The 72,089-nt window shown below is 40.5% G+C and overlaps 1 long non-coding RNA gene across 1 annotated transcript; it reads left to right on the top strand.

Annotated features, from left to right (window-relative positions):
• Positions 1-2,929: 2,929 nt before the first annotated feature.
• On the top strand, positions 2,930-50,121 carry LOC125465292 (uncharacterized). The gene is made up of 3 exons (XR_007250216.2): positions 2,930-3,014; positions 49,553-49,619; positions 49,776-50,121. It is a non-coding gene; the product is annotated as an uncharacterized LOC125465292 (long non-coding RNA).
• Positions 50,122-72,089: the final 21,968 nt, after the last annotated feature.

Raw genomic sequence — 72,089 nt, forward strand, 5'->3', positions numbered from 1 at the left:
GCAGAACCATCCTGAAAATGAATAGGAGATGTGCCACAAGGGTGTAGAGAGGCCGGTGTGTGTGTGTGTGTGTGTGTGTGTGTGTGTTCTGAAATGGAGATCTGAAGAGCAGACAGTGAGATGGGGATGTCATGTGCACATTGTACTTTAAATATGGCGGTTAATAGAATGTAAGCTTCCATTTTAAAGTGATGAGTTTAGCTAGTAATAATGGTGAAAATGAGCAATAATCCCCAGTATTAAGCCACTCATTGGCCACTAGCAAAAACTTTGCCACAACATCTGGGACTTATTTAGAAAATATGACTTAGACAAACAGGAGGCTGGATGAACACAGCAGGCCAGACAAAATCTTGAAGAAAGGAGCGATCAATGTTTTGGGCATTACCGTTTTACAGGAATCCTATAGAAGGGTAATACCCAAAACGTTGGCTGCTCCTTCCCTCCAGATGCTGCCTGACCTGTTGTGTTCATCCAGCTGCCTGTTTGTCTACTTTGGATTCCAGCATTCACAGATTTTTTTTGACTCCAGAAAATACAATTTGTTGCTTCCAATGTAGAGAAAGTCTCCCTCATTGTCTCCTCTAATTTACCCATAATGATCACCATAACCGGCTTTTGTTCAGGTTTTGGGAAGTTTCCACATTGCCATGGGCTGTTCCAGTACTCTCACATCGGCAGCTTTCCAAGTGTGCTTCCCCACCCCACCACCACCCGCCAATACCTTAAATAACCTTGCAACCTCTGTATCTGTTAAAGTCTATCGAAGTGATTATTTGGTTTAGGCATCACTGCTGGGACTCAATGTTCCAATTAACCATACATTTAGGCTAATATGTTTTCCTTGTGTTTAGCCGGTCCCTGTCCTGCTACCCTGGCTCCATTTTTGTGGAACATTTCAGCTAGTAAAACTGCTGAATAATCTGTTGCACACAATTTATCCAAATGAAATATGATTTGCATGTTAATAAACATGATTGAATAGTATGAACTCTGCATTATTTTAAAATGTATTAACTCATTTTGTTAACTAATAACAATATTCCATACTTAATGCTCTAGTAATGTACATAGGACATGGTAGTGCACCTTCGCCCTGGAATTCCATGAAAGGTTTGGTGATCTCGTGGTGGAACCGGCAGGGTAGCAGCATATTACTATCTGATGAAGGGTCTAGGCCCGAAACGTCAGCTTTTGTGCTCCTGAGATGCTGCTTGGCCTGCTGTGTTCGTCCAGCCTCACATTTTATTATCTTGGAATCTCCAGCATCTGCAGTTCCCATTATCTCTGTTACTATCTATAACAGTTCCCTTGGTTCTGATGTGAAGCTAATAGAACAGACAGAAAAGATTGAGAGGGCAAAAATGGATAAACTGTTTATTAGGAGGTTTATTTTTTGGGCAGTGAACACAGATTGAAGATACTTGTCTGAAGAATCTGTAGAGAAATGATCAGATTCCCTTTTTTGTTGCACTGTTATCTTTTAACTGACAGTACTATTAGACAAGCTAGATCCCAGAATGAAATTTGGCTTGCTGGACCATTGAAAAAAAAATACTTAACTTGATGTTCAATCACAAAAACATATTCAGATGAAACTAGAGAATTTCTTTAGCACCAGAAGAGAAGTGCCATACATAATAAAAACAGGCCCATCCATCTGTAATAACAGTGCAGAGGCTGGTATCCTGTCACCGAGTCACACTTTATTTATATGTACTCTGTACGCAGGCTGTGACCAGTTAGCTCAAAGCCAGGCCCTAGACTGAGGAGACCTTTTAAATCTTCTGTTAATATCTGTCAGCCAGGGCTTCCTGTTCGGCTTGTTAACCAGGGTCAATCAAGGATCTCATAACCAATGAGAACCATCTGGCCATAGTTCCAATCACTATATTATCTAAATATAGATCCCATGGTGAAAGGCCTCAAATACACCTTGAAACAAAATCTCATCCCATTTTCAGGCATTATCCACTGCGGAGACTCAAATCCAGATTTTTCAGTTTGACTTAATTGATTTCCTTCAGTTCTGTGCTGTGAATTCTGAAGTCGCCTTACCTGGGTCGAGAGTTTTTCAGTTATAATAACCTACAGACGTCTAACCAAAAGTTCCTGGTTTGGAAGTTTCACAAATCAGACATCTACACTGAGGTTGCTGTGCTTTACCTGGGCTGCCCTACACTTCCTTCTAAATGAGAAATGACATTAGCTTCTGACCCCAGTCAGGTCTCTTGCAGCTGCGGCAGAAGCGTGGAACCATCAGAGTCCCAAGTTAAAATTAATCTTTAAGTACCTTGAAACAAAAGACATTCAAATGAGCTTCAAATTTACCCAGTTGTCATAAACCACCACCTCCCATTAAGACTCTAAGGGACCTCTGCCTTCTGATACACATACTAAGTCACCGTTCCAAAATGGATATTTGACTTAACTTTTCTTTTAAACCCTTCAGAAAATTAATTAGCCCCATATGCCTCTATTTTAACTCCAATAGATCAGATATCTTGCATCACAGCAATGAATTCTTATGAATGTGAGAACATCTGAAAGAATGACTGTCAGTTTTGAAAGGGAATCGGGTAAAAACTTCAAAAGGCAAAAAAAAAAGTAGAGGCACAGAGAAGAGACAGGACATGCGATAAGTTGGAAGGAGTCATCACAGACAGTATGGGTGAATTGGGATTTGTACTTTTGATTCCAGCCCTTGTAGATTTTAAGGGCCCTCATCATTACAATGTAGGCTAGTTCTTAAAATTCTGCCTGTAGAAAGATGTGTGTCTCGCACATCAGCTAACTTGGTTTAAAACCATCAGTTTCACTATTGATCAAGACAAACTCAGGTGTTCTGTGAGATCAGCGATTGGGAGGGTGTTTGTTCTGTTGACTGCAGTTGTTAATTAACAGGTTGTCATAGAAACATGTGTCCCATGTGAGAACTCCTCCATTAATAGCATTTCAGCAACAGGGGCACGAAAAAAGCAAAAACAGAGTTCCAACTTCAGCTGACTTCATCGGTAAGTTCATTGTGGGCCCCTACCCTCACACCTAACCAGAATAGTTTGCTAAATTTGCATGGAAAATGACATTTTTAGCCATTCTGGGCTTGTCAGCTATTCGATATACTTGTGTTTGTTACTGTATTTGAAATCCGAGCTACAAATAATGAGATGTTTATCAAAGTTGATGCATGTCGTGTATCTCTACAGGTTGAAACTGCTGCATTTGACAAATGGCTAATAAATATTGCTGACATGACACAGTTGTCAGCAGCTATTGCAAATCCAAAGTGCTCTTCTTAGAATAACAATTGGGTCCTTATTTCTCTAACTCTCAATGAATCAAGTGCATAAGCTTTTAGTTTCATATCCAGTTTGCATATCTATTTCAAAGTATAGTGAGAATCAAGGCAACTTGTGACCAAAATCTTAGAGGATTGGCTGGGATAACACATTTAATAAGAGCAGTTTTTTTTTTCCGTTTGTGGAATCTGTGCTTGATTTTCAGGTTGAAGTTAATGAGGTGTCTGTGCTTCCCTGAAACTTCTGAATAAAATGCCTCTGGGGAAACATCATCAATGTAACTAGTTGCTGAGGCTGATGGGTAAAAATGCAAAAAATTCAGCATTGAACTGTTTCCCGCAGAAATGCAAATTAGGTTTTCTGCACCTAATTTTCGGGCATATGCTTGAGATTCAAAATCAAAAGTAAGAAAGCGCTTCCCTCAAAGGGATTCAAAATGGGACCAAAGTTAGAGAAAGGAATTTGTGTCATTAAAGCACTTTTTTTGGAAGCAGTGCGGTTTTGTTTATGCATTGGAATGTTGATGGGCTGCCAACTATACTGGCTGTCGCATGGTTATTTGTTCATCATGAAATGTTCATCAGGATTTTGATCCAGAATTGGAATATTTTAGAAGTGAAACTAATGTACCTGATGTCATGACAATACTGCTTGTGAAACTGTCCAGATTAAACTGTTTAATCATGTGCAAATAAGAGGGAGTTAGAAAATAAAGTTACAATATAAGATTTGTTAAATTGTTATGATTTGGAACGGTCTCTAATTTAGTGTAAAATGAAATGAGTCATAAGACCTGCACTGACTTTTGCCTGACAACACATCTTGGTGAAGTGGCTATTATATGCGATAGGAAAACTGAGCTAGTTTTGCTGGGAAAAAGATGTAAACCATTCTCACTTGTAGAAAATTGACAAGCTGTTCTCTGTGTTTATGATGTTTGGATTGCATTTTCCATTGTGCCAGAAAGATGTTGAGAATGTCAGGTTGTGAACAGTTATGCTTTCAACTGCCCATTCACTTCTGAGATGAAAGAGGTTTTCAAGCTCAAGGATAGCACATTTGTATTTCTACCTAAATACAAGTCCCATGTAATTCTTGTTGCCAAGGAGATGGGAATTGAATTGGGAACTGTTTCTATGCTATTCCCAATAACTCTCAGACTGATCAGTCTGGCAGAATGTGGCAAAGAGAGAGTAGCTAACAGCCAAAATTCTTGCAGTAATGCAAATTAGGGGCTGACACTATGCTTTAAAAAGCAAAGTTCCTGAGAATTTGAAACAAAGTTGCAAGTTTCACCAAGTTTATATTAGGGAAAGAATCGCCAGAACAAAATCTCCCTTTGGAAGCTAGATTGCAGTCAAAGCTAATCAGGCTTGTTTACTTCTATCCATTGTGGAGTTGAGAAACATTCGCAATTAGGGCCGTAAAAATTGAATAACTACTTAATGAGATTGTAAAGTGGGATTTTCTGGCTATGTTAGACATAAAAGGGGTTAAATTACAATTTGCTTTCAGAAATACTGTATACTCGGTGGTGGTTTTAGTATGGTCATTACAGTATCAGTTTTAAAAATCTGAAATAATGCATTGTATCATTGTTAGCGATTGTAATGAGGCCTGCCAGGTGGACCCCACCGAGTGTGAGTTTGCTGATTGGGGCTGTTAAACTGGTTCAATTCGGGAGCCCTGGCTAACAGGTATAAACATGAGAGTCGGGGTTTCTGTTCATTCTGAGAGAGTTGGGTCAGTGAGGGCCTACCACATATAAATAAAGGGGGGAATCTTGGTAATGTGATCCCAGTGTCTGTGGACTCAATTCAGTGGTGACAAGAGGAAAGCATGCTTTGAAAGAAATCCACTTGCAACAGTCGTCTTTGCCTTGAGGTAAGCATTTCTGGTTCCGTGCTGTTATTTGGGAATCTTGATTTGTTCAATCCTGCTGTTGAAGATTCAGCCTAGTATATGGAAAGGATATGTTAATTTTTCTGTGTAAATGACATTGGAGCAGATGGAAAACAATGAGTAATTCTCCTGACAGCTTGTGAGCTCGCAGCTTTTTTTGGTTATTAGGAGCTTAACTTTCCCTGAGGCATCAGATAATAAAAAACCTTTCAAGAGTTGGTGGATTTAGTTATGGAATATTATGACTCCAAGTTTCCCCTAATTCTGAGATGCTTGGCAGTTCAAGAACCAAGGGAGTTGATAGTGGAATTTTTGTCTCGGTTAAGGTGACGGGAAGAGACTGGAATGTGACTTTGGTTTCACCCTGAATGAGATGGAGAGATCATTTGGTGTGTGGGATTAATGATATAGCTGTACAAAAGTGCCTGTTGGCTGAAGCCCAACTGGATTTCAAACGGGCACTACAACTTGTTTTATCATTAGGAAATGCAGCTAGTGGAGCATATGAGTTGCAGGCTATAGAAGTGGGCACCTTTAGCAGTCCAGTTGAGCTTGGGGAAAACCACCTGAGAGAAGGCAATTACGCAGCCTCCCTCCAAGATATATTCTGAACAGTGGGATTGTAGGTCAGCCTACTGCAAAACCTCAAAACAGTGCCAAGCCTTGTCCAGCTCTTAAAATGTCCTTCAGGATCACAGCTGGCCATTGTAGTTGCTGCTGGTATCTCACTCAAGGAGTCCCACTAGACCTAAATGGAGTAAGAGAATTCCTTAGGCTAGTGTCCAGAAGACTGCACACCCTGGAAAGTCCACCTAAATCTAGTTTGGAACATTTAAATTGCTGAGCAACATCCAAATCAGAACCAATCAAAATAAACTTCTGATTAAATGGTCACCTGGTTCTCATGAATATTGATACCAACATGGCCGATTCAGGAATGGCAGGACCAGTCTTTCGTAAAATTTGCTCTGGAATCCAATTCTCATGTTTGTACAAGACCTTGGCTAACCTGGGAATGCATGTCAGGGAATTTTACAGATTTTGGGTACAGCTTTGGTTCAGGCCTCTTATGAAAAGTAGGTAGTTCAGTTACTGCTGATTTTGGTAAAAAGGCTCAGGCCAAAGCTTGATGAGGTGAAATTAGTTGAGAAAGATTCACCTAGACTGACTCAACATTTTTTAAATAGAAAATAACTGCCTAAGTGAAGTCATAATTAAATACCAAAAGTTTTTCAGGAAGGCCGAGGGACTATCAAAGCAGCCAACACCACCTTGATGTTGACCAAGAAACAATCCCAGCAACAAGGCCCACCCATTGCCATTTGCTCTGGGGGCAAAAGTAGAAGCAGAAATCAGAAGGCTAGAAAGCAAAGGAATCATCAAACCATTCCAGTTTGCGGAATAGACAGCATTGGCTGTATCGATTGTGAAGCCTGGGGGGGTTGGTTTGTGAGGATTTTAAACAGATGATAAACCGCTTTTCAAGCTGGATAAATACTCAATTTCTGAGATTATTTATATGCAAAACTGGCAGTAGAGCTGCCCTTCATGAAGATGGACATGAGTCATGCATACTTGCAATTACAGTTGAACGATGATTCCCAGAAGTACGCTACAACTAATGCCCAAAAGGATTTTACCCAATATACAAGGCTGCCATTTGGTGTATTGACAGCCTGTGCAATTTTTAAATGGATGATAGAGAACATTTTAGAAGGTCTATGCCAGATCACCATTTACCTAGATGACATGCTAATAACACAGTACATCAATAAGGAGCACCAGGGGAACTTGGACAAAGTCTTTAGATGTTTCTTTCAGGAAGGTGAACACCTTCAAGAAAAATGTGTATTTTGAGACACCCTAAGTAACTGATTTGGTCTGCAAGTTGACAAAACTTGGCTGCACCCATTGGGAGATAAAGTGAGGGCAATCAAAAGGTGCTCCTGCTCTTACATTGTTAGTGCAAATCAAATCTTTCTTTGGGCTAGTGAATTATTATGGAAAGTTTATACATAATCTGAACTCCATCCTGGCACCTTTGCATCAACTTTTAAAGGGTCAGCCTTGGAAATGGCCATATAGCCAATCCATAGCTTTCAGTAAAGTGAAGAAGCAGCTATCATCCTTGAAGATGTTGGCATACTATGATTCCAAGTGAAATCTGGTATTGACATATAATGCTTCCCTCTACAGCATTAGGGTAGTATTAGCTCACAGACAGACCAACAGAGGAATGCCCAATAGCATACGCATCTCGGACATTGTCCAATGCAAGGCATGAACATGCCCAGGCACAGAAGGAAGGTTTGGTCGTATCTGGAGTCAAGGAAGTTCCTCCAATTTCTCTATGGATGTAAACTTGTAATAATAACGGAACACAAACAGCTGCTAGGTCTACTGAGAGGACAAGGCAGTGCGACCCATGGCTTCAGGCCGAAATCAACAGTAGGGTCTAATACTAAGTGTGTTTAACTACAAGTTGGAACATTGACTGGGAGGTCAAATAGTGAATGTGGATAAATTGAATGCCTCCTGTTGGTAGATACATACCCAGTGGCACTGCCACTGGAAGAATCTGTAATGGTTTTAAATTTTCTGGACACACTTGAAGGCATTGCTGACAAAACAGACTTTGGACTCAGAGGTCTGGTCCTGGAAAACCTGAAACAGATGGTGGTGATGGGGAAACCAAAGGGCCATTGCAACCAAAATTAAAAGCTTTGGATCAGGAGAGACCAGATCACATTAGAGATGGCATATCATTACGGGGAGCAAGAGTGATTGTCCTGAGCAAAGGTTGCTGCCAGTTCCTGGCTGAACTGCACTCGGGTCATCCAGGGGTTTCCAAAATGAAGATATTGTTCAGATGTTATGCCTGGTGGCCAGGATTGAATGCAGACATAGTGCATTGGTGAGGCAGTGTGCAGAGTGACAGCAAGGACAAAAATTACTACCAGCAGCTCCCCTACATTCATTGGAACTGCCAGGTAAACCCTGGTCTAAATTGTGTGTCCACTATGGCAGCTCTTTCATGAGCTCAATATTCTTGGTCATTGTGAACACTCACTCAAAGGAGCTAGACTTGCAGAGAGTTCATTCATCAAGCATGGGAACAATATTAGAAAAACCGTGTGCGTCTTTCACAATGCAAGGACACTTAGAAATGTTGGTCACTCATAATGGGCCATCATTTATCAGCAGGGAATTTGGGTGTTTCCTAAGATTGAATGTCAAATGCCATCTAAGGACAGCTTTATATCATCTATCATCCAATGGTCTGGTTGAAAGAGCAGACCAAACATTGAAGGCAGGCTTAAAGAAATAGCTCACAGCTTTGCTAGATACCAAACTGTCCCAGTTCTGATACGATTATAAACCTATCCCCCATGCAACAACAGAGATAGCCCTGGCAGCTTTGATAACTGGGAGAAGACTCCACGCCAATTTAAATTTGATCTTCCCAGATCTGGGAGGGAGGTGTGAAACAGCGTCAGGCACACCAGTGCTGGACACAGTACTCCTCGAAGTGAGAGAAAGGCTTTACTTCAGGAAATGAGGTTTGGTGTCGGAATGAGTCATGGTTAATGTGAGGTCAGCTCCAATGACATGTAACATTCAGGTAGGTGAGGTGATCCTAAAAAAGGCATGGACAACATAAAAGCTGCCAACTTACAAACGAGATGTGAGTAAAACATGCCTAGCTCTTTGGAACGGTTGGAAAGACTGCCGGAACCCCTGGATTCTCCCTCTCTGTCAAATGTTGAAGAGATAACAGAATATGAGATCGACACAGTGGGTATAAACAGGAGTGTCAGGGGTTCTACTCACTGAGCTGTGTCAGTGTCAAGGACTTTCCACATGTGAATAAAGGGTGACTCGGTGACAGGATTCCAGCCTCTGAAGGTATTTCATCATTCTTTTTGTTAGATTCAAGTTTCTGTCTTTTAAAATTATTGGTATGTACAGGATGGTCTGATCTGTTCCAATTGAGCATGTTCAGGATTTACTGTGAAATTACATTGGCAGTACAAACATTCCATTTCTGTAGCTTATTACAAATGCCTAATGGATTCAATTTGCCTACACAGGAAGTTACTGCAATAGTTATTAAGAAGCAATTTTATTTATCTAGTTATTCTTTAATTGCTGGTTGCAAGAACGTACTGTTCATAAATTGCTGACACTTGACACACATTAGAGCAATAACTGTACTTTACTAATATAGCTTATTGGCTGTAAAGTGCTTTGAGACATCTGCGATTATCATAACTGCCCATAAGTGCAAGTTTTCATTTACAAAATAAACGCATGAGCAAAGTGCTTTGTAAGTTTGCATTTTTAAGGCATACTAACAATATAATGAACAGTTAAAGACAGAAATCAGAAATGTCCCTAGGTCAGGAAGTAAAGACATCTGGTTATTTTGACATTTTCCAAGAATGTTTTAGAAAGGTTGAAGGTAAGAATTTGTATGAAATCACAAATGAAGTTGTAGAATAGATGACTGTTAATGTTGAACAAATCATTCCAGGGGAAAGAACTGTTGGGCATGAGTTTTTTTTGTTTAATATTTTATAAACCTGGACTTGAAGCATAGATTTAAAAAGAAACCGGAGGAAAGATGTGTGAGATGAGTAATTCCTCAATGCATTAATTGAACTTGCAGAAATAAACTTAGATTTTAAAAGACTATTCTTGGGAGCACTAAACATGCCTCATCAGTTATTAGGAATCTACATTTGCTATCAAGGCTGTGAAAATTTGTTAGTGGTGGTAATGTGAATGTTCTCTGTAATTGAACCTAATATTACATCGGAGACTATCCTGTTTCTCAGATGTAATGTAACTAGCTGTTACGTCATATGTAGTGAACCAATTTACTGTTGGCCAAGATTGATCCCACTTTCTACCCAAACTGTTGTGTGACCATTCTTCTGACTTGATACCAGTAGCTGAGATGACGTCTGACAAGACAGATTGATGGCAGTGAATCTACCCACGACCGCTCAGATGGAAACCACAATGCCACTCAAGATTCAAATATTGTAGATGTGTGTCAGGCGCCAATCACTTATGACTTTGCCATAAATAGGCTTTTGTATTTTAGATTCTTTATTTAAGGCCTTCTATTGCAATAATAAATACAAATACTTTTGATATAGTTCTCATCGGTCACAGGGAATCAGATGATTATAATTCTGATGTGCAGCTTTTATACCTATGCCATAAAATGATAGTTTCAGCTCAAAAGAATTGTGTTTTTAAAGAAGAAATCCTCTGAGTAAACTGTTAGTTGACAAACAGGCAGTCTAATTCATAATGGTCTTGCAGTTTTGTGTTTTCGATCCAATGTATACTTGTCAATCATATTTTCTAAACAATAAAATGTGTTCTTAATTGAGAAAACTATATGCTTATAATGTTGAATGGGAAGCTGGAAATGCTTATCTGACTTTTCTAACTGCCACTGCATTCTGAGTGTAATGCCGTGGGACTACCACATCAAATTTCAGAGCAGCACAGTGGTTCAGTGCTTAGCAATGCTGCCTCACAGCACCAGGGACCTGGGTTTGATTCCACCCTCTGGCAACTGTCTAAGAGTTTGCACATTCTCGGATGTGTCTGCGTGAGTCTCATCCAGGTTCTCCAGTTTCCTCCCACAATCACAGATGTGCAGATGAGGTGGATTAGACATTCTAAATCATCCATACTGTCCAGGGATGTGTAGGCTAAGTGGTTTAGACATGGGAAATGCAGCATTAAAGGATATGGTAGGAGGGGTGTGTCTGGGTGGGATGACCTTCAGAGGATCCTTGTGGACTCGATGGGCTAAATGGCAAGCTTCCACACTATAACAATTGAAATCCTGTTGCAGTTGATGCCATTAACAGGTTTAAGATTCATTTCCTGAAATACACACCATAACCAAAATTCTTGGAATAACTATCAGGTTCAGGGCAATGTTCATTTAGAAGGTTACCCTGTTTTGGTGAAATTGGCTGTGATCAAGCAAAATTTGCTTGAATTTACAGTTGCAGCTAAAGGCAATATGTAACAGATGGGTTCACTGTGACCAGATTATGGGTCAATGATGTTCAAATTAATCCAAGGATCACTGAGCCCAACAATCTTGTCCTGTTTGCCATTTGTATTTCTTACTCACCTGGTTTACTTGCATTGTGTTTGTTGTTTGAACAAAGTTTTTTTTCGTATTTTTGCCCCATTGCTGGAAAATCTTTTGAGTTCATGCAAATGAAGGTGAATTTTAATTTATGCATTCTGGTTATATTCTCCCAAATGAGACAGACACGTAATTGAATGGTGAGCGTGTCACTCCTTGCTTAATACCATATCAAATTATAAGCATGGGTTACCTATGTTGCCACCTCATTAATGTTCACAGCTGAAATAAACATATACTGCAGCAATTCAATGAAAATGAATCCCATTAGGGATCTCACTTTCTGGTGATTCACAAAACAACTCTAAAAGAAAGATCCTCATCAGAATTCCTGTCCATTCCACCCAGTTTAAAAGAACTTATGTTGCTTCAATACACTACCCAATTTTGTTTTCAATGGAGCCAGATTTATTTTTCTTTGCTTCCTTTATGTGGAAGTTTAATCCAAGAGTTGATCATTCTTTAAGTGTAAACATACTTTAGGATAGATAACAAAGTTATGCTTGCAAGTTTCAATGTGTGACAAATTCTGATTTCACCACTGAACTGTTTCAATTTGCTTTTTCATCATATAGGTTTATACACATCTACAAGAGCAGACACATGGACCCATCTTTTGAGGCTCAACAATATATATTGCAGTTCAAAAAAAAACTATAGACCTGAAGATGAATTGGCCTTGGGAATAATGTGTCCACTGTCTTTTCTACTTTTGTCTGCTGCACTCAAATCTCACACGTTTATGCAATTTTCAACTGGTTAGCTGACTACAGTGGTGGATTCCATTTTACTTTATAATTTTTAGTGCTGTACATTCATAAGAATCAAATCCACAAAAGAAGTCTCTGAAATCTCCTTTGACATTGTCCCCAGCTATTTATGGCGTATGCATTTTTTTTCTACTTTCCATCATGAAACACGTGCCAGTCATCTGCAGTGAATTCTTATTTCTATTGCCCTATCCTTTTGTCAAGGAGAGCTAACCATAGAATCTTTACATCCAATTGAATAGTCTTCCACATGATTCTGAAATGTGCGATCAATAATGCAGGCTTTCCATGATCCCTTACTTATGTGCAAACCTAGCTATACTTCATATCTTGTAACAGGGCTTGAACCCAGAACCTTCTTTTGCTCAAATGAGTTTGCTTTCAAGATAAAAGAAAAGGCATTCTAGTTAAAATGTTTTACTACTAAGTCAGACAGTGATATTAAAATCTGCTTTTATCATTTTTTTCTATAACCTCAAATTAATGCTGGTGCAACATATTTATCTATAAATATTGTGTGGCCAAGAAGTGAATTGCAAGATGGAGGTGAAGTAGGACACTCCAGCCACAGCTTGTCCATTTCACCCATTCTTTTTCTTTTCCTTATTTTTTTCTTCCTGTCAGTGCTTTTTTTATCTCTTCAACTCCCAACCCCTGGCAAGTGAGGACACCCAGCATCCGACAAGCAATGATTCCCAGCCTCCAGCGGCCTCGAATAGCAGCCTCCCAGCCTGAAGCAGTGGCCTTCTGCAAAGGCCTCCTAGCGTTGGCATAGAAATCTCCTGGCACTGTATGCAAACCCTCAACCTGATGCAATAGGCTCCCAGCCTGGCGCAGTGGACTCCTTCAGTAGTGGCTTCGCCATGGCACCGTGACTTCCTGGTCTTCTTCAGCAGCCTGCCAGTATGGCATGACACCGGAGTAGTGGGGAACCAGGCCCCAGTGTGGATTAGAAGCTGGGCGCCAGCATGGCCCTTCCTATTTAGCAAACTTCAGACCACCTTCCATAGACTTCAGCTTTAATATACACATTGTGTTCAACAACAAATCCTATTCTTCTGTTAAAATAGTGCCCATCTGTTCCATAAGATAATGGATATAGATGGGTTAACTTGAGCAAAGTTGATGCTCTGCCCACTTTGATGGGTGCAGCATTGGGCAGTCTTATGGAGTTCTGGGTGATCATAGCTAGAGCCAATCATGTCTTTACTCCACACGTTTCCATCAGTAAATTAACCAATATGTACAATGTAATCAACCTTGTCTTGTTACTTAAGATGCATGCCTATTTCTGTTTGAGACTTATTTGTGGTTTATATATTACTGCAAACTACTAGAAAACCCCTCAACTAACATAGGATGCAGAATTGATGTTGGCATTCCACCTGAGCTATGCAGGCCTTACAACAACAGGCCCTCTCAAGGAGCTGGAGCAGTGCCACCAATGCTGCCTGCAAGATTCTGTAAACCCACTGGGACGATAGACACTTCCAACACTAGTGTACTCGACCAGGCCAACATCCCCAGCATCGAAACACTGACCAGCCTTGATCAACTATAATGGGATGGGCATGTCATCCACATGACTAATGCAATACCCCTCAAGCAGATGCTCCCCTCCCAGCTCCAAAATGGCAGGCAAGTCCCAGGTGGACAGAGAAAGCGCTTCAGTGCTGCCCTCAAGGCGTCACCAGCAAAAGTGTGGCTTTCCCACAGGCACTTGGGAATCACTGCCCCAAGACCGCCCAAAGTAGTGGAGGAGCATCCGTGAAGGTACCTCACACCTCGAAACCAGGCAAAAACTTCAAAAGGATTGCACTACTGGTGTGAGTGATAATGGGAACTGCAGATGCTGGAGAATCCAAGATAACGAAATGTGAGGCTGGATGAACACAGCAGGCCCAGCAACCTTCCCCTGCAACCGCAGGAAATGCTACACTTGCCCCCACAACTCCTCCCTCACCCCTATCCCAGGCCCCAGGATGACTTTCCACATTAAACAGAGGTTCACCTGCACATCTGCCACTGTGGTATACTGCATCCACTGTACCCAGTGTGGCTTCCTCTACATTGGGGAAACCAAGTGGAGGCTTGGGGACCGCTTTGCACAACACCTCCGCTCGGTTCGCAATAAACAACTGCACATCCCAGTCGCAAAACATTTCCACTCTCCCTCCCATTCTTTAGATGAGATGTCCATCATGGGCCTCCTGCAGTGCCACAATGATGCCACCCAAAGGTTGCAGGAACAGCAACTCATATTCCGCTTGGGAACCCTGCAGCCCAATGGTATCAATGTGGACTTCACCAGCTTCAAAATCTCCCCTTCCCCCACCGCAGCCCAAAACCAGCCCAGTTCGTCCCCTCCCCCCACTGCACCACACAACCAACCCAGCTCTTCCCCACCCCACCCACTGCATCCCAAAACCAGTCCAACCTGTCTCCGCCTCCCTAACCTGTTCTTCCTCTCACCCATCCCTTCCTCCCACCCCAAGCCGCATCTTCATCTCCTACCTACTAACCTCATCCCACCTCCTTGACCTGTCCGTCTTCCCTGGACTGACCTATCCCCTCCCTACCTCCCCACTTATACTCTCCTCTCTACCTGTCTTCTTTTCTCTCCATCTTCGGTCTGCCTCCCCCTCTCTCCCTATTTATTCCAGAACCCTCACCCCATCCACCTCTCTGATGAAGGGTCTAGGCCCGAAACATCAGCTTTTGTGCTCTTGAGATGCTGCTGGGCCTGCTGTGTTCATCCAGCCTCACATTTCACTACTGGTGTGAGTTGGGACAGGAGTAGCAGGGTTAAATTACCTCAAACTGATGGAGGATATATCATGGGAGACGAGCCCACCAGTGTACATGAATCGCCGAACCCGAAGATAATAAAGGCATGTACGAGGCAAATGAGCTGAGGCACAGGTGAAGCTGGGCAAAGTTCCCTATCTGGAAATAAGTATTGTTAATGATGTGGTGAAAACACAGAGGGGACAAATATAACACAAAAGTTGTGAATAAGAGTATCACCAGATTTCAGGGAATTAAGCCCGCCCATTTTGATCAGAAGGACAAAATAATATCTTTTGTACCTAATCGACTATAGAGAAAAAAGAAGGCTGCAGACAATGGTGGAATGGTGGCTCAGTACTGAGCACTGCTGCTTCACAGTGCCAAGGTCTTGGGTTTGATCCCAGCCATGAACAACTGTGTGTGGCGTTTGCATGTTCTCCCTGTGATCTACACGGGTTTCTTCCCACAGCCAAAGATGTGCAGGAAAGGTGGACTGGCCATGCTAAATTGTTCAGTAATGTGCAGGCTAGCAGGATCAGCAGTGGTAAATGTGGAATTACAGGAATTGAGTGTGGGGTTGAAGGGGTGCTGGTTCTGGGTGGGATGCTCCACAGAAGGTGCAGGCTCAAATGGGACAAGTTGTTTTTATCTGCACTAAAAAGATATTCCATAAGACACTAAATGACATGCAGTCTATTTACACTTTGGACTAAATTCAAATTTGGTTCAGTTTACAGTGATGAAACACTGATCCCTGAAAAACCCTGTATCAAACACATTTGGAAAGTCTCAAAACATCAGATCTGCAGTAGTACACTGACATTTTTTTGTTTCTAGTAGGAAATCGAAGTCAGACACAGAGGTAGGTGATGCAGTAAATACAAGAGACCACATTGATGGGGAGAGAGGTGCATCTGAGAGATGGATTAGGACAGCTATCTGGGAAAAGCAAAAAGAGAGATTTTTGCATTGCCCCTAAACCATACCAGGTCTGGTCAAAAATGTCTCAATCTTGATAGCAAGTCCTCAACTAGAACATAAATGCTTGTTTTCCCATCAGCTTTTCAGTCTTTAAGGATAGCAAAAATCACCAAAAACAATGCATGCCATGAGAGTGGCAATACCAGACTTCAAGATACAAATGGCATCTGTGCTCCCTATAGACACATGTTGACATAAATAGTGTTACACAACAGATGGATAAAGCTCCAAACCACAGGGCTTGGCTGCTGCCAGGATTTTGCAGCAGAGGACGAATAATATAAATAATCTGAATCAGAACATTTCGAAGGTAGATGCAAGGAGATGGGGGGAGGCAGAGTAACTTTCATTAACTTATGTTGGACTTCAAAGAGAAAGATGCTGCTTTCAGAGTGTCCACACCATCAACCCATTGTGTGCCAAAGCTTACTTATTGAATCAAAAGTAGCAATGTGTAAAGATTTGATTTCAGTTTGGCTTTTCCACAAGATAACAGCAAGCAACGTTCACAAGAGCAGATAACAAAATATTGCAAATTAAATAACATGTAGCAACTTAAAACATCTAGGCAGAGGGTGCCAAAATTGCTGGCATTGTGATAATGTGATTGTTCTGGTGATAAGGGTACAATGATATTCTGGACACTGCAGGAGATCGGGGAGATAGCAGGTTCAGTGGCATAGACTGGACCATGTTGCAATGTGGGAAAATTAAACTGTGAGGGAGGTCGTCTGGTTTCAGCAGTGGTGGCTTTGGGAACAGTTAGAGCTGGTCTCCTGGACAGCAAGCCAATCACAGGACTCAAAGACTGTTGAATTTTAACTTTATTTCTTTATTTTCCAATATATATTAAGAAGAGCTTTACTGTTAACTATTATTTTATTTCTCTACTTATTCTATGAAGGTAACAAAACGTTTTAAAAGCTTTATTTGTTTTACTACTTTGCACTTCAGGTTTTCGTATCTAAGTATCTTTACACCTAAGATGCTTCAGTGTGTGGCTACATTGTAGATGTTTTACTGTACTCTTGTACTTGAGTATCTGTGACACTAAATTCTAAATCTGAATGTCATAGAATCCCTAAAGTGTGGAAGCAGGCACTTTGGCCCAAAAACTCCACACCAACCCTTGGAGCATCCCACCCAGACTCATCCCCAATAACCCATCTAATCTACAGGCCCCTGAACACTACTGGCAATTTAGCATGGCACATCCACCTAGCCTGCACATCTTTGGACTGTAGGAGGAAACCAGGGTACCCCGAGGGAACCCACATAGACATGGGGAGAATATGCACACTCCACACAGACAGTTGCCCGAGAGTTGAATTGAAACCAGGTCCCTGGCGCTATGAGACAGCCGTGCTAACCACTGAGCCACCTTGCCGCCCCTAAAAATCAGACCATTAGCAGGTGGTGGATTTAAACCTTTAAGAACAAATAAAATCCTGGAATAAAAAGATGACTTTCATGATGGTGATCGTGAAGCTATCACCAATTTTTGTAAAACCTCACCTGGTTCATGATACCCCTCAGGGAAGGAAATCTACCACCCTTAACCTGGTCTGCGCTGTATCTGGCTCCAGACCCACAACAATGTGGTTCATTCTGAAATGCCTTTTGAGATGACTTGGCCAGTCAGCTCTGTGTGAGGCTAAGAAAAGATTGGTAACAAATGCTGAACTTTCTAGTGATGTTCGCATCTTCTGGCAAAATGAGAAAAAAAGCCAGGTCATGAATGAAGAGACTGAGAGTCAATCTTTACTCAGTTTTAAATTTATTCACAATGTGAAATATTGGGAGTTTAAATCTCTTAACTCCATGGTCTCCTTCTTCTATTCTAAAGTAATCTTTTAATCCATGTGTATACCTGCAGGTACTGACAAAGAATATACATCAATATTTACACATAATATACCTAAAGTGAGATGGTATAAGTTGGTTGCTTTTTGCTGATATATACTACCCTCCTAATTAGCCTTTATGTAAGGAGAGGTAAAATGAGCCACAATGTGACAAGAGTTTTGTTCATTTTTTCTTTTACGGCCAGCAAAAATTTTGATTCAGCTTTATTTTCCCTTCACTTATTTCAAAATAATGGCTGAATTTGTGGAAGGTATCAAATTTTCTTATATTATTGCCGCTTTTATTCAAGGCATGAAAGATGACGATACATACAAAGATTACATATTTTAGAAAGGCTATCAATCCTTAAAAATGAATTTTAGAATAAAAGGGCTGTTGTGCACATATAGAACATAGAACATAGAACATAGAACAGTACAGCACAGAACAGGCCCTTCAGCCCACAATGTTGTGCCGACCATTGATCCTCATGGATGCACCCTCAAATTTCTGTGACCATATGCATGTCCAGCAGTCTCTTAAATGACCCCAATGACCTTGCTTCCACAACTGCTGCTGGCAACGCATTCCATGCTCTCACAACTCTCTGCGTAAAGAACCTGCCTCTGACATCCCCTCTATACTTTCCACCAACCAGCTTAAAACTATGACCCCTCGTGCTAGCCATTTCAGCCCTGGGAAATAGTCTCTGGCTATCAACTCTATCTATGCCTCTCATTATCTTGTATACCTCAATTAGGTCCCCTCTCCTCCTCCTTTTCTCCAATGAAAAGAGACCGAGCTCAGTCAACCTCTCTTCATAAGATAAGCCCTCCAGTCCAGGCATCATCCTGGTAAACCTCCTCTGAACCCTCTCCAAAGCATCCACATCTTTCCTATAATAGGGCGCCCAGAACTGGACGCAGTATTCCAAGTGCGGTCTAACCAAAGTTTTATAGAGCTGCAACAAGATCTCACGACTCTTAAACTCAATCCCCCTGTTAATGAAAGCCAAAACACCATATGCTTTCTTAACAACCCTGTCCACTTGGGTGGCCATTTTAAGGGATCTATGTATCTGCACACCAAGATCCCTCTGTTCCTCCACGCTGCCAAGAATCCTATCCTTAATCCTGTACTCAGCTTTCAAATTCGACCTTCCAAAATGCATCACCTCGCATTTATCCAGGTTGAACTCCATCTGCCACCTCTCAGCCCATCTCTGCATCCTGTCAATGTCCCGCTGCAGCCTACAACAGCCCTCTACACTGTCAACGACACCTCCGACCTTTGTGTCGTCTGCAAACTTGCTGACCCATCCTTCAATTCCCTCGTCCAAGTCATTAATAAAAATTACAAACAGTAGAGGCCCAAGGACAGAGCCCTGTGGAACCCCACTCACCACTGACTTCCAGGCAGAATATTTTCCTTCTACTACCACTCGCTGTCTTCTGTTGGCCAGCCAATTCTGTATCCAAGCAGCTAAGTTCCCCTGTATCCCATTCCTCCTGACCTTCTGAATGAGCCTTCCATGGGGAACCTTATCAAATGCCTTACTGAAGTCCATATACACCACATCCACAGCTCGACCCTCATCAACCTTTCTAGTCACATCCTCAAAAAACTCGATAAGGTTTGTAAGGCATGACCTACCCCTCACAAAGCCGTGTTGACTGTATTTGATCAAGCCATGCTCTTCCAGATGGTCATAAATCTTATCCCTCAGAATCCTTTCTAACACCTTGCAGACGACAGACGTGAGACTTACCGGTCTATAATTGCCGGGGATTTCCCTATTTCCTTTCTTGAAGAGAGGAATTACATTTGCCTCTCTCCAGTCCTCAGGTACGACTCCAGTGGAGAGCGAGGATGCAAAGATCTTCGCAAGTGGCGAAGCAATTGCATTTCTCGCTTCCCAAAGCAGCCGAGGACAAATCTGATCCGGGCCTGGCGACTTGTCAATCTTAATGTTTGACAAAATTTTCAGTACATCAGCTTCCTCTATCTCTATCCATTCCAGCATGCACACCTGCTCTTCAAAGGTTTCATTCACTACACAGTTCGTTTCTTTCGTAAAGACAGAAGCAAAAAACTCATTTAGGGCTTCCCCTACCTCCTCAGGCTCCACACACAAGTTCCCTATGCTATCCCTGATTGGCCCTACTCTTTCTTTGACCATTCTCTTATTCCTCACGTAAGTGTAAAATGCCTTTGTGTTTTCCCGGATTCCTTCTGCCAAGCCTTTCTCGTGCCCCCTCCTGGCTCTCCTCAGACCATTTTTGAGCTCCTTCCTTGCCTGCATGTAATCCTCTCTAGCTGAACTTGACCCTAGCTTCCTCCACCTTATGTAAGCTACCTTCTTCCTTTTCACTAGAAGCTCCACCGCTCTCGTCATCCAAGGTTCCTTTATCTTACCCCTTCTTGCCTGTCTCAGAGGGACATATTTACTCATCACTCCCAACAACTGTTCCTTAAACCATCTCCACATGTCTATAGTTCCCTTACCATAGAACAACTGCTCCCAGTCCATGCTTCCTAACTCGTGTCTAATCGCATCATAGTTTCCTCTTCCCCAATTAAATATCCTCCCATTCTGCCTAATCCTCTCCTTCTCCATAGCTATGTAGAATGAGAGAGTGTTATGGTCACTATCACCAAAATGCTCTCCCACCACAAGATCTGATACCTGCCCCGGCTCGTTTCCGAGCACCAAGTCTAGAATGGCCTCTCCCCTCGTCGGCCTGTCAACGTACTGCGTTAGGAAACCCTCCTGAACACACCTTACAAAAACAGCTCCATTCAAATCTTCTGCTCGAAGGAGGTTCCAATCAATATTAGGAAAGTTAAAGTCACCCATTACAACAACCCTACTGCGTGCACACTTTTCCAAAATCTGTCGACCTATGCTTTCTACAATCTCCCTGCTGCTATTGGGGGGCCTGTAGTAAACCCCTAATGAAAAGTACAGTTTTCATTTACATTTTCACTTGCTACTCTATAATATGGTGCCTATCACAAGAGTTTGCCCTTGCATGATGCTCTTAATTTGTACCTCGGCATCCCACAAAAGCAAAGAAATAAATATGCCATGTCAACGGAGAATATGTTGGAAGGGGCAACCAAATGTTTGATCAAAATGTTAGATTTTAAGGAGGGCTAAGGAGAGAGGTAGCTGAACACATAATGAAGATAAAGGAGTGGAATTGCAGGGTATGACACAAAGACAATTAAAAGCAGAGTCACTAAAGCAAAGGGAACTGAAGATGCAGAAAATATTGGAGTCAGAGGAATTGAAAGCTCTGAGAAGATAATTTTTAAAGAAGAGGAGAGTTTTAAGTTAACAAGACCAGGGAGGTATTTAAATATATGGAGGTGGAATTTTAAACTTGATATACAAGGAGCTAGTGTTGACATCATCGGCAGTCCCTTGCAGACAAGGAATGATGCTCTTCCACTCTCAGAGTAAGTCTGTAGGGGGCTATGCAGACTGACACAGCTACTGCAAGCTCTGTTACATGTCGGCAGATGGTGGTTACAGGAAGGGGTGGGTGGGGCGTCGGTGTGGTAGTACGCTCCTTTCGCTGTTTGTGCCTGGTTTCGAGGTGAGGTACCTTCACGGATGCTCCTCCACTACTTTGGAGTGTCTTGGGGCAGTGATTCCCAAGTGCCTGTGGGAATGCCACACTTTTGCTGGTGATGCCTTGAGGGTAGCATTGAAGCGCTTCCTCTGACCACCTGGGACGAGCCTGCCTTTTTGGAGCTTTCACTTACCATCCCTGTGTTTACTGACTTACATTCGTTTCTGGTTAACTGGTGCATCAGTTTAAAAACAAAAACAACCATCTTTGTTTTCAAATCACTCATGGTCTGTCCTCTAATGATCGCTCTGACTTCCAGCTCACAAGCTTTCAAGGTATCTGTTCTCCTTTAATTGCAGCCTTTTGGATACGCTTGAGTTATTCATTCTGTCCTCATGGGACTGCCTCCAGTTGCCTAGGTACTGGATAATTCTCTCTCTCTAAACCTTGCCATAAAATAAATCCTCACCATAGGGCGGCACGGTGGCTCTGTGTTTAGCACTGCAGCCTCACAGCGCCAGGAACTGGGGTTCAATTCCAGCCTCGGGTGACTGTCTGTGTGGAGTTTGCACATTCTCCCGGTGTCTGCATGGGTTTCCTCTGGGTGCACCGGTTTCCTCCCACAGTTCAAAGATGTGCAGGCTAGTGGGATCGGCCATGCTAAATTGCCCATAGTGTTCAGGAATGGGTCTGGGTGGGATGCTCCAAGGGGCGTTGTGGACTTGTTGGGCAGAAGGGCCTGTTTCCACACTGTAGGGATTCTAATCTAATTGGTCATGTTGTATGAAATGTCTTGCAGATTTTTTGGCACCATCTTCTTTCCTGGCAGTGTCATACTAGTAACTAATTACAGATTCCATTAATATGATAAATATTGTTTGAGACACTAGGGCATGAGGAATTACTCTTTTGAAATCCTAAGTTGTTCTTCCCCCAGACCCCAGGGCTCCATTATTGTGGACCATCCCGAAGGCAGTACTAATTAACCCTTGTGCCCTTATACAATGAGCTTCACTGCCTGTATACCTGCCTCTCCTCCTTTAAGGCCCTCCGTAAAACCTAAAGTTTTGATCAATGGCCCTAATATCTCTCTATATGTCATACAGTGTCTCAAGCACAGAAACAGGCCCTTCAGTCCAACCAGTTAACCATAATCCCAAACTAAATTAGCCCCAACAGCCTGCACTTTGTGCACATCTCTCCTCCATGCATTTCTAATTCATACATTTACCTAAATGTCTTTTAAACATTGCAAATATGCCCACAACTACCAATTCCTCTGGCAGTTCATTTCACATGCAAACTACAATTTGTGTTTAAAGAAAAATATCCCTCATGTCTTTTTTAAAAATCTTTCTCCTCTCACCTGAAAAATATGTCTCCTAGTTTTGAAATCCCCATCCAAGGGAAAAGACATGTTCAATGTACCTGATACATATCCCTCATTGTTTTATTAATCTCTATCAGGTCACCCCTCAAACTCCTAGCTCCAGTAAATACAATCTCTGCCTATCCAGCCTCTCCTTATAACTCAAGTCATCCATTCCTGCAACATCCAGGTACATCTTTTCTGAGCTCTCTCTACCTTGGTAATAGCATGCTATAACAGGGTGACCAGAACTGGACACAGCACTCCAGAAGAGATGCCACCAAAATCCTGTGTAACTTCAACTTGACGCTTCTACCCCTATACGCAAAGGACTGGGCAATGAAGACAAGCATGCTGAATGCCTTATTAACCACCCTTTTTACCTGTGAGAGAAACTTCACAGAATTAAGTACCACAACCTCTAGGTCTCTCTGTTTTATAACACTACCCAAAGCTCAACTTTTAATTGTTATTTTATATCTCTGGAGGGCCTTGGGACATGTGTTTATCACTTGTGTTTTTATTACACCTTTTCCAAACGGCATTTAAGGAACAATTCAACAGAGGATTACAAAACCATGAAGACTTTGAGCTGAGTGAAGAGGGAGAACCTGTCAAAAGAAGCAATGAGGACATGGAGATAAATCTTTTCACACAGTGCGTGGTTTGAATGTGGTATGCACTGCCTGAGTATGGTTGAGGCAGGTTTTGGTAAATCATTCAGGAGGGAACTGGATTGCTATCTAAAAAAGAATTTTCAGGGCTATGGACAGATGCTGATTGGAGAACCAACAGAAACACAAAGCTTTGAATAGCCTCCCTCTGTGCTGAGAACATTCAATGATCCTGTGAACTTGGATCAAAGCAAATACTTCATTCCACCATTGCAAATTGAGTGAACAAATATCTTTAAATCTGCAAGAACCAAATTTAATATTTTTGGACTAGGTCTGAGTTGCATTGAGTTTTTTTTAGTTTAATGTCGTGAGGCCTATTGATTCCTCTCACTGTGTCCTACCAAACTTTCCTGGTTAATTACCAACCAGATTTCTATGGCATTTCTCACCCTACTCACTTTACCATGCTCTGTTCCCTGAACAACTCAGCAGATATTTCAGAATTCATCAGCATCCCTTGAGTAGGTGCCATTTTTTGTTTGAGAAGTCTTTTGTGCTCCTGAACAAACACGATCAGTCTGGAGCTGCTCTGTGCACTTCCTGATATTTTCCCCGGACATGAGAGAGAAATTCGCCCTCTTCAGGGTTCTGGAGGAGCTGCAGGACGGGACTTCCTTATCCTCTGGGACCAGCGGTGGAACCCATGACACCAAACCATGCAAGTCTGGTCTAAAGCTACACCTGACTCAAAATACTCTGGACGAATGCACTATACTATAGGAAGAGGGTCAACAATTTTCTCAACTCTGATGGGCAAATTCCAGCATCTTCTCTCCAACACCTCATACTCTATCTCTGCTACTGTATCCACGTCCTACCGAAACACATGCTGTGCCACTTTCACCTTTGCCTGCAATATTTTCCCCTCACTCACTGCCATCCACCCTAACTCCTGATGTTACTGTATGCCCTCTCTACCCTGCTGACTCACTCACGTTGAAATCTTCCCCATCTACACAAACATAAATAGCTGTGCCATCCACTTTCTTCTCCACTAATACCTTCTTCCCTCATTCCACAAGGAAAACAGCCCAAACTAGGGCACAAGAGTCAAGGCAGGTGGTGGGTCTCATTCTGTTTCTTTCCCTTTTATCAAGAGAGGATCCTGGCTCTGGCTGGTCTGAGCAGACCCTGGACTGGTATCAGAAGCTGCCTTAAACTACTTTGCCAGGAACCCCATGTGTAAAGGCTGATCCCCTGAACTTTTACTGAGGCCTGCTAACAGTGATGACAAGTTTCCAGGCTAAACCAGTGCTAAACAGCAAGACATTACTAATATGACCCCGGACTTTCTGGCTGTGGATAACGTTAAAAAGGCAATGAAGCTGAGAGTAAGCAGGTAGGCTCAGAGGGAGTGCTATGAGAACTAGCGGAAAGTCTGGAGATGTGGCCTGGTCTAGTCAGAGCTCTGGCTATAGCATTACAATTACAGTTAAATCCATGCAGCCTAGAGTGCAGGATTGAAATGCAGAAGTGTCTTCAGATTAGACAAGAGTGTGTCCTGAATTCTCAACCTTTTGACTCCAAGATAAAAGTGTGACCAACCAAACCACAAGTGGTAAGCACAGCAGTGCAAGCAGTTAGAATGAGGTAGTACTCAGAGGTAGAACAATACAGTGAAATATCATCTTGTGAGAGAATCTTATCACACTGGTGGGTGACTGCAATTATTATCTCTGTAGCCTACTGTCAATATGAATTCTAGAAACAGACACAGTTAGTCATTGTATGACTACATGAGTGGCCTTAGCCAAAACCTCTGCTAATAAAAATAGACACAATTAAATTGTGTCAGCAGTGTTCATATATCTATATTATCCTGGTGTGAGTGAACCGTCAAAGTCAACTGATTTGAGCTCAATGACCTACTTTTTCGCAGAATGAGATATTTCCAAATTGTACCTCAAATATCAAGAAATTACACAAGGGAATTGTGTTCATGGAGCTCGTAAAAATGTAGAATTGAATAAAGTGGACAAAAGCAAAAGAGCAAATCTCACAGAAGTTACATTAGAGGGAACACATTTATTGACTGATTTTTTTTTTGTGTGTGCTTCGTTTACGAGGGCAAACATTCAAAAGCCTGAAGAGTTTGTGCAATGTAAGCATCTTTGAGCATAAGTAAAGGCCAACTGGAATCTGTAGAAGGGTCACTGGATTCAGAATATTAACTCTACAGATCTGCTGCATTTCTCCAACAATGTCGAGTTTGATTTGTTCAACAACGAGAATCTCAGATCTGTTGGGCACCTTGCATGCAATCTGCAGATGAAATTGTCTTTTTTTCCACAGTCTTCATGGTTGCAGCATTCAGCTTGTTTTCAAATAATTTAATGCTGTGGTAATTGTCTCCATTGGCTCACTGTTGCTTTGATTTCTAATTTGCTGAGAAAATATGTGGTAAAATTTGCATTTGCTGAGCTGTTGTTAGCTTGACATGACAAAGAATATTTTTTTTTCCTTTGGGTGGAGGTTATAGTAAGGTCTGCATTACTGGAATCCATCTAAATTTTCAGGAATCATGTTCATTTAATTGGTGCATTTTTTAAATGTTGAAACTTAAGGAGTGCTCACCTTCCCGATAAAATGACCAATTTGCCAATAGTGCAAATAAAGGGAGAAACCTAAAATGATGGCACTGATTACTTAGTGATTTGCACTTTTTTTTTAAGAGAAGGTGCTTAGAGGCATATGGAAGTCATGCCAAGCAATAATGTGACTTTTACAGCAGTTAGAATGGGACCTATGCTAATAGGAATATGTAGCGATCAGGAAAATTCTACTGAAGTATGAAAGAATCAAAGAATTATACAGCACAGAAGGAGACCAATCAGTCCATCACATTTTGTTTGAAAGAATCATAGAGCTGTGCAGCATGGATATAGACCTTTCAGTTCAACTCATCCATGCCAACTAGATATCCTAAACTAATCTAGTCTGATATGCCAGCATTTGACCCTCCCTATAGGTATCCCCATCCAGATGCCTTTTAAATGTTGTAATTGTACCAGCCTCCTCCACTTCCTCTCGCAACTTATTTCATACATGCAACACCCGCTGAGTTTTAAAAAGTTGCTCCTTCTATCACTTTTAAATCTTACCCCTCTCACCTTTAAACTTTTACTCTCTAGTTTTGGAGTCCACTGCCCTTTGGAAAAGATCTTGACTATTCACCCTATCTATGCTCCTCGTGATTTTATAAACTTCTATAAGGTCATCCCTCAGCCTCTGATGCTATAGGGAATACAGCCCCAGCCTATTCAGCGTCTCCTGAAAACTCAAACCTTCCAACCCTGGCAACATTCTTGTAAATGTTTTCTGAACCCTTTCAAGATTCACAACATCCTTCCTCTAACAGGAAGACCAGAAAGAGCTACCTGTTTAATCAGACTGCTCAGGTGTTATTCCACAACCCTGCAAATTTGTCCTTTTATCAGTGTATACCAATTCTAACATAGAAATTGTTGCTGAGCCTGTTTCCAGCACAATTTTTTTAAAGCTCATCCATAGGATGCATGCGCCACTTGCTGGGACATTTAGTGCCCATCTCTAATTGCCCAGAAGACAGTTAAGAGTCAACCACATTTCAATGGGCCTGACGTCACTTGTAGGCTAGACCAGGAAGGATAGCAGTTTCATCACTAAATGACCTTTGAGAACCAGATGAGTTTTTCCCAACAATCGACAATGGATTCATGGTCATCATTTCGACTCTTAATTCCAGATTTATTTCTATTGAATTCAAATTCCAACATTCACCATGGTAGGATTCAAACTCAGTGCCCAAAGTATTACCTGGGCCTCTGGATTTATAGTCTGGCAACAATACCACTAGGTCATTGCCTACCTTTTGTAGGACGCATGTTGCAGGTCCAAACATTTCAGTGAAAAATAATTCTCTGCATTCTCAATAGGATTTCTGAAGATGGATGGCATGATATATACAGAATAATTGAAATATTTATATTGTCAAAGGTCAAATCTCTTAAGATTTTAATTTGTAGATATTGAAGCAGTAATGAGTGTCTTCAGGTCATTAACAACTAGTATGTTGTTTTTAGACCGTGTCTCTGGTATACTAGGGATGGTCTGATCAAAATGAATTGTTTCCTCTCCATGCGCAACCAAATGAGTTTCAGTCGGATATTGAAATTTGCAAGGCCAAAACTGGAAGGCATAAAGAAGCCTTGACAGAATTGGAAGAGGATTAATTCAGAAAGCTGTGATGGCTAATGAAGAAGATTTTCAGAAACTTACAAGAGCCCAAGTGTAAAATGTAGGGACAGAGACAGAGAGTGAACTGTTGATAGAAGGTAATGGGTATGATAGGATTAATCTGAGCCAAGCTCCAGCTGTCCCCATTGCATATACAACACTGGGTGGAGCAATGGGCAGTTTAGGCAGTTCTGTCAGTTGACAGTTCCTACTTACCGACCACTTCTTCGTTCTAGTTATTACGCCTAATAGTTAAGGTAACTTGTATATAGTTTCTGAAATGTCATAAATGGCCTCGTTCTATCTAAGACAAGAACCTGTTCTGCTCACTCTTATTACTAGCTCATCCTCCACCACAGATGATGGAACTGTCCTTTAGAATAAAACAGGAATTTGGATTGATGGTGGCACCTGACTTCAACGACAACCCACGCATCACATCATATTATAACAAGCTAACAATAATGGCCTTCTCATCACTGTTAAAACAGTTGCTGACTTGCAAAGACTGAAGGCTGAACAGGATATAATACAATATGTTGGAAAGCAGCCTATGGAAGAGAAACTGAAAACTGCAAAGGAAGCTTCCCCGCAAAGCCTCTTCCAGGGATGCCTAACCTGAACAAGTTACCCTCCTCCCTCCGGACCAACCTCAGGGAATCTCTCTCCCAGTGCAACTCTCTTGTAATCTCTTCAGCCTTGAAACTGCTCGACCATGTCCTGAAGCTCCATCTTCGGTCCGCCTCCCCCTCTCTCCCTATTTATTCCAGAACACTCGCCCCATCCCCCTATCTGATGAAGGGTCTAGGCCCGAAACGTCAGCTTTTGTGTTCCCGAGATGCTGCTGGGCCTGCTGTGTTCATTCAGCCTCACATTTTATTATCTATTCTCCAAGGGGAATCCTGGATATCACATCAACAACTTGGCTATAACTAAAGCAACAGGGACTTTTTTTTTAACAGTCATGGTTATCTAACATGTAGATGCGCACTTCAGCTTACAATTAAGCATTTGAGAGGCAGAACCTCAGGTCAAAGCCTCAACAGCATATGTTTCAAGTAGAAGAACATGAAAAAGAAAAGAGTGACAGACAGTGCTGAGATCAGGCAGCAAATTAGTGAACTGCTGTTGCAGCCTGAACACTGTATCATTGTCACAGAATGATTTACTGGAGACCAATAACAAGTTCTAAGAAATGCTGGAGTGCTTAAGAGGAAATATGAAATGCAAGAAGCCAAGCACAGCGGGCACAGCAGGAAGCTGAAAAGCTGTTGGAAGGCTAGTGCATAGAGTGTTTGATGAAAATAGCGTAGGCTGCAGAATAACAGCGCAGAGCTTCAGGAGAAGCATTGCCAGACCAAATGTTGACTCTAGTGTACTTCTTTAAATCAGAAAAGAGCTGAGTTTTTAAACTAAGTGAAACCATGAATAATCATGTTAAGAAAAGAGTGTTACTCTAAAGTGCCCTTCAGGTGTTCAAATTAAACATAAGTCGATTGTTGAGCTTCTTAAACTTAATTCCTAAGCAAAATAGTTAATGATTCCAATCGTTACACATGGAGGCATTATTCTGTTCAATGAAAAAGGCACCATAATATTGTTACAATCCTGACTAGTTTTAAAGAACCTTATATTCAAGAGTGTGTATGTATACTTAAGTACTCAGACCTACAGAGAGTGATATTAGTGACTCTGCATCATAGGCAGGGAAGTGACTAATAATCTATCATGGTGTGATCTGAGAAATGTATTCAACAGAGCTCCAGCATTTGACTCAGGATTATTTCAAACTTTTGGGAACCAAAAGACTTACCACACGGAATATAGGTCAACAATTTTTCTTCTTTGCTTCTGAAGTGCATATGCCTTCACAGTAAGTGTCAGCCTTTTTTTTATTCTGGGCTGTTGTGGATCTAATATGCATTACCCAGAACGCCTAATTTTGATCCTTGGGATTCCTGTTGAGTTTGACCTGAGCAACTTCAGGTATGTGTTATCATTACTCTCAGTCTCGTCACCCAACAGCCTAATGAATTCTTCATTATATTACAACCAGTTGAGTAGAGGGAGTATGTATCCCTCTTTAATAACCCCCTTGCAAATGGTCACAAAAGATAGATATAGTTTGTGTTTAGCATGCAACTAAACTCTCCAGTTAAAACATAGTTCACCAGAAAATGAGGGAGTCAATTACTAATATTTTCTTGGGTGAATGAAGTTTTATTTTTCTACTAATCCCAACCAAAATAACAAAATAAACCCCATGTCAAATACACATAAACATAGTAAATTTCCTTTTAAAGAAGGAGAACGTAGCCCAGATATATAAAAAAAAGACACTCCATACCTTAAAGATCCTTAGTCTTTGTGTTATTCCATTTTAGGCATGAGATCATGATCAATTAGTTGTGAACTCATCTTTGTAGTTTGAACAGAATCTATGGATATCATTAAATTTTCAGTTAACTCTTGTTTTTCAAGTTTTTTTTACCAGGTGCTGCCTTCTGAGATGAGAACAAACATGGGGAGAAGAGGGAGAGAAAGATAATCCCAGTTTATGTGAAAGGTTCATTTATTCATCTCTCTCTGCTCTGTTATACAAAAGCATATTTTGAAATTTGGTTCAATGTCTTTTTTTTCAATTTCCATTGTCTTTCAAAGTTGGTTAACTGGCAGGAGAGACATTCATCTCCCAATTTGTTGGTTTATCATTCACACATGAACTAAACAGGAAATGTAATTCCTTTAATGCTGATTCATGTTCAACAGTTGCATTGTTTCAAAATCTTCAGATTAAAATATGGTGATATTGTGCGGTTTAGCATATTCCACATGGACTTCACAAAGTTTTTCCTCAATCTCTGTCAAATGACCATTGCAACCATTTTAGGTCAATATTTCTTCCTTTTAAATATACTTATCTTGGTTACAAATGCCTCAGATGTAACAATCAGATAATGGAGATAAACTTTGACAGCCCCCCTGTTGTAGAAATTCATATTCAGTTGATTATTTTTTCTGAAATAACGACAGTATCACTCAGCTATTGCCATCATGCCTTGATGCACATGAGGAATATTGGCAAAAAAAGAGCCTGGAATATTGCCTTATTCTTCAAGTATTGGCCTTTGGATCTTTTGCATTTAACTCATTTGGTCAAATTGATTATGCACATTACTAGATATGTAACATCTGTGCTAAAGTTACCTTCCTGATTCTCAATATTGATTATTCCTATCTCTGCATTTGCTTGATAGTTTTCTCAGGCTGTGGGAAAAGCCAGGTATTTCACAGCAGCAAAACTCAGAATTAATTACTAATTGCTCTCCAAAGAAGCTGTTTAATCGCTCATTGAACAAGTGATGGAGGCAAGTTTCCTCCTGATGGCACATATCAAAGAACTAATTTTCTTTATCAAATAGCCTTGGGAGCTGAAAGAACTCATGCCCTATCATCATCATGGCAATAAAACCTGCAGCAGAACTGTTATGAAGAAAAACAGTTTTCCATCCTATCACACCAGTAATTGCGACATTTTGAAATTAACTTTATGCTGTATTTTTAACTCCTTTGTTTGTAAGGCATTAAAGGTCTGTAATAATTGTTGAATCACTTTGATCCTCAGGGTTGTAGTCTCCCCAGAATGATTTTGAAGGTTTTGGTCTTGTTTTATGTCAGCTCTCAATTGAGGTATAGTATTTGTTGTGTGGTTTTTAAACCTTGACGTTTTGCATTAGCTCTGGCAAACTTTCACACTGCTCTCAGGATATTACTTTTGAAATTTAAATCTGTCACCTCTCAGGGACATTTTATCATAACGAGTTGCCATGCTGGAGCTCTGGTTCCAATCCAGCTTAGAGTTTTGTGGGTAAAATTTCCGTGCAGCTTGACGTGAGTAAAGTTAGGAATCTTCAATTTCACGTTGCAAGAATTCAGACCTGCCTTGAGCAGTTACAACTCTGATCAGTAACTGCCTTTTCTTTCAATAGGGAGGGTGGATGTGGGGTTTTCATAGGCAGCATGGATGGATATTGGATGTTAATATCAGACCCAAGAAAAGCAGCTCAGGAGTTAGCACTGCTGCCTCACAGCAGCAGGGATCAAGGCTCAATTCCATGCCAGGTGACTGTCTGTTTGGAGTTTGCATGTTCTCCCTGTGTCTGAATGGGTTCCCTCTAGGTGCTCTGATTTCCTCCAACAGTACAAAGATGTTCACGTTAGGTGGATTGACCATGTTAAATTGCCTGTAGTGTCTAGGGATGTGCAGCCTAGGTGTGTTAGCCATGGGAAATTCAGCACTGCAGGGATAAGATTGGTCTGGGTAGGGTAGTCTTTGGAGGGTTGATGTGGACTTGATGGACCAAATGGCTGGCTTCCACACTGTAGGAATCCTGTGATGACAAAAGTTCTAATTGTTTAAAAATGCAGATTAAGTTCACAAAGTCATTTTACATACCTGTACTCTTGGTATAACCACAAATGACATCGGGCAAAATATGCAGTGAAACAGACTGAGTGTTTAAATCGCGCATGAACAGGTCCCCTGCAAGTGAAGCTTAACTCTCGGCATTGTAATTCCTACAGTGTGGAAGCCAGCCATTTGGTCCATCAAGTCCACATTTTTAAAAATGATTGTGACAAAAATTATCCCTTTTGATGACGAGGTTCCAGCTATATTTGCAGGCTCACTTTGAATATGAGAAATGGAAGCAGTTAAAGTTGTGGTAGGAATTGTGGAGATAGAGGGATCAGGCATTCTGGATCTTAAACATTTCCACAATAGCCAATGGGTTGTGGCCAGTATAGATTATGGCCTTTTGTATCCATTTCAGTTATGAATCTCAAAATGTTTGACAGCCAGTTCTCCCAGTTACTCTAAGTGTGTTTTCCAGATACTACTCCACAGTAGGAACATGTGAACCCATCTAGAGATACTAGGCAATTAGTCAGCCTTGCCACAATCTGGTTCATGAGCCTTTGAAAGGTATTTTGGAGCGCATATGACAATGATATGACTTGACACAGTCATAAACTACTCAGTGTTACAAAGGGGCAGTCCTTTGTGCAGGCAGTCAAGGGAACCTGCCAGAATCCCCTAAATAAGTCAATCTTGGTAAGGTAGGCTTTTTTCTTAACCTACCCTGTCTATCCAGTCTTTAACTGGACTACCGGGTCATCAGGTAGAAGTCAGCAGTGATCATTGCATTAACTTCCAGTTAGTGACACCCTGCTTGAGAATGATGACAACTGGGGACGAAAGTAAGATTAGGCCCAATCAAGGATAGTAGTGGTAAGTTGTGTGTGGAGTCAGATGAGATAGGGGAAGCGCTAAATGAATATTTTTCAACAGTATTCACTCTAGAAAATGACAATGTTGTCGAGGAGAATACTGAGATACAGGCTACTAGACTAGGTGGGATTGAGGTTCACAAGGAAGAGGTATTAGAAACCCTACAGAGGGTGAAGATAGATAAGTCCCCCGGGCCAGATGGGATTTATCCTCGGATCCTCTGGGAAGCCAGGGAGGAGATTGCTGAGCCTTTGGCATTGATCTTTAACTCGTCATTGTCTACAGGAATAGTGCCAGATGACTGGAGGATAGCAAATGTGGTTCCCCTGTTCAAGAAGGGGAGTAGAGACAACCCTGGTATTTATAGACCAGTGAGCCTTACCTCAGTTGTTGGTAAATTGTTGGAAAAGGTTATAAGGGATAGGATTTATAATCATCTAGAAAAGAATAAATTGATTAGGGATAGTCAGCATGGTTTTGTGAAGGGAAGGTCGTGCCTCACAAACCTTATTGGGTTCTTTAAGAAGGTGACCAAACAGGTAGATAAGAGTAAACCAGTTGATGTGGTGTATATGGATTTCAGCAAGGCGTTCGATAAGGTTTCACACAATAGGCTATTGTACAAAATGCGGAGGAATGGAATTGTGAGAGATATAGCAGTTTGGATCGGAAATTGGCTTGCTGAAAGAAGACAGAGGGTGGTAGTTGATGGGAAATGTTCATCTTGGAGACCAGTTACTAGTGGTGTACTGCAAGGGTCGGTGTTGGGTCCACTGCTGTTTGTCATTTATATAAAATGACCTGGATGAGGGCGTAGAAGGATGGGTTCGTAAATTTGCAGATGACACTAAGGTCGGTGGAGTTGTGGACAGTGACGAAGGATGCTGTAGGTTGCAGAGAGACATAGATAAGCTGCAGAGCTGGGCTGAGAGGTGGCAAATGGAGTTTAATGCAGACAAGTGTGAGGTGATGCACTTTGGTAGGAGTAACCAGAAGGCAAAGTACAGGGCTAATGGTAAGATTCTTAGTAGTGTAGATGAGCAGAGAGATCTCGGTGTCCACGTACACAGATCCTTGAAAGTTGCCACCCAGGTTGAAAGGGCTGTTAAGAAGGCATACAGTGTTTTAGCTTTTATTAATAGATGGATCGAGTCCCAGAACCAAGAGGTTATGGTGAAGCTGTACAAAACTCTGGTGTGGCTGCACTTGGAGTATTGTGTACAGTTCTGGTCACCGCATTATAAGAAGGGTGTGGAAGCTTTGGAAAGGGTGCAGAGGAGATTTACGAGGATGTTGCCTGGTATGGAGGGAAGGTCTTACGAGGAAAGACTGAGGGACTTGAGGCTGTTTTCATTAGAGAGAAGAAGGTTGAGAGGTGACTTAATTGAAACACATAAAATAATCAGAGGGTTAGATAGGGTGGGTAGGGAGAGTCTTTTTCCTAGGATGGTGACGGCGAGCACGAGGGGGCATAGCTTTAAATTGAGGGGTGAAAGATATAGGACAGATGTCAGAGGTAGTTTCTTTACTCAGAGAGTAGTAAGGGAATGAACGCTTTGCCCGCAACGTTTGTAGATTCGCCAACTTCAGGTACATTTAAGTCATCATTGGATGAGCACATGGACGTACATGGAATAGTGTAAGTTAGATGGGCTTGAGATCGGTATGACTGGTCAGCACAACATCAAGGGCCGAAGGGCCTGTACTGTGCTGTAATATTCTATGTCCTATGTTCTATTTCCTCTACAACTGGTTGTAGTGTAATTGATTTAGGAAGTGTTTAATGTTAATTCTAAACAGTAAACATCCCAAACACCATTGTGTTTCACTAATGAGAGGTTTGTGATTTTTATATCTATATATTTCTATTACTTTTAGAGATCAGATTTTAACTATTAATGGCATATGATCAGTTACATTTGTGAGGTTTACTTTAAAATGTCAGAAATAAATAGATAGGTCAGACAGTCCTTCCAGAATAGTGACTTAATAGTTTAGGTGCCAGACAGCAGAAGCCTGGGCTGTTAATTGAAGGTTGTTTTTACTGTGGTGGTTTATGACATGTGCAATAAGATTGAGAGCCATTTATTTATTTTGCTTCAGGATAATTGAGGATTAATATTAGTTTAGGAAGTTCAGAGATTGAAAGCTATTAGGCAGTATTCGAGGACAATTCACTGAGTTCAGAAGCAGATACAGTTTCTCTCCAGAAAGGAGTACTGGCCAGTCCATAGAAAGCAAATTCACTGCAGCTTGTGAATGTTCCACATCCAGGGTTTTTGATTTGAAAGCTGAAACAGTTTAAGCTTTCAGTTTTGAGTATTCATGTAAGAAGACGGCACTGTCCACAGAAAAAATCTGGCAAAAATCAGCAAAGTTGAACATAAATAATTGATATAGAGATGTCATATCTCCATCATTAAATTTCTGTAATGTATAGCTTTGGAAAATGGGATGAGACTTTGTTTCGCTATATATTTATGATCTTTCAGACTGAGTTCTACATAGAGAGAGCTTTTCCAGATTTTGTCTTTGTTTCATAAATTTCTGTTCTTTTGTTAAAGACACTCTGCAGCCTTGTGTCTTTATTTTTCAATGAGTGACCACCATATTAACTGTATATTTTTATTTGATTCTTTTGGACTTTTGCACAACTTGCAGTCTAAATATTACAAATTTTAAACACACATGTTTTATAAAAGCAAAGTGCTGCAGATGCTGGAAATCTGAAACAACCACAAAGTGCTGAAGAAACTCAACAGGTCTGTGCATCTGTGCAGAGAAAAACTAAGCTAACATTTCAAGTTTGGTATGAATTTTCTTTGGAACTGAAAGGTGCAAAAAGGTTGTTTGAATGGCGTTGACAATGTCTGAGGAGTAATCAGGTTGGTAATAATACCTTCAATGAGGACTTCATAGAGCTCATTCAAGAAAATATCTTCGAGCAGCATGTTTTAGAACTAAAGGAAGAGAAGTCTGTAGCAGCCTTAGTATAATGCGACAGGAGTAATTTGTGAGCTCAGAGAAAAGAACCTCAATTTGAAAACGAGAAGTGGCAGCAGTGGGGAGCGGGGGTCTAAATTTTAAGCTTAAATAAGGGCAATGTTGTGGGCATGAAAGCTGAATTAGTTGAATTGAACTGGGATACAAGGCCATGAGATAATTTAATAGAAAAACAGTGGTAGACATTTGAAGGGATGATGTTTCAGCAAATATACACTGAGTAGCAAATGGAGTGGAAACCAAAAACGAGAGTCACTACAGGAATAAGGTAGATACTTCATCAAGGTAGTTTTTGTAAGATTAGGTGAGAAAACCTGGGTTTCATAGCAAAAATAAATTTACCAAAAAAGACTTGGTGCAACTCTAACTCTAAGTCTATCCAAAAACAAAACAAAGGCTCTGATGTGAGCTAAGATACAGATCCTCATTCTCCAAGATCCTATTCTGCTTTTCCTCATTCAGGTTTGTACAACATCATCAGATTAAATGAAGGTTAATGTAATCTCCAACTTTAACTCTTTTTCAACACTTCAATACTTTCAATATAACATGCATCAACAAGTGATTGAATTAATTGGTAAAAGTCTCAGGGCACCAAGAATTGACTGCTTTTTCAATCAACCAGTCTACCTACATGTCAACATTGCTGGCTGGAAGATCTTTACTGGTTAACAACTGGTCAGCATTACTGGAATATATACTAAGTTCTAATTATTTTGTCCGCAAACTCTGCACTGCTAATTAGAATAAATCATCAAACATTAAAATCAACGGATCTTGCCGAATGCATTCTGCATTCAATGGAAGACATGCAGGCAGAGTCTATGCACCTTTTATACACAGCTCACAATTTGTGCATCACCAAATAAATACACAGAACTCAAATCTTATAGACAAATAGCAATTTCCAATTAACTTTAAAATATTTGAAGAGAAATGTTCTTACAGCATTAGATTTATGATGCCAAATCTAGCAGCTCTGAAGTTATAACCTCAAATTCCATCAGGGCAAGTTATTAAATTCAGACATCTGGTCATATTGGGTTGGCTCCACATGAAATGAATATGAAAGTTGCTGGACTGTTGTGGAAACCCAATCTTTTCATGACAGTCCTTCAAAGAAATAGGAATGACCCAAGCTCTCTTCTGTTTATTCTGGTTGCATACAACATGATAAATTCTTCATGTTCCCATGGAATCTGCCACAGATTTAATGAGTATTAAACATTGTCTTGCTAGTCTTGTCAATATTCTAAAACCAAATTATAGGAAGTAATGCGAGTTAAATAATATTGGTCAATATTTTCATAACCAAAGAGCGATGCATGATAATGGGCTAACAGATGGTCTGTAACAACTGACAGTACACTTCCTCAAATCTGAAACCACTGTAAGATCACGGCATAACACAAGGTTTACTCCAGCCATGGGAAAGAGTAATTCAGTACTTTCTACTTGTGCAGTGTATCCCAGAGTGTTGAAGATACAGCTATGTAGATAATCAAATCTTTGGGGTGATTTTGCTCCAAAATTCTAGAGATTCTGAGTGTTTACTGCAGATTGGAAGGAAGCAAATGTCACACCTAGAGTCATAGAGTAATACAGCACAGAAACAGACCCTGCCAACAAAAACCCAAAACTAAAAACTAATCCCACCCACCTGCACTAGGCCCATATCCCTACAAACATTTCTTTTTCATGTACTTATCCAAATGTCTTTTTGACATTGTAACTGTATGCACATCCACCACTTCCTCTGGAATTTCATTCCACACACTAACTACTCTCTCTATAGAGAAAAACTTGCCCCTCATGCCTTTTTTTAAACTCTTTCTCTCTCACATTAAATATGTGCCCTCTAGTCTTAAAATCCCCCACCCTTGGGAAAAGGACCATACCATCATTTTATCTACATCCCTCATGATTCTATAAACCTCTGAGGTTGCCTCTCAACGTCTTACACTCCAGAAAAGAAGCCCCAGCCTATTGAGCCTCCCCGTATAACTCAAGTCCTCTATTCCTTCTGTCAAGAAGGGAGTGAGAGAAAAAAAAACACCGGGTACTACAGATGTGCTAGTCTTAACCCTATAAATGGGAAAAATGCAAGAATTTATTAAACAGAATGTGAAAAAATAGAGATAGTGGGAACTGCAGATGCTGGAGTCAGAGATAACAAGGTGTAGAGCTGAATGGACTCAGCAGGACAGACAGCATCAGAGGAGCAGGAAAGCTGATGTTTCAGGTCTGGATCCTTCTTCAGAATTTCTGAAGAAGGGCCAAAACCTGAAAATCAGCTTTCCTGCTCCTCCGATGCTGCCTGGCCTGCTGTGTTCATACAGCTCTACACTTTGTTATCTTTGAAATAAAAAGATATTTGGACAGTAATGATCTGGTTAGGCATTGTCTGTATAGGTATGTGAATGAAAAATGTATATTTGTTAAACTTCTTGGAGATTTTGAAAATGTTATGTACAAAATTGACAAAGGTGAGTCAATGAAAGTAGCATGTTTAGATTTTCAGATGGCTTTAAATTAAGTTCCCCACAGGAGGCTGGTTAGAAAAATTAAAGCAGATGAGATAGGATGTAATCCAACAGACCGAAAACAGAGTGGAATAAATAGATGATTTTCACATTGACAGGCTGTGATTATTGGGGCACTGCAGTGAACAATATTTGGGTCCTTGCTCTTTACAATATATATCACTGATTTTAATACATGGACCAAATGCAACATTTTCAAATTGGCAGATGATACAAAACTAAGTGAGAAAGTGTGTTACGACAAAGGTGTAACAGTGGCTTCGGGAAGATTCAGACAGGCTTTGAGAATGGGCAGGAACACTGCTGATCCAATATAAATTGGAAAGATCTAATGTTACTCATTTTGTTAGGTGAAACAGATATGCAGAGCACATCTTAATGGTGAGAGATTGGAAAATGTAGAGAGTTAAAGTGATTTGATGTGCTTGTCAATAAATCAGTGCAGGCGAAGACACAGGTGCAGCAAGACATGATGAAGGCTAATGGAACATTCACCTTTACTGCAAGAGAACTTGCGTATTGCAATACTGAAGTCTTGCTTCAATTGTGTAAGAGTTTGGCTATACTGCACCTAGACTACTGTGTACAATTTTGTTCTCCTCACCTCAGGAAAGATAATATTGCCATAGAGAGAGTGCAATGACATCCACCAGATATATTTCCAAGGTTGCTGCGACTGTTCAATGATGAGAGATTGGGTAAGCTGGGTTCATATTCTTGAGCATTTTGACAAATGGAAGATGATCTCCTTAAGACTTAATACATATTTAAAAAAGAGAGCTATTGTAATGTAGGTAAGGTATTTTCCCTGGATGGGGAATCCACAACCAAGGAGCACAATTTGAAAATATGAGGGATGCCACTTGGGTCCAAGATGTGGAATTTTTTTTAACTCACTAAAACTCTGGACCTTTGGACTTCTCTACCTGAAAAGCCTCAGAAAGCTCAGTCTTTTCGCCCATTTAAGGTAGAGATTGAGAGATTTCAGATTACTAATGGCATTCAGGGCAATGGGAATGGGGGTGGGTAAAAGGCATTGAAGTGTTTGATTATCCATGACTGAATTGAATGAAGGAGCATGCTTGATGGGCTGAATGACCTACTCAGACCATATTTCTTATCTTAAGTCTACTGGAACGAGAAACAAAGAAACAGAAACTGCTGGAAAAGCTCAGCAGGTCTGGAAGCATCTGTGGAGAGAAAGCCAAGGTCATGTTTCTTGTCCACTGACCCTTCTTCTGAGATCCTTCTTTGAGTCACTGGGTATGCACCGTTAACTCTGCTTCCTCTCAACAAATTCTGCCTGACCAGCTGAGTTTCTTCAGTAATTCCCATTATTTGTTTCACATTTCCAGCATCTGCAATTCTTTGTCTTTTTTGTTTAATGTATACTGGAACTGGATTTGGATTTATAGAGCTGCAAATCAGATGTTCTCCCTCTCCCTACCTTATGTAGTAATGTTCAGTAAAACTAGTTGTTGTTCATTCAGTTGCACTATCCTGCCAAGCTATCAGAGAATTTCAATGAGATCATGGATCAGTCATCTAAACTTCAGTATTCTACTCAATCAGATAAAGAGTTCAGAAATAGAGCAGCGAGGATATCTTAATGGGGCTGGAAGAAGTTGAGGCCTTGATTGATCAGTGTCAGCCAGTGATTGGAAGTGAGTTGCCAAATGTAACCAAGCCTGCAGTAGCTCCATCAGTCAGTATAGCCACTTATAGACTCACCCTGAGACTGGATAAGAGTCATCCTCATCTGCAAGGGACCATCAATGATGAGGATGTGAGTTAGGATATGGTCTGCACACTGTTAGATGAATTCAGGTTTATGGAAGGTTTTGGAGATCAGCCAGAAAAACGTCGGAATTGTTAGTCGCATGGATCAAAAGCATGCTTGAAGCAGGAGCAGAATACAGCAATGCTTTGCATGTGAAATTGGTGATGAGGCTTAATGTGTAATCTGAGGCTGATATCAAGGTCCAAAATAAGCTTCCAAACACGTGTTGCTATGAATGTGAATTGTGCTGACAGGTTTCTAAGAGACCTGCAAGCACGCTACAAAATTTCACATCCTTCTTTCACATTATCTGGCATGTGGTTTGCAGATAAAAGCTGGCAATGGCAGTAAACAATTAGATTTCTGGTGGAAGTGTATGATTGACTGACTGTGAACACTGCTCATCTTCTTGCCTGCAATTTGAGCTGTGTGGAATGGAGACGCGCTGCTTTGTTTGATGTGATTTGACAAATCACTCTTCCTAAGCAAATACCTTACAAGTTTTATATTTCATGTTGTTCGATAAGTGACAGTTTGCTGCTGTAAGTGCCTGCAACCTGCAGCCTGTGCAGCCCCTTTGCTCAATTTACAAAACCATCAGCCAGCACCAAATGAGAGCTAACTTGACTCACATGAGTGCTGGAGCTGTTGGACACATAAAAATACTTCAAGAAGGTCCAAATAAAAAGTTTAACACTGCCAGCGGAAAACCAGTCTGTGCAGATGAGATGGATCATATTGACAAACTTTAGGCCACAAAAAAAGTGAACAAAAAGGTGAACAATTAAAGATGACAGTTAGCAGAGAGAACAATACTACCTGAGATACAGAGATAGCTTTAAGCAGCAGGCAGTCATTTAATAGTAGTGTTTACTGGACTAGTAACCCTGAAAGCTGTACAAATGCCCCAGAAATGTGAGTACAAATCCCACATTGCAACTGGGAAGTTTAAATTTGATCAATTAACACATCGAGAATAAACAGCTAGTCTCAGTAAGAAACGATCTAAGATTAGAGATGAACATGAAATTAAACTGGCTCACCTATGTCTGATTTAGGAGCAATTACACCTTTGTTATACAGTCTGCTCTATGTGTGAGTCAGACCCACAGCAATGTGCTTGACTCCAAAAAATCCTCTGACATAGCCAAGCAGGCTACATGGGTATGCAAAAATGCTGCAGAAAATCTGAATGAGAATGAAACTGCACAGAACACCTGGCATCGCCCTAGTAACTGGAACCAATGACAACACACCCTGCCAAGTCCGTTCTGTAAGCTCCTCCAAAATAATTTCTGGGGAATGGAGGAAAAACTGGGTGAGAGATCCTAGATAAGTGAAGCAACAGAATTACACAGTCAGCTTCACCAAATTGAGACGCTGACTTGTCCTTTACAATCTGTTGGTATATTCTGTCCAAGTGACTGCTGCGTTTCCCACAACAACACTGACTACCCTACAACACTACTTAGGAACTACTTTCTGATATCCAGCGGGCATGAAAAGTGTGATATAAATACAAGTATTCCTTTTTTTTTATTATCTGCCGGTAATATTAGACACTCTGTTTAAATTTTTTGTTTCATTATTGGTGAGACTCCAGTACTTTGGCATTGAATATAATCATCAATGTGACGTCCCTCATTAAAACATTATGCCACATTAGGTTTAACATTAATAGTCTCACTTGTATTCTGGCCTAAATGATCTGTACCGCTATCTGCCTGCTACAGAGAACGTGAAAATGCTATCCCCAATTCCCAATTCCTTCACATCTGTCGCATCTGCTCCCAGGATGAAGCATTCTACTCCCGGACATCTCAGATGTCCTCGTTTTTCAAGGACCGCAACACCACCTCCCCCCCACCCCTGCAGTGGTCAAGAACACCCTTGACCATGTCTCCCGCATTTCCCACAACTCATCCCTCACACCCACCTCCCCGCAATAACAACCAAAACAGAATCCCCCTCATCCTCACGTACCACCCCACCAACCTCCGGATCCAACGCATCATCCGCTGACACTTCTGCCATCTGCAATCCAACTCCACCACTAAAGACATTTTCCCTCCTCACACTTATCTGCTTTCCAGAGGGACCACTCTCTCCATGACTACCTTGTCTGCTCCACAGTCCCCTCCAGCCCCACCACACCCAGCATGTTTCCCTGCAACCGCAGGAAGTGCTACACCTGCCCCTACACCTCCCTCCTCACCCCCATCCCAAACCCCAAGAAGGCTTTTCACATCAAGCAGGTGTTCACCTGCACATCTACCAATGTGATATACTGCCTCTGCTGTTCCCGTTGTGGCCTCCTCTACATTGGGAAACCAAGCAGAGGCTTGGAGACCGTTTTGCAGAACACCTACGCTCGGCTTGCACTAAACAACTGCACCTCCCAGTCGCGAAACATTTCAACTCCCGCTTCCATTCCACAGACGACATGTCCATGCAAGGCCTCCTGCAGTGCCACAATGATGTTACCCGAAGGTTGCAGGAACAGCGACTCATATTCCGCTTGGGAACCCTGCAGCCCAACCCTGTGGATTTCACGAGCTTCAAAATCTCCTCCTCCCCCACTGCATCCCAAAACCAGCCCAGCTTGTCCCTGCCTCCCTAACCTGTCCTCCCACCTATCCCCTACTCCCACCTCAAACCCACCCCCATCTCCTACCTACTTAACCTCATCCCACCCCCTTGACCTGTCCATCCTCCCTGGATTGACCTATCGCCTCCTTACCTCCCCACCTACACTCACCTTTACTGGCTCCATCCCCACCTGTTTGACCTGTCTGTCTCCTCTCCACCCACCTTCTCCTCTATCCATCTTCTGTCCACCTTGCCCCCTCCCTATTTATTTCAGAACCCTCTCCCCCTCCCCCATTTCTGAAGAATCGTCAAAACGTCAGTTTTCCTGCTCCTCTGATGCTGCTTGGCCTGCTGTGTTCATCCAGCTCTACACCTTGTTATCTCACAAAGAATGTGCCTGTCTTTGGCAGCTTGAGAATATGATGGCATTGCTGCTCCTCATTTTTTTTTTGGCTCTACCTAATTTTCAGATTCACTCAGTGAACATCACAGTTTCCCCTTCTGTTTGCTCTTTCAAATTCTTTTGTATTGTTTTCTTTGTGCACTTCTGGAAACCACATTGCAGAAGGGATAAAGAGTGCCCAGAGGAGATTCACCAGGATGTTGCCAAAGCTGGAAAGTTTCAGTGACAAACAGAGATTGCACAGACTGGTGTTGTTTTCCATAGAGCAGAGGAGACTGAGAGATAACATGATTGGGAAGTATAAAATGATGAGGGGTATAGTTAAGGTAGAGAGGTAGAAACTGTTCCCCTTTGAAGGGGAGATCAATTTTCAGAAGGCATACATTTAAGGTAAGAGGCAGAAGTTTTAGAGAGGATGTAAGGAAAACCTTTTCACCCAGAGGCTAGTGGGCATCTGGAAACTCACTGCCTGTGATAAGGCAGAAACCCTCATAAATTAAGTATTTAGATGTGATCTCGTGATGCCATGGTATGTGCCAGGTGATGGAAAATGGGATCAGAATACTTAGGTGTTTTTTTTTCCACTAGCGCAATGGCCAACAGGTATTTTTCTGTCCTCTAGGTCTTTCTTTCTCTTTGACTGTTTGAATCTTGCATCTCCATGATTCTGGTTGAAATTATTTATTGCGATTTTGTTCTTGACCACATTTTCTATTACTTTCTGGATTTTTGCATCTGCCTATCTTCATTCCTACTGCAATAACATAATCTACATTCGCTGAAAGTTTGTGGACAGGGTGGATAGACTCTTATCGGTCAGTGTATTAACACAAGGAGTGCATGGAGGTTCTTTGACAGCATCTTCCGAACCCACAAGTTCTGCTAGGGCAGCAGATGCATGGAGAACCATCACCCGAAATTTCCCCTCTGAGGCACAGGCGATCCTGACTTGGAAGAATATTACTGTGCCAAAGTTCTGTTCTTAACAGCACTCTTGGTGTACCTACTTCCATGGACAGCTGTGGTTCGAGATGGTCACTCCCCACCAACCTTGCTCAAATAGGGTTGGGCAATAAATGGTCTCCTAACCAGCCATGATCATATAAAGAGAAAATTTCAAATTTTTTTTTACAAGACTTGTTGAGGTTTTCGAATCTAATTTATTGCCACCACTTCTGAGTCTTAAAGTATGTGCTATCTTTTGGCTCTCAAGCTTAATATTTTCATAGTCAACGTCTCAATTCCTAGGGTTTTATGAATGTAAGTATTGCCAATATATTCAGAATAAGGAACAATACTGTCGGTGAATTGCATTTCAGCAATTGGAATTATTATCTGCATTCATCAATAAATAAGTGAACAACACATGAGATACCATTCTAAGTTCAAGTTATTAAACAAATCCTATAAATGAATAAATAAATATACAACAAGATAATGCATTCACAATAGAAATCCTATTAACTGTCTCTTCAGAGGACAAGGCAATAAATGATTAGAATCTATAGTGTAGAAAGTACTTTCACGCATTTATGATGTTCTTGTGATTTATTAACTGCAAGAACAAGCTTGTTTTACTGCAAGGATTTTAATCTGTCTGATTCAGCACCACCTAAAAGCATTTCTCCGTTTATTCAATGTTCACTGTTCGACCGAGAACTTAACCATGCCCGAGAAAGAAGAATTGTCAGTCAGGGTGAAAAAATGTCAATCAAAACTGAACTAATCATTAGTTTCTGGTGTCAATTTGACATGCATGAGCTACACAATCTAAAAGCTCGTGATGACTCTGACCCCTCTTCACAATACAATTTAAGTGAAGTTTACATTATATTCTTTATGTTAAAAATACTGTTGCCATGGATACAGCAATGATGAGTATAACAACATGTGTATTGGATCATTTTCATTTCTCCTTTGATTGAAGGATCAGTCATAGGACCAAAACAAAGCAAAAATACTTCATATTTGTTATCAAGATACAACTGTTTTGCATGATATGATAAGATATTTTGAATTAAGTTGTTTTATGTTCTTCATTTATATCTCTATATTTTTCGGTTCACATTGAGCTGCAAAATGGCAATGAGATGACTTGTTGAAGCATTCTCTGGAAAAAAATAATAAACTTACAAATGACATATTTTAGAACCTCAGGACAAAGCCAATGAGGCTAGGTGAGGATATTAAGTGACTTATTCAGTCTCCAACCCCTTTAAAAGTGGTTGAATTTACCCTTGTCTTTCCTGGAAACAAAGTAGATGTAAAATCAGAATGTAGGCTAACTAATCACTTTGCTTTAGCATCTACTGTTAACAATATTGGTTTTTGAAGACCATGTGTTGTTATAATCTCATATTTTCTGTAGAAATATACTCTGTCTTTAAACAGGAGTCTTACAAAATAGCCCCCAAAAGTCACTTGACTTTGTTTGTGCAGCCAATTGTGATTGGAATCAGAGAGTGTATTTTTCTCCAGAGGGATCAGAGGAGATCTTTTGAGAGTGAATGAACATTTTCATCGAGAGTAAACAGAAACTCCTTAATTATGGCTTCTATGGTGATCTGAATATCTCATCATATTCCAGCAAAAATCCTGAAAGAATGGGAGTAATTCACGTTAATGGTTGAAACAACCAAGAAGTTAATTATATCCACTAAACGGCTATGATTGGACCATTGCTGCTGACATGGGCTAACCCAAAATCTAATGTGGAATCCTGATTCAAAAGTTGGGACAGCAAATACTTTAAATTTTGAACTGTATAATATTTCTGGCTGGGAACAATAATTTTGTGCAGAGACCTCAGGAGAGCCAATTCCAACCACCACTCTTAGTAGAACTACCTGTAAGAGTTGGACATTCGCTCTGACAATGGGAGTTACAATGGAAGGTAATCAGAATTCCTTCTGCCTATTGAAAAGGCAGTTTTCATGAGCTGTGCTGACAGAGCCAGTATTGAAATATAATCTTCACTCACTCTCTGAAGCAATGGCAGCCACTGAATGTATCTACAAAACAAACTCTGACTATTCAATTCCACAAACCGTTGCAAATGCAGAATCTGACTTCAGGTTTCAACCTCTTCATTTTACGAAAAGAATTCAACCACACATGCCTGCAAAAATATTAAAGACTCTCATTTTCACCTTCATATATAGTCTTTACCCTTATTTTGGGCCGGAGGTCTGAATGGAGCGGGACAGCCAGCATGCACCGAATGGAGTAGGGATGGTTGTTGGACGAGGGAATGGTGCTAGTGGTCAGCAGCTCGCAGGCCCAGTCAGACCGTGTGTGGAAGTCCCCTGAATTGATCTACTGTCGGCCCTTTCTTGTAAAACTTCTTTGCTCGTGGATTGATTTGGAGAAATATGAGGTCTTGACAGTTTAATGTATAAAATATGTTGTGTACATTATTTAGAAACAGAAAATGAAAATTTTGCTGACAAATTTGGGGAGAAATATTGCTTGACAGTTAGCAAACATATCTCTATTTGTGTCTTAAGCTTTTACTTCTTTTTCCTTTTTTCTCCTTTATGTATATCTCAATCTTTTGATATTCTCAATCTCTCTCTGATTCAGACACTTCCTCCCTCTATTTCTGTTCTAAAAACGAACTGATAACTAATACATCACTTTGTGTGACAAACACTGCCATTTTTTTTCCATTGAGTGGCATTACATAATTTCCCAACACAATGTGCTTGCTCATCACCCAAAGGGGAAGGGATGAGGGATGCAGCATGTTCTGCAAGGTTGATGGTGGAATTATGTTAACTTTCATAATGAAATAAAATAAACATTTAAAGACTGCCAGCAATCCATGCTGAAGTTTGTCATGACTGTCGACGAGTAACTTTGTATTGTAATGGTATGAGAAAAAGTTATGAGATGATAAAAATGGGGAAGCTATTTAAATTGGGGCTTGAATGTATTGTCGAGTGAAGTTGGGTTACATATTTGATGCACTGCAATAATTGAGAGTTGTGCGAGGATTTAGGGTGAGTGAGCAGTATAGTGGGAAACTTGTCACTCAGCAACTTTTTGCATCCTGCATTTTTGTGCCACCTACCCAATATAAGTTTGGGTAATCTTACCTCATCACATTCTGCAGAATCTGGTATTTTCTGCATTGCTTCTTGCATGCAGTTTTAAACTTGTCTGACAGCAACTGCCAGGCACAACGTATTAGTAACTTGTCAGGTTAATGTGCCAGAGTGATAAAGTGGAATGGAGCCTGTACTGCACTCACATCGAAGTAACACAGAATAAGCAAATGAAAAGGTAAAGCTGTCTTAGTTCCATAGGACCGCTCTCTTATTTGAGAGAGCGCGCGAGAGAGAAAAAGATGACTGATGGTGAATTTAATCTGAGGGTCATTGTACCCCTGCTGAGAGGCAAGGTTCCAAAGAAAGCACCTCAGCTGGTGTTGAAGGCCAGTTAGCTCATTTGGCTGAAAGGGTGGTTGTGTAGAGTGACAGGGACAACACGGATTCACAGGACTAACAGCATGGAGAGAAGTCTAACATCTCATCGTGCATATGCCAGTTCATGAAGGAGCTGTCCTAGTTGGTGCCACTCTCTGGTTTGTTTTTCCACCCCCCCCCCCCACCCCCCAAATGAAAAGGTACAATTTGCCTGGCTAAGTAATTGTTGATTTTTCTTTTGTAAAGTTTATTGTTGAATTGCATTTACTTTCTTTACTTGTTCAAAGCCATTGAGTGCTGCACTGCTCTGCCAATTTGTACATGTTTAATGGTGTTGTGTTTTAAGTTTGACATTCTATTTATTTTGCTCTAATATAGATAGTTTATTTTTTAAAAAATTGAGTGATTTTTAAAGGTTAGAAGTTTCTCACTGCCTACTTCTCTTTCATTATTCCAGTGAAGGAAGTGAACATAGTGAATTAAAACAGCAGATATTAAAGTACAGTAGTGTTACCTCTGTTACAACAATGAGTTGGCACCCCAAAATAATATAGGTGTTTTAACCTATTAGTTCTCAAATGTCTTTTTTTTGAAAAAAGACAATTGCTACAGCGACAAAATTAGTGTAGGTGGGCATGCGATGAAATGGCTAGCAAAATATCTGTATGGGACTAATAGAATATAATGCCTAATAGTAACAAAGAAACTTAAAATTATAGCCCACTTGATTTTATGTGATTACGAAGATAATGAGAGATGATGACCCAAGGCTGCCCCTGCAGAATATGTCACAAAGGCATGCAGACATATCTACATTTATCCTTTGGAGAATATACAATGTCCAGGTTTATAAAGCCAGTTTCAGTTCTGTTAGTGTGTACTACAGGACTGGAAACATCTTGTGTGTATCTGCCCAGGTTCAAACATTAACATTGCTTGAAAACTACAACCAAAAAAAAGTTATCCTGTAGTCACCCCTGCATTGCAAGTAATGATTTTTTTTGTCCCCCCCCACTCAGAATGCGAAAAGTCAGATAGCTAGCAGTTAGGCAAAAGAATCCAAGCAATGAAAAAGATTCCCTCACACTCTGAACACTGGAATTGAATCAGATCGACAGAACCATAACCAATCTACAAAAATAACTGTCCAATGTCAAAAGTTATCTTTGAGAATTGTCCATAGGTATTTGTTAATTCTTCCCATGTTTAGTCATTTAAAAACTCACTCTTTGTTAACCTAAGAATATCTGGTTAAATTGGATCCTTTTAAAACAATATAATAAAATGTGAGGCTGGATGAACACAGCAGGCCAAGCAGCATCTCAGGAGCACAAAAGCTGACGTTTCGGGCCTAGACCCTTCATCAGACTTTTAAAACAAGTTTCTTTGGATCTGAGAGAAAGGAATCTACAAAGGACATGATTCTTTTGAAAATGACCTTACAGCTTGAAGTATCTTTTCTGGGAGTATAACTAGTTGGGAAACCTATCTCATCAAAACACCTGATTTCATCATAGCAGTGATCTCAGCCCTGATTTTACAATTGATTGAGATTTGAGGATGTTCTGTGCATTCTTCATTCCATCAATTAATACACTGTGTTCATGAAGAATCTCTGCAGGTGATTGATCCTGCACAATATTTGACAATAATGTTTTTATGTTCCATTAGGCCAATCCTAAAGAGTAACCACTCAACTACACTTTTTTTTGGTCACATTAGTATCTTGAGAGAGAAACTATCACTGAGTTTCATCATCTCATTGAACAGACTTTAAGAATATTGCAATGGTCCATCAAGTTGCTTACAAACAACTTTAAGAATGAAAACTTTACAGAAAAAAATACATATACATAACACCTTTCATGTTTCAGAGCAGTAGACTCATTGTGTTCTTTTTTTAACAGATGTTCAGAAGGGCAAAATAATCAACATGGTGAAATGATCCATCCGAATGATGGCCTTTCTGATTAGGTAATATGCTGTTGATATACAAAGAAGAGAAATGGTGTGAGTTAATCATTACCAAGTCATTATCAATGATTTTTTACTATAATTCTGCAACTCAATTTCTGGTACTTTTTCTTTCATCTACAAAGTCCAAACTGAAAAAAGAATGTTTTCTTTCAGATATCTACCAAGTTTCTTTGCAGCTCAGAGCAAAGTTTTCGATAGTAGTGTTTGGGATTCCAAATGTGAGCTGAAAAGTTTGGAGTCACAAGCTGTGAGGAAAGAATGGTCATCTTGGAACTCTGCATTGAAATAATTTTGCTCCTGCTCTAACAGACTCCTATTCCTCTCAACCCACTTTACCTGCTTCTACAGTTCCCCATGAGGGATTGTGACAATTGTCAATGTTCAAAACAGGTTCACAATGGGAAAATGTTTCAGAAGCGCTGGCTTAAAGAATGGAGAAAGACCTATTAGTTTATTTTCTGACATTACATTTAAAATTGTACTTAATGTGAACTATATATAAATGGCAATACAATATACTCCATTGCTAAATTGAAATAAAAAATGGAAGTGTGCAATAAGAGAAAATGTTATCCTTTAGAAATATGTCTTTGTGTTACATATGCACACACCTATTACTTTCAAAGATGTTCCATGAAATAAATATTCATACTTTCGCTATGAGAAATTTGAATGCATAGGATATGTCAGTAACATTTAATGAAAAAAACTTTCATTGATTTAGCTCCTTTTAATGAACGCTTGGTATCCAAAAGTGTTATATAGCCAATTTAGTACTTTTAAAATGTAGTCACTGCAGTAATGCAGGAAACACATCACCTGCTGTGACAAATCTACCTACATTATTTGTGCTAAAGACAGATAATTAGCACACAGAGAAAGGATTGTTGTATGATAGTTCACCAAGTGTCAGAGAGACTAAAATTGAATTAAACTAGCTTGAACTCAAAATTTAATGATGATCTGGTGGGCAATGCAAGTTACTTTCTTCTTAATCCTTTAAGGAAGAACTAGTTATCATTTTCATGAGATGATTTGGAGCGTGGTTCAGGTTAGATACTTACCTTTAAAATTTGGATGTCAACAACACCTCAATCTCTAAGGGCTACCTAAAATCCAAAGAGAGAGGCTCCAATCAAACCACAAGTAGGCATAAGCCCAGAACAAGCAGCTGCTCATGTTCAAGTTCCAAATTATTCTGTGAAGCCACAGGATAGCTAAAGTATCGCCAAGACACCATTACTGCTGGGAGAGACTGTTACTCCTCCTTGGATTAAAAGGCTGGTTATCTATATAATGTGTTGACATGGAATGTTTTACAATGACACATGATACCCGTAATGCAGGCTGTTCTATTTCCTAGTCAGAAAAGAGTCATCCTTCTGAACATAATGAAAGTTAAATAAATAACATCAAAAAATTACATAATCCAACTATTTCATTAATTAAACTGTTTTCCAAATACCTACCATAATTTATTTTAGTATAGAATCTCTCTTGCAAAAAAGGGAAAGCAGCATGTTGATCAGCAAGTAGCAAATGTTGAAGCTATCATTAGACTGAAGAACAGTAGGCTGGCAGAAAAGTAAAGGCATTTACAGAGAACAAATCCAGAGCCTAAGTGCAATATTCCTATTCTTGTATGGACTCTGCACTACGTGATTTTTTTTAGCCCAGGTAGAACAGAATTTAAGAAACGTGACTATTCAACGAGGTTTTCATGTATTTTCTGTGACTTAGAATTTTCAAGGCTAACAAGCAGCCAATTTGGAAAATCAAAGGACACAATGGTGAGCAAACATTTGCTAAAATCTTCTGGTTTCAGTTGCGGAAGGCTGTTCCCTCCATAGGCCAGGTTCAACGTACCCAGTCATTTAGTAGCGTAACAAAATAACTACAAGTAGTGTAAATGTTGTGAAAGTTTTCACTGAGGCTCAATAACAGTGAACATAAACTCATTTATATATAAAAGATAACCCTTTTTTTAAAAACCAACTCCCGATCAGATGACCCTCTGTTGGTTGATAACTTACCGTAATTAAATTGAGTATGCTGACAAGCCTAGCTTGCTCCACCCGTAGGGATGGATTGCTGAGTTACCACTTACGTGAATTTGTGCAAATCAAGTACATTTGAATCGAAAAAATCTAAGTTTTTCTTCAAAATTTGTTTGGGTACAATCACAAGAACAGGTAATATCAGCCCTATGATACAAGCTATGTATTCCCATTGAATCAACATTAGCTTGCAACTGTATTAAACACATTTTCATCTAATTTCCTAAACAGTTTAAACTATCATGAACACTAAATTAGCCTTCCACCACAGACAGATGAGGGGGCTGCATGCAAAATTAAGCTGCTCAAGACATATAAGGCTATGAGCAAAGTGCTGAAAAAGTGGGATTAGCATAGTTAGATCTTTGACTTTGACTGAGGTGGTTGCAATGGGCTGAAGGACCTTCATTCTTTGCTATATCTCAGACTTGTCGATTGAATTTCATGTTTTAGCATGACTTTCATTATAGGTATCCCATACATGGCTTACCCACTGGAATGAGAAGTCATGTGTTTCCTTATATCACCCACTGAACAGAATTTCTATTGGCTCAACAGTTCAAACACATTAGCAAATCTGACTCTCCAGAGTGAAGGCAACATGACAACTGTCAAGACATTGGTCATTGACCTGTTGCCTTTGTTTGTTCTGGTGCTGCAGAAGCCCAGGGTTTATGGTGGTGCCTGTAAGATGATACATGTGTAGCAAATGACATCATCAACATGGGGAACACTGCAAACTCATACTTTGTTCAGCTGATTGTCTCTGAGAAAAGACAATGAGATATTGTTGGTTTTCACTCATAGCACCCAAAACATCAATTTCTTATCATGTCTCCTAACTTACATGCAGCAGAGAGTTTTCATTGAAGCAATGTAAGAATGTTCATAAATTCAAAGACTTATCTTCACATATTCTTATGTCTACTTGGATGCAAGTGCACAACTTATTTGGTGCTATCTCCAAGTAAATGTTATTATACATAATAACTTTGTATTCTATCAATTAGTCAAGATTTCCCTTGCATCTTAAACATTTCCATTATCAGTGCTACTGGATTACAGTGAAGGTTCCAACTAGCATTGATTAATAGCTTCAAACTACCTTGCAATTTAAAAAAAAACTGTGATGTTCAAACGTGCAATATGGTCTGAGAAAATAGGAGTGTTAGGAGGAAATATTGACAGTTTTATTATGCCTGACCACATCAAAAGTAAAATGTGCAACTTTTACAGAACTACTGTTAATTTAATATCTAAAGTGCCAAGTCACTCTGTATACATCCAAAGTGGAAGAGATATTTAACTGTCAGTTTTAAGCAGCCAGTTTGTGTTAATTTTTACAACTTTCACCATACCTCAGTGAATGAAGAAGGGTCTCAACCTGAAACATCAGCTTTTCTGTTCCTCTGATGCCACTTGTCCTGCTGTGTTCATCCAGTCTACATCGTGTTATTTCAGTGAATGAAATGACAAGTTTAAGTTATTTGTAAGTATGAAGATCCACAAAAGTCCAACTCAAAATAACTTTGAACAATGCCTGTCTATTGGTTTCAACTCAATTTCATAGAAAAAGTGAAACAATTGCACAGGCATCAACGTCCCGTCAGAAAGCCAACCTTTATTTGTGTGCACAGGCTCTGACCAACCAGCTCATAACTAGCCCCTAGACTGAGAAGACTCTCTGGATATCCTGGATAATAAAATGTGAGGCTGGATGAACACAGCAGGCCAAGCAGCATCTCAGGAGCACAAAAGCTGACGTTTCGGGCCTAGACTCTTCATCAGAGATATCCTGTTTATCTAGGGCTCCCTGATTGGCCAGGTTAACTACCCCCAATCAAGCATCTCATTGTCTGCTCTGTCATTCGATATGATTCATGGCTGATCATCTAACTCAGTATCCTGTTCATATTTTTTCCCCCCATATCTTTTGAAATCTTTACCACAAAGAACTAGACCTAGCTCCTTCTTGAAAACATTTAATATTTGGCCTGAATAGCTTTCTGTGACGGAGAATTCACCATCGTCTGGCGGAGAAATTTCTCCTCATTCCAGTCTTAAATAGTCAACCTATATCCTTAGACTGTGGCCCCTGATTCTGGAAATCCTGATCATTGGTAACATCCTTTGTGCATTCCCTCTGTCTAATCCTGTTAGAATTTCATAGGTTTTTGTGCGATCCACCTTCATTCTTCTAAACTCCAGATAATATAGTCCTAACATAGCGATTGCCTTCTTCACTGTCTATTGCCTAGATGCTTACATTCAGTGGCAGGTACACAAGGACACCCAGTCTTGCTGCACATCTCACTTTTGCAATCTACTGCCATTCAGATATTCATCTACCTCCCTATTTTTGCTGCCAAATTGGAATATTTCACATCTCTGCACATTATCTGCGATGTATTTGCTCACTCACTCAAATTGTCCTACTTTTGTCACTTAATAAAAAATTCCATAGCCTTGAAAGAGCTATTTTCTATCACAGGCCAATGTGTCTTTTTAAAGAGATGCGGTCTACACTTTTTAATAAGTTGCTTTCATTTGAAAAGTCTCTAACCTTCACAAGTATGGTATTCAATCTGCTCAGCTTCTGTACACCTAGTCATGAATGTAAGATTTATTTGGCAGTCATCTTTTAAACTTCTGTTCTGTTTGGAATGGGAGATGGTAAAAATATATCAATCTCTGGCCAACAAATAGCTCGTGTGATTTAGTTGTCATGGGGACAGATTCTCAGGTTAAAAACCATCAAAATTCAAAAGCCAGTTATTGCATTTTCAGAAGAAAAATGGACAGCTGGTCTATTGGACACAGGCACTGAGATATAGTTATAAAGCAGAGGTTCACCCAACCCCCTCAGAAATAAAACTGAAGCACCCAAAGGGGGCGCCTTGCCCTATAATCTGTTAAAAGAATGTAACCTGCCTTTTCAGCCACTTCTAGTGGTTAAATAAAACAAACACCTGACACTCGCTTTACAATCAAAAAGTAACAATTTACTTACCTAACTCTAACAGAAAACAAACTAACTAAATTATTATCAAAACAAATATACCCCTTCTAACTACTAACTAGTCTCAGGTAAAACAAGATTGTATGGTATGCTAGTCCAATAAATACAACTCCTACTTATATAGAATGAAATGTAAAAAATAGAATTTAGCCATTGAAATTACAGCTAGGATACATGTCTTCTGGAATGCTCTGTGCCTTCTCTGTCAAATGTTCTGTCAGGATTTAAATAGTGATTTCTCTAAGACTTACAGCACACTGAGAGCCAACAATGCCGTCTTGAGAGTTGAGTGCTGTTACCTCTGGCAGATGGCAATTAATTCTCCTGATTTCCAACTGCCCCCTCCTTTTATAACATATCAATTTCTTACAATAGAATTGGGCCTATATTGTCAAAACCATCAGATTTAAATTTAATTGTTTTTTTTTGGATCTAAGTGCTTGATTCAAATAGATTGGCGAAAATAAAAATTTGTTCTCTTGATACCAAAACAAAACTGTTGCTTGGCCAGCTAACTGTACAGCTTTTTGATTTAAATGTTGCAATTCAAGTGCTTTTTGTGCACTTGCAAATCCACAAGCTGCTGCCCTCAGACATCTTTTTTGCATTTCTAAGCATAGAAAAAGCACATCATCTTTAAGGAGATCACATACTATTTTCCCCTTTAACATTTTACAAACACCAAATGCGAACTTCCTGCCTTCCATTCCACAAGTTCTGTGCTCAACTTTGCAATTCCTACCCATCAAGGAAAAAAAAAGAGAACTATCATTATGAAATGATAGCTTTACGTTTTCCCCTACATCACATTAAATTGGAGTTATACATTTCACACTAATTCTATATATACAAAATTGAACATAACCATTTCTATCTTACATAAACATTTTTCTTTTAAATCCATGATAAAGCATCCGTGATAAAATTTTGACAACCTGCAATATGTACAATCTGTAAATTAAATGCTTATAATGTTTGTCTCCAACAAAATAACCTGGTGTTCTTATCCTTAAAACGTTCCAGAAATAGCAAAGGATTACGATCAGTATACACAATTGTCTCTGATGCATAATTTGCAACATAAACATTAAAATGATGTAAGGCTAGTATAAAACTCAATATTTTCTCACTGTGAATTTTTTTTTGGTGGATATTGAGGTTCTGTTTGAAAAATAACTGATCAGCCTTTTGAATTCCACAATCATTCTCCTCTAACAATATGATTGCAATAGCTTGTATCAATGGTAACTTTGAAGGGTTTCAAAAAAATTGGATTGGCTAAAACTTTCGTGGTGGTTAACACTGCTTTTAAATTCTCAAATTCCTCCTGGTGTTATTCTGTCCACTGAAATTTCATTTTCTTTTTACCAAGTCCATCAACAATGCCACCACATGCCTAAAGTTTAGTAGAAATTTCCTGCAGAATCAGCTCAATCCTAAAATTTGTAGCACTTCCTTCTTCAAGGATGGTCATAGAAATTCCTCAATGGACTTCATCTTCATGTTTCTTAATGCTATCCATCGTGTCCGATGTTGTTCCTAAGAATGTCACTTCTGCATCGCGAATTCTGTTTTTTTCAAGTTTATGACCAACTTTGCCTTCCATAGTCTCTCAAAGAGCTCTGCCAAATGTTGCATCTGATCTTTTGATATATGACTAATGATCACTAATTATCTATGTAGACGGCACAATTAGTCAATCCTGCAACAAATCTGTTTACAAGTCTTTGAAAAGTGGCGAGTGCATTTTCCATTCCAAAGGGCATCACTTTAGGTTGGTGTAGCCCATTTGGGGTTGCAAAAGCAGAAACTTCTTTTGTTCTTTCTCACAAAGGTATTTGCCAGTAACAACAAAGTGAGTCCAACTTTGTGATGTAAGTGGCTTGTCCGACATTTTTCACACAGTCCTACAGTCTTGGACTTGGGTATGAGTCTGATTTAATCACAACGTTGACTTTCTGGTAACCTATGAAGAATTGTTGAGTATCATCAGGTTTGGGAACCAATACAATTGGCGATCTTCACACGCTTTAACTCAGCTCTGTGATGTCTTCTTGGAGCATTGCTTCCACTTCCTTCTGAGCCTGCGCTGCTTCGAGTGGATTAAGGATGTAAAGGTGATAATGGGAACTGCAGATGCTGGAGAATCCAAGATAACAAAGTGTGGAGCTGGATGAACACAGCAGGCCAAGCAGCATCTCAGGAGCACAAAAGCTGACGTTTCGGGCCAAGTGTAAAGGTGTTGTTTTATCAGAACAGCCTTCCCTCCGTCAACCTCATGTACTCCCCTTTCTATTTCTACATATGCCCTCGTGCACTGTAAGAGGTCTTTCAATTCAGTTCTATGTTCCTGGGAGAGAGAGATCACTATCCTAACCCATTCCTTAAAGGCCTTCTCATTATTCAATTTATTCTGAAACACATCAAAATCTGAATTATCTGGATTTAATTCCTCACTCTATTTCTCTGGTTCCCTTTCCCTGTCACAATAAGGTTTCAGTATGCTCACATGACATACCATAAGACCATAAGACCATAAGACATAGGAGTGGAAGTAAGGCCATTCGGCCCATCAAGTCCACTCTGCCATTTAAATCATGGCTGATGGGCATTTCAACACTACCTCCCTGCGCCCTTCCCATAGCCGTTGATTCCTTTTGAGATCAAGAATTTGTCGATCTCTGCCTTGAAGGCATCCAACGTTCCGGCCTCCGCTGCACTCTGCGGCAATGAATTCCACAAACCACCACTCTCTGGCTGAAGAAATGTCATCTCATTTCAGTTTTAAATTTACCCCCTCTAATTTTAAGGCTGTGCCCACGGGCCCTAGTCTCCCCGCCTAACAGAAACAACTTCCTAGCGTCCACCCCATCTAAACCATACATTATCTTGTAAGTCTCTATTAGATCGCCCCTCAACCTTCTAAACTCTAATGAGTACAATCCCAGGATCCTTAGCCGTTCATCATACATTATACCTACCATTCCAGGGATCATCCGTGTGAATCTCCGCTGGACACGCTCCAGGGCTAGGATGTCCTTCCTGAGGTGTGGGGCCCAAAATTGGACACAGTATTCTAAATGGGGCCTAACTAGAGCCTTATAAAGCCTCAGAAGCACATCGCTGCTTTTATATTCCAACCTTCTTGAGATAAACGACAACATTACATTTGCTTTCTTAATTACGGACTCTACCTGCAAGTTAACCTTTAGGGAATCCTGGACCAACACTCCCAGATCCCTTTGCACTTCTGATTTGCGAATTTTCTCACTGTTTAGAAAATAGTCCATGCCTGTATTCTTTTTTCCAAAGTGCAAAACCCCACATTTACTCACATTGAATTTCATCAGCCATTTCCTGGACCACTCTCCTAAACTGTCTAAATCTTTCTGCAGCTTCACCACCTCCTCAGTACTACCTGTCTGTCCACCTATCTTTGTATCATCAGCAAACTTCACCAGAATGTCCCCAGTCCCTTCATCCAGATCATTAATATATAAGGTGAACAGCTGTGGCCCCAACACTGAACCCTGCGGGACACCACTTGTCACTGGTTGCCATTCCGAAAAAGAGCCTTTTATCCCAACTCTCTGCCTTCTGTCAGACAGCCAATCCTCAATCCAAGCCAGCAGCTCACCTCGAACACCATGGGCCCTCACCTTGCTCAGCAGCCTTCCGTGAGGCACATAGCCAATAATTCTTTGTTTAACTGGCCTCTTTACCAGATCACTCATTTGACTTTACTTCTTCTCAATCTGATAGGGACCACTAAGCCTTGTTTTGAAGGGATCACCTACCACTGGTAACGGCATCAATACTTTATCCCTATGGACAAAACTACGAATTGTAGATTTCTTATTTGCTTCTTGCTGATGACTCTACACTGTCTATCTCGGAGGCCACATCTTTGAGTAAGTGTCTTCAAAGGCAGCTTTCGAGATACGCAACAATGCAGAGTCACCAAGCAGAGGCTGATAGCCAAGTTCTGTACCCATGAAGATGGCCTCAACTGTGATCTTGGGTTTGTGTAGCGCTATATGTGACCCCAGTATACCGTTCTGCCTGTAAAAAATCTTCCTTACTGTCTGTTTGACACCATCACCTAGATTAATTGTTATGATCTCTTTACCTTAATTGGTTTGTACAGTTTTGGATTATTTAATACTTTGGTTAGACCCTCAGCATGCGACTCTCATACATACTATGTTACTCCAGCATGTGGTTTGTTTCCAGCACCACATTACTTTTAATTTTTTCGTGATTATCTCTCTGCCTCATTTAATTGGATTATAGGTCATCCTTTGGCTTGTTATTCACACCATCTAACACTTTCAATCACCTGTGGAGACTTATTATTCGACACTCCACTCACACTTTTTATATGATCTTTCATCTCTCTGCTCATAGATTCTGTGTTTTGTGTGCTTCTCTCTCACTTCACCTGACGAAGGGGCTACACTCCAAATTCTTGTGATGTCAAATAAACCTGTTGGACTGTAACCTCATGTCATGTGACTTCTGAATTTGTCCACCCCAGTCTAACACCAGAACCTCCACATCACAAAAGTATGGCATAACATATAAATATGGTGTCTAGTTTTTGCCTATGTAGCTAATGGAGAAAATAGATTATGTAGTTATGCATCTTAAGTGTTTCCTAAGTCATGTCTAATTTTCGTAGTATTTCGTTACAGCAAAATTTTTAAAAGGTCGCATTGTGATCAACTCTTTTTGCCTGTTGCTGGGAGATAAGTATTTTTTTCTGTCAGTTTCTGAAGAGATTGGTAACAATCTGTTGGCAGTAAAAAAGATTTATTACGTAACTCTTTCAAAATTGAAAACTTTCTCAGAGCAGTATTTCACATTGTACAACCATAAATCTATCTTCATTGCTGTTGCTGCTATTGCCATGAAGTTTATCAAACAAATTTTAAGGCTGAACAACATTTTCAAATTTTCAACACAATTTTTGACTAAAATAAGTTTAATTCAGTCAGGAATTATGTATCCAATTCAGGAAGTTAAAGGATGAAAAATAACTTACATTGATATAATCCCTTTCATTACCTCAGGATAGGTTAAAGTTTCGGCTGTTGCTCAAATAACATAACCTTATTCCTAAGTCAAAAGAAAGTTTCAATTTCATGCCAGAGACTCAACAGCAAGTATCTATACTGAAAAACCATTGCTGTGGTGAATACTTCAGACAATTGCTGGTGATACTATTTTTGAAGAGGCTTTCAATGAAGACACCAGTTTTCTCTCCCAGAGAGAAGTAAAGGATCTTATGACACTACTGTGTTGAGGAGAAGGGACATTCCCAAAGTCCTGTCTATTATTTCTCCCTTGATCATATTCATTAAAACAGATTATCTGGTCTCATTTGTGCTGCTAGCTGTGGGATCTTGTAGCAGATTATTTGAATGTTTTATTATATCTCATAGTGAACACACTTCAGAACTACGTGCTAGTTGTAAAGTTTGGAATAACATCAGCTTGTAAAAGGCACTATCTAATTGCAATTTTTTATGGAAAAGTCATTTGCACTTATTGACAGTGATATACCGTGAGGCTTTTGATAATCAGGCACCAATGATAATGTTAACCATTTGAAATAAGACAACTCAATAACTGGACTTGGTTAAAGCAGAAAATTTGTGTGAAGTGTCTTTATATTTGTGAGTGACAAAACAAAGTCTGAAAGGGGCAACCCACAATGATCAAATTTTAGAGAAGCAAATTTGCATTGATTGGGGACTACACATATGAGATAATCTTGAACTGAAAAAACACACACGTTTGTTTATTTTACTGCGCTGGTTCTCCAAACTGTTAATTAAGATTTGTCAATTGGTAAGAGATGTTCCTGTGCAATAGAATCTTTCAGACGAGAAAATAATTGTGCCCTGCCCCTGCACAATGAAATTGAATGCCACTGCTCATTGCTTGGATTTATTAATAACTCATCCCTCTATGGGCACGCTACCCATGGAAGCATGCCCAGGTTTGAGTCACTATCTCCAGGAGCCAACAAATGGAACATCAATCCAAGTAAAATGCTGGTCAATATTTTCAATTCAATATTTCAGCAGGCTGGAGCTAGTTTTAGTTTGAAGAGAGTAAACAAAGAGTAAGTCCTGGATCTTTGCTAAGTAGCGTTGATTTGGGAGCCCTTTAAAGATAGTGAGTGGACCTTCAGAAGAAGAATCATAATGGATGTGAAATGTCATCTTGTTTCTCTCTCCACAGAGAGTGACCTGCACAGTTTCTCCAAAACTTCCTGGTCTTATTCTGGCTACCTCTAGATTGTCACTGCCAAACTGTCCGTGGAGGCAGCCAAATACTTCCATGCCAGGGGCATCAAGGTGCCAGCAACATTGGTGCAATCCATCATCCTTTGTGTCAGTTTCACTTGTGCCTCCAACAGCCTGCGTCCTGCTTCTGTGTTCGCTTGTGCATTTGTATGAGGTTCCTATCTGCTGACACCCACTGGGCACTTCTCCTGCCTGGGGCTAAGCAGGAGTTTGGGCCAACAGAGTTCCAGCAGCTCAGGTGTTTCTTCCTCTTCCAGCTGCAGAGACCTGGCAGTGGTGTTCTTGTCAGCAGATGCCCCCAACACAAATTTATAAACAATGCCCCCTAGTGCATCAAAATTTGATCTGGGGGAGGTGTGGGAGGACACTCGCTGATGCTTACCATAAGGTATACATGCTCTTTCCTCCAAAAATAGTGGATACAATCTTCCATTTGGTGGTCTTCTTTACAATGGCTACTCTGGATATCCTGATGTTACCAGCAAGATTCAAAAGTGGCCAAGGGCTGGAAGTTGTGAAGATGAAGTGTACACAGTGGGTAATGGAGAATGAAAACAACAATAGAACATGCTTCTAATTTGGTTTAGATATGGATTCACACCTCTACAGGTGAAGTCCCAGTCTTCTCTGCTGAGGGCCAAGTTCCTCTCCTTGTAGTGGGTAAAGGACCAAAAGTTGGGCACCCACCAATGATCCTGGCCTTTTTGACCCTCTTAGAGCCTGAATTCATCTGGAGTAATGGAGGTAGAGGATGGATTAAGATGAACATATGTGGCACAGATGTTAGTATTTGTTCAACTGAACCAAGAGAATTTGGGAAGCATGGAGAGTGTGCAGGACTAGTGTGGGGTTTGGGATACACAGAAGCAACTGAGGGAAGATGATGCCTGCAACTGTGAGGGAGGCCATGAGCCTTGGTGGGAGCTGGGTACAGTAGCATAGCTAGTTTGAGTGTGAGGTTGCAACAAGAAAATGGCAAAAAATATGCTGGGGGAGCAAAGAAAATTATTGACCCTTTCATATATTACAGCATGTTTCACTGGGCTGCACTGACCCAGGCAGTGGCCTCAGACTGGGCTGTCAGCCTAGTATCATGGCCTCCTTTGGTATTGCAGGGGGAAGAGGACATCTGCCCATCCACCATGACCTTCAGGTCTCTGTTGTAAAGTAGGGCTCCAATTTCCCCTTCTTCGTCATCTCCAAGATGCATAGCACGAGCCATGAAGGTGGTTCAGGACTGCTATTGCATGCTTGGTACGCAATGGCCTTTAAAATATGCCATAGCACCAGGGATGCCAGTCTATCCTGGTATTCTTAATTAGGGACAATTACTTCTGGCTGAGCCAATTGTGAGATTTGGTCTTATTTCTGATGAGAGGGGTACCATAAGGGCAGAGTCTGCAGTTACTGAAGCAGGTTTGGGACAGTAGCATGAACAAAACTTGTTAGGCTGGGTGAAATTAAGATGACACAAATCAAATTTAACCAAAAATGAGTATAATGATCTGAGATAATATTATATGCCTCTGTCCTTTATAATTTAACAAAAAAATAACTGTTTTGCATCTTACCTAAGGAGAGAAAAGAAATCCTCCTCCTTGAGTATCCTTGAGCAGCAGTTTCAATCAGCTTTGTTGTTTAATGGTTAAAATTCTTTGTTATGGCACCTGCACCTGTTATGGCCGATTTTAAAATACTTCAGACACGCTATTATCAGCAGGAGAATGGGTTTACATTTTGATTGAAAGTTTTAGGGAGATATTAAAGGATTAACTATGTTTAAAATGGTGAGTAAATGAATGATTTTGTTTTTTGCAACAAACTGACCCCTTGAGGGGATTTAATTTTGTTTGTGACATGGCTTTATTTGAATGAGTTTTTTTTTCAGATTGAATATTTGAATGATAGCTACTTTGGATTGTGAAGAATTTACTTTTAAATGTCATTTCACAGACATCTGAGATCAGCCTACGGTAGATATTGGATGAATGGTTATAGAAGATACATGAGATTTTGAAAGGACATGAGGGATCAAGGTGTTATAAGCCGGAAAAATATATGCAAGTGTAGAGTATAGAGGATATGAGAGGACATGGATGCGACCATTGGCCATGGAGTTTTTATGGGTGGGCAATGAGTGAACATGGGTGTGAGTGGGGACAGGTGTGATAAGAAATTAAGGTCGGAAACTCATTACTACACATGTTCTATTAGCCCCATCTACACAGGTGTCCTTTCTGAACGGCCAGCCTCTTTCAACCATCTGCCTCCTTTGCCATATGAGGCCTATTTCTGTAGGTACCGCTCCATCCTACACCCACTTCTCTGGAATGAAAGTATATCAGTTGGGATCCTTTTTGTGAAGGTCTCCTGAGTTAAGAAGTTTTCCCACTTGACCTGAGTTGTTCTCCGCAAAAGTCTGACCTGTTCTGTTAGACGAAATCCTGCATCCAGGATCTGGAGCAGTGGTGAAAATCACTCACAGTTATTTCAAGGGAGCTTGTGTTCTCCAAGCTAGCTGCATTATATCAAGCCCTTGAGGATCTCACTTGGGCTAATGCAAGTTAATTAAATGACTAAGAGGATACAGCAAACAGAGGAGATATATCTCATCAATTTGACTGATAACTCCAGTCCCATAGGTGAAGCTTAAGTGTCCAATCTACTGAACCATTTCTGCTCCCTTTTTTCTCATGTTTCAAAGAAATGGACATTGCAATGGCACCCAATTTATTTCCTTGCAGTCGGGAGAGAAAATTGCAGTCCAGCCAATCATTGGCTTGAACTTTACAATTAGGTGGCAATTATTAGAGAAGATATTGCTTGAAGGATAGCAGGACTGAAGATTTACAATAGAATGCAAGCACCCCTTACGAACTAGCTTGCAGAGGGTGAATTAAGATAGCTTAAATGTTCATAATTTATTGCACTCATCGCTGCTGTATTCATCTGAGTTGAGCAGATTTTAAATGAGCCAAAGTGACTCCACCCCTGGATTAGGAGGATATTATTCAGGGATATTCAGAGGGAAGAACAAAGCAGTAAAAGAAAATGTTCACAAATGAAAATCACTGAGTTGTGCTGTTATAATGTTTTTCACAGGGTGGTCCAACCTTAAAATATAACAAAAAGTAATTTAAGATGACAATCTATGCCGCTAAACTTAAGAAAAGACAATAGTCTTGTTTTGCAAATGTGCAATGCTTAGATGTGCAAACATTTGGTGATCAAAAGAAACATATTCATTGCTTAATTTAAAAAAAGGACATGCTGTTGAATTGCACTCATCAGGGCAAGTGCAAGAATTTCAAATTTCAAAGAGAGAAATGCAGTATACTGCAAGAGAAAAGACTACTGATTCATTGGCAAGCTAATTCAAATTGCTCAATGTGTTACAATAGAGAATCCATCTGGGAACTTCTATGCCCCATGTTTTTACTTAATACAAAAAAAGTTATAATGCTTAGACGTCCTCTTTTCCCCTTCAAGGGATAGGCCCCAGTAAGTGAACACACAAAGCTTCTAGCCAGGGTAAGTGACCCCACCACAAGTTGAACTAATACTTTTTAATTGCTTGTTATGCAATTTTAGAACATATAAGACAGCCCAGCATAAATAGATGTTTACCAAAGTTAGTGAATTTTATTTTCTTTGATGTAAGGGAAGCTAATCCAGGGACAGAGAACACTAGCATATCAGACTGCATTCAATGAGGCATGACATACTGGAAACTGGATTGGGACTGCCTAAATTCATTGCATGCTCAACTTTTATAGACAGCAAACAGAGGAGATATATCTCATCAATTTGACTGATAACTCCAGTCCCATAGGTGAAGCTTAAGTGTCCAATCTACTGAACCATTTCTGCTCCCTTTTTTCTCATGTTTCAAAGAAATGGACATTGCAATGGCACCCAATTTATTTCCTTGCAGTCGGGAGAGAAAATTGCAGTCCAGCCAATCAGTGGCTTGAACTTTACAATTAGGTGGCAATTATTAGAGAAGATATTGCTTGCAATGTTGCTAACTCAATTGGACTTTGAAAAGTGCAATTGCTTCGCTTTTCTAACTCTATATTTCAAATTGCTCGACAGTTTGTGCACTGCACTGAGCTAAACAATATTTATAATGGTTCACAATCTAGACGTGAGTGTCTCACCCAACACTGTATGATTTCAATCAGCTATTGACAGATTTTCAGTCGTTTTTCAGGATGCTTATTCTTTTGCTTCTTCGATCACTTTGTATGCCCTATGTAATGGGCCTTTGTAATAATGACTTTTAAAGTCATATGGCAGACTCAAAAATATACTACAAAACCTTAGTTCATTTGAGTTAAATTTCTCTCAGTATCCGTCCCCTCTGACCCCCAATCATTGGCCTATCCCTGTCCTTGATGATCTTCCCTCGCTATTTTCCACTCCAATTTTGAAGTATAGCCTGGTGATGAAGGCCCATCTGTCAGAGAGCCAGCCACCACCATCCTCTTCAGCATGGTTTACGGTTAAAAACTAAGTGGGAGGAGATTGGAAAACAAAACAGAATTTCTGAAAAAAATAGGGGTTGAGTTTGTAGCTTGAAGATTGCGGATAAGGCACAGAAAAATGGAAGTGTAGTGATTGAAACCGTGGCCAAGTGGACCTCATTGACACTGAGGTTCTTTATGAGGATTGGACAGGAGATTCGGAGAGTTCTGTCAGTCCATGGACTGGCTTTGAACTGGCTGGTCATAGCTCATGTACAGTACAAATTTTACAGACAACAAACGGAGGAGCAATCTCTCATTAATTTGACTGATAATGCCAACATAACTCCAGTCCTGTGAGTGAATGTAAGTTAATAAACGGTGACTTGTTGATGTGATACTGGCCTCTGTGCAGTGTTTCAGGAACAATTGGAAATTGTGTGAAGGGAGATCAGAAAGGCTGAGTTCATTGTAAGTCATGGCCAGGGATACAACAGAGGAAGATCGCACAAGGTTTAATTTTAACATGTTGAATTCAAAAGTGAGTGGCAGTAGGGGAGGGGGGTGGACTTCATTGGCTTATTGTGATTATGGGTTAGAGTTACATTTGGAATGCAAAGACTTTAACACCATAATTCCAAAAAAAACTTACCTCCAAAATCTAAGAGTTTTGGTCACTGGTCTGTCCTCTGCACCTGTATTTTCCATTTCCTGACTCCAGACTATAATCAATGAGAACAGGCAACAACACCCTTCTTTACGATGATCCTCAACACTGGTGCCCTGCACAGCTATGTTTGTGGTCCCCTAATATATTGCCTGTACACACATGATTGTGGCCCAATTTCATTCTAACTTCATTTACAAGTTCGCTGACAACAACATCTTTGTAGGCTGGATATCAACCAGCGATAAGACCGAGTACAGGAAAGAGAGACTGCTTGGTGGCATGATGTGAAGATAACAATCTCTCCTTCAATGTCAGCTAAATCAAAGAGTTACTCATTGACTTCAGGAAGCGAAGTAAAGAGCACACCTCTATCTACATCAATAGAGCTGAAGTGAAGATGGTTGAAAGCCTCAAGTTCAAACAGATTGATGAGCACCTATAAACTGTACTGGTCTACCCACATTGATGCAATTGTCAAGAAAGTACAATGATGCCTCTACCTCCTCAGGAGGCTAAGGAAATTTGGCATGTCCAAAAAGGCTCTTACCAACTTTCATAGATGCATCATAGAAAGCATTCCATCTGGATGTTTCATGGCTTGGTACGGCATTGTTCTGACCAGGACCATATGAAACTATAAACATTTGTGATGGACAGGGTTGTGTTCACTCCATCTACACTTCTCACTGCCTTGAGAAGGCAGCCAACATAATCAAAGACACCTCCCACCCCAGTAATAATTTCTTTCAACCTCTTCCATCAGGCAGAAGATACAAAAACATAAACACATGTACCAACAGATTCAAGAACAGCTTCTGGCTTGCAATAATTACACTTCTGAATGGACCTGTCAAATTTTAAATTTAATATTGAACTCACTGCTTGTGCACCTTCTCTGCACATTGTATTCTTTGTTCTTTCTACTACCCTGATGCTATTTGCACGGCATGATCTGAGCACAAAAAAAAACGTTTTGTGCCTAGGTACATGTGATTATAAAAAATCAAATCAAAGAAGTGGAGAACTCCAAGCTCTTCTGGATCATAAAGTGGTGGATAAGCACCAGATCCTGACAATTTGATTGTTAGTGACTAATTGTTGCAGTGTTCCAGCGAACGTCAACGGAAGCTGGAAGAACAATGCCTCATTTTCCACTCGGGGACCCTGCAACCTCAATATTGAGTTTAACAATTTTTGGGCATAAACTCTCCTCGCCCTCTACCCTACACACCAGGCCTTGTTATCACATAGCTTGCCATGACATACCTGCTGTTGTTAGTCCCCATTAACAACTATTCACCCTCCCAGCCAGATCATTATCAACTCCTTTGTCTTTCCAATTGTTCCTCTCTCTCTTTGAGGTCTATCCTATCGTTTACTCCATACCCCATCTCCCTTCCTATTTTCTGCATATAAACCAACGTTCTTCGAGTTACCGTCAGTTCTGGGAAGGGTCAATGGACCTGAAATGTTAACTTTGTTTTTTCCTTCACAGACGTTGACAGATCTGCTGAGCTTTTCCAGCAACGTCTGTTTCTGTACGTAAGGCAGTTGTAATGTTTCTAGTTATTAAATATTATCACTTGAAATGTAAAGTTAAACCTATTTTTCAAGCCCAAGTTTACCTTCTGATGAAGAATTTATCTCAGCATTCTTCCTTTGTAACTTAGACTAAGTTTAATATGAAGGATTAGTGTCAGTGAGTATACTCAAAACATCTCAGGTGGTTGAGGTGGACATCATCACAACATATACCATTGTAGACAGTGATGCAGATTTTGCTATATTTATTTGGGTGTCGAAATTCTGTGATTCCACTCTGTATTTTGTTATAAGCTATAAAACTTGGATTAAGGTCAGGAATTATATTTTCTGCAGTGATTCATGAGCCTGGAAATGTCATTTCTGCAGTTACACAATGTTGAATTTTGCAGATGCATGTTAGTTAATAAACATACATTCAGCTTCAAATACAGTAGCTTGGACATGCAAACCTTGGTGTATTGTTTGACCTTGATCTCTATTTCCTTTTTGTCATTTCTTCTATAATTGTAATCACATGGTTTCACATCAGCAACACTGCCAGCCTCTTTATTTGCAATTATGCCTTGAGCCTCTTAAATGCATCTCTTCTCATTCCAGTGGTTCCCTATTTTGTTGTTGAGTCGACTTTACTCTTCTTGTCCTCTATGCTCAAATCACTCCATGGCCATGCTCACTATTCTTTCGTAATCTCTCATACGAGGCTGAATCTTACGCTTATTTTTGGTTAAGTTTAAGTTGTGTTTAGATTTTTGGAGGGATTCCTGATGTGAGTTTCAATGAGATTTGTCACTGTATTTTACCGAAGTCACCTCATTAACTATCTTTCTTGGCATCTCTCACTTTCCATTCGATCCCCATCTTACCATGTGGTGCTCCTGTAAGAACATGCCACTCTATGGCTATCTGCTGAAACAGTGGCGACCCTTTTGACCATACCATCTTTCAAAGCCCACAGAAACACTGTCCATCCAGAGCTGTCTTTCATGCTTTATGAGATTTCCTCCGAAAATAGCAGACAGGAAATATTGCTGGCTGCTTGGTGGGTACAGACTAGAGGTCCTCTTCATCCATGACCAGAAATGGGTTTCACCACACTAGGCCATGCCAGCCTGGTCTAAGGTTGACATCTGGGTCAGTGTAGCTTCAACATCCAGAGGAATGCTTAACACTGTAGGAAGAAAGTCATTGACTCTCCACCAGTGCAAGTGCCACCATTTCTCTCTGATGCCTCCCACTCACACCTCCCACCAAGGCTAAAAGCAAAATACTGTGGATGTTAGAAATATGAAACAAATAAGGAAATATTGGAAAAGCCCTACAGATGCTGGGGAATGATTTCCTTCCGTTCTGAAAATGTGTCAGTACCAGACTTGAAAGGTTAACTCCATTTCTCTCCACGGATGCAGCCAGAGAGACCTGTTGAGTGTCTTTGGTGTTCTCCTTGCTTGTTCCATTGATGTCTATATTCGACCAATGTCACTATTGCCTGCAATGTCTTTTGCACTCATTCTCACCCACCCTAACCCCCAAAAGCACTTACCCTGCAAAGCCATTGCCTTGGCTACACTCATAATGGGATCTCTCCACTGGCACTGACAGTTCTGCAAACTTACAACTCGCTGCCTCCCTCTCATTCAAGGAGGAAACAGCCCACAGTGGGGTAGAAAGCCTCAAGACAGTTAGTGGGTTCCCTGACATTTGGCTCCTCATCAATTATAGGGAGAGCACCCTCACTCAAAGCAGCCCAAGTGGCTACTTGACCAAGCCTTTGGACAGGTATCTACTAGCCTTTATTTATTGTGCCCCCGAGGGAAGGGTATCCCCTTGAATTGATTGAGGGCTACTAAAAATGGTGGCAAGCTTGCTGTTCATAATAAACAGCAAGGTAAGGCAGAAGTAGTATGGGCCTGGTAGGTCTGGCTGAGGGGGTAAAACACAAGCACATCAAGGTAAGGCAATGCAAGGTAAGAATCCAGGGAGGCTCAGTGTGAGTGTGCACTATGGCAGCACTTGAGATGCATCCTGGCCTGGTCCATGGGCAGTATCCTTCCTGATTGCAATGATAGTTGCCAGGACAACATTGAAGTGCTGAAGTGAGTGAGTTGCAGGTGCAGTCTTAGGATGTTAGAGGCTGACACATGTTGGCTGCGAATGTACATGGAAGGGCCGTGCACTTGGCAATAGAGTGAACACTAAGAATTTTGGTGGCCATGGAAGTTGGCGTCCAACATGGAGGACATTTAGAACAAGCCGTGAGCGGAAATTGCTGGGTACCCACTCTCATTTCTGTGTCAATAATTCTTGCTTGTTCAGCATATTTGCTAAGTTAGGAAGCTGAATATTAATCAGGAGACAGGCGGCATTAATAATGCATTTAACAAGCTATAATCCCCCTTAATTAGCAACTAGCTACTGTCAATTGGCAAAACTATTAAAGAGACAGTGAAATGGTCAAGATAGGCCTTGCCAGACTTAATGTCTGATTCTGTCACACATCTCACTCTAGCCCGCATCATTCAGACCCCTATAAGGTTTTGCACTTTTGTTCAAGAGAAAGCATTTGGATTTGCCACCAGGATACCTCTCAAGGCCGATTTTACCTCCAATTTACTATTTCTTGTTTTGGAATAATTTTGTCTTGCTGCCCCTTAGGTTATTTTGCAGAAGCGACACGCTGCAAACTATTAGCACATTGTCTATGAGCCAGACAGGTCCTGTCAATAACATTCCCTTAGTTGACAGGAGGTGTTTGCTGCAGGGTAACCCAGCTTTCTCTATGGATGTCAATGTGCATGGCACTGCTGTGTGTTCTATGATCAACATTATATATTGTGTAAAATGGTTTGTGAGTGTAAGGACAAATATGAAATTAATATTGTGGACGACTAATGTGTTTGGACATGATTTGTCAAGAATCCGTAGAATTTCTGCCAAGCTGTCATTTCTATTTGCAAAAAACAGACTAAAATCAAAAATCATGTCTCCAGCTCAAAAACTCACCGACTTGATAGCAGCAATTCTGCTCATTTCAAAATATGACTTGATGATTCACACATTAAGTCCAACAATGCCATCACTTACCAAACTATTGGAAAGGAGTCATGCTGATTGGCCTCCTGTTTCAATTGTTTCTTTCCTCCTACTTTCTAAATAGCGGTTTTGCATTTGGTATCTTCCATATCACTGGGTCCAGGAATTTTGGACAATCATGGTCATTGTATCCGTATCTCTGCTACTATCAACTTTAGAACCATAGTATGTAAACCATCAAGTGTTGGAAATGTACGAGTTTTGGTCCCTTCGTTCCTCACTCTATTTAGACATGATCTGGCCACCAGTTGGTCTAGAGAGTGAGCCCCAGTCAGCCTATGAACAGTGCTTTGGTCATTCTTGGAGGCCCTGGTTTTCAGTCAGTTAGGGGGCCATGGATCAGCCAGTCTGGAGAGTTTGGACCTCAGTTAGCTCAAGTGCTATATTCCAGCCAATCTGGGAAGTTCGGACTGCACTTAGTGCATGCTTGGGATAGCTTTGTCAAAAGTGATTTCTGTTAAGAGGTGAACTCATAGCTAGAATTCAGTGTGGAAGGGGTCATGTGAATCAGAGTTAAATGGTCAGAGGACTCAAGGGTTAGTTAGATGTGGTGGGTGGCCATTGAATACTGAGAGTTGGGGAGTGCACAGTCTTTGTAGACCTGTCAAAGAACGTAGGGTGCAGATTGCCTCGATCAGGAGAGACAATGTTCAGCAAGGGCAGTGGTATCTTCGTTGTGAAGGGTTCCAAGATCAGAATGGGGATGTCAATGTGACAATATGGGTTCGATATTAAGATGGGGGTTGGATGGAGGATCATGGGGGCATCAGGAATTGAAACCAGCGACAACGGAGGAGAATGGTGAGGATAGGGTGAGTAACAAGGAGGCCAATGGTACTTGAAAGGATCAGCCAGCAGACTGCTTCCCACTGGCCACTTCTTTAAAAATATAACATAATCCTCTTTCAGGCTCAGAAGGTGGAGTTAATGGGGCATGCTGAGAGTGGAGGGTGGGGAAGCAAAATTATAGCCTGCATGAAGAGACAACTTGAGGGCCCTATTGGAACAGGCAGAGAGACATGTAAAAGTCTCTTAGCCACCACTTGCAAGAAAAAAATTCTGAAGAAGTGTCCAAACCTGAAATGTCAGCTTTCCTGCTCTCCGATGTTGCTTGGCCTGCTGTGTTCATCCAGCTCGACACCTTGTTATCCCAGATTCTCCAGCATCGGCAGTTCCTCCTTTCACTGAGTAAGTTTCTTTTAATGTTCTGTTTGTTGTGGACATAATGAAGGCTGCCATGCATTCAATTCACCTCAAAGGCTTCATTTTGCTGCATTATTTACGATAAAGGCTATGCCCCTTTTTC

The sequence above is a fragment of the Stegostoma tigrinum genome, chromosome 29, assembly GCF_030684315.1.
Source record: "Stegostoma tigrinum isolate sSteTig4 chromosome 29, sSteTig4.hap1, whole genome shotgun sequence".
Classification (NCBI taxonomy): Eukaryota; Metazoa; Chordata; class Chondrichthyes; order Orectolobiformes; family Stegostomatidae; genus Stegostoma; species Stegostoma tigrinum.